This window comes from Semicossyphus pulcher, unplaced genomic scaffold (assembly GCF_022749685.1).
Source record: "Semicossyphus pulcher isolate SPU_LCO1_2020_fin unplaced genomic scaffold, fSemPul1.0.p SCAF_4, whole genome shotgun sequence".
NCBI lineage: Eukaryota > Metazoa > Chordata > Actinopteri > Labriformes > Labridae > Semicossyphus > Semicossyphus pulcher.
In genome coordinates, this window is record NW_027211715.1 from 17,334,132 (window position 1) to 17,388,737 (window position 54,606).

The 54,606-nt window shown below is 41.6% G+C and overlaps 2 protein-coding genes across 2 annotated transcripts; one reads left to right on the plus strand and one right to left on the minus strand.

Annotated features, from left to right (window-relative positions):
• Window positions 1-1,408: 1,408 nt before the first annotated feature.
• Window positions 1,409-7,562, plus strand: LOC138607302 (lipoprotein lipase). Its single transcript, XM_069679884.1, has 10 exons — window positions 1,409-1,533; window positions 2,349-2,545; window positions 2,902-3,081; window positions 3,617-3,728; window positions 3,849-4,082; window positions 4,201-4,443; window positions 4,663-4,783; window positions 5,036-5,254; window positions 6,086-6,193; window positions 6,278-7,562. The coding sequence occupies exons 1-10, from the start codon at window positions 1,434-1,436 to the stop codon at window positions 6,297-6,299; spliced, it is 1,536 nt and encodes a 511-aa protein (XP_069535985.1). The 5' UTR covers window positions 1,409-1,433; the 3' UTR covers window positions 6,300-7,562.
• Window positions 7,563-8,397: 835 nt separating this feature from the next.
• Window positions 8,398-36,238, minus strand: LOC138607564 (disintegrin and metalloproteinase domain-containing protein 10). The gene is made up of 15 exons (XM_069680187.1): window positions 36,049-36,238; window positions 34,707-34,848; window positions 33,842-33,960; window positions 33,303-33,458; window positions 27,956-28,041; window positions 26,974-27,096; window positions 23,526-23,618; window positions 23,060-23,228; window positions 16,411-16,574; window positions 13,636-13,807; window positions 13,344-13,488; window positions 12,787-12,970; window positions 10,303-10,402; window positions 9,812-10,032; window positions 8,398-8,946 (listed from the first exon to the last, which is right to left on the minus strand). Exons 1-15 carry the CDS (start codon window positions 36,107-36,109, stop codon window positions 8,842-8,844), a joined length of 2,040 nt encoding a protein of 679 aa, XP_069536288.1. The 5' UTR covers window positions 36,110-36,238; the 3' UTR covers window positions 8,398-8,841.
• Window positions 36,239-54,606: the final 18,368 nt, after the last annotated feature.

The window sequence follows — 54,606 nt, forward strand, 5'->3', positions numbered from 1 at the left end:
GGTCAATTGAACTATTAAGTTCACAAGCCTGCTAACGCTGTCTACAACATACACACCACTGAAACCAATTACCGACATAGTGACAATCCCACAGTGAAAACAGTGTAATAAATGGAACAACATGAATTTTTAAAGAAAAAAGTTCTGAACACATTAGACCTACATGAACATGACTCAAGTGATTACGCTTGAGTCAGTATTTGCTGGAGCCTACAGGGAAATGAAACCAAAAACCATGGTGGAAAGAAGTGAGCTGACCAGACCTCCTTAGTCTGCCCCTGATCTCTGCCTGAGGCTACAGTAGCTGCTACTAGCTTAAAACAGCTGAATCATTGACCACACTGTTAGCCGCAGAGCTGCATTGTGGGGCTTGTAGGCATTAAGTTTTGACAAGGAATAAGAATGAATGGAACACAAAAAAGGGAATGTTTGGTTTTGCTACATCAATTGTCATCATTTCTTTAAAATTGAGTCTAAAATGTTTACTAGTATAAAGCTTGATCATTTGGGTGCCCTTCTAATAAGCCACAGTGTAAAATAAATGAGGCCTACTACAAAAATAACGCTGCTTGGTGCAGGTTTGTTTCTGCTCTGTATTCTCTCTGTCTTACCTGCTCTCTGATGCCTTGACAACAGCAGATCAGTCAAAAGGGGGCCCCAGATAGTCCTTAAGAGGCCCCCCTGCATCCAGCCAAGCTGCCCGCGTACAGGAATGTGTGGGAGAGAGCACCATGCAATTGTTGTCTAATTCTTCTTTTTTACATCTCTTTTTCCTGCAAGTTTTATTATCATATCATATCATATTTATAATACTCCTTGTCCTTAAAGGCACTTATTGTGTTGAAGATAACATGCAGATGTGCGTGCAGTGTGTTGTGAGTTCATGATTTTGTTCTGCATTTAATAATACTTAAAACTTAAAATATGAAATGTTTCACTATTAATGACCAATCCGTTTTACAAAAAAATAGCCTACCTGTTACAGTATTCATTCAATGAATGAATGAATCAATTTGGCCTAAGCAAACAAGAAAGCAGTCACTCCAACATGCAATGTAACTGTGATTAACCCCTCATGTTGGGCCTATTGTAAGGCAGAAACAAACATTTAATAAAGTTAGAGACATTAATTGAGCATTCTGCTGGTTTTAATGAGAAGCCGTCCTGCCAGCCTCTGTTGTAAAGCAGTCTAATGATTGACTTTACACAGACTTTTCCATTCCCCGCCCGGGGGTCAGCAGCCAATGGCTTGTCAGAGGAGCTATTTAAGACGCGGACAGTTCAAGGTGGTTCAGATATCAGCGCTCTGCGCGCAACAGGACGAACCGAATCATCCGGAGAAGGAATATATTTACTCTTCCTCTGCGAGTTTTCTGTTTGAGTCCATTTATTGTGAAATACATTTTCTCTAAAAGGACAAAGTTGTGAAAGAAATGAAAGCGTGGAGAGTTCGGTTTCTGTTCTTTCTGGTGTTGAACGCAGCTGTGCAGTATGTGACGTCCCTGGAGGAAGAGCTCGCAAATTCTATTTCTGGTGAGTTTCCAGTTTACGCTTCATACACATTTACTTTCACACACATCAACACACGATACGGAACCTTAAGGATTTGGGTGAGTATGAGTGTGCTTAAACTCGCGGTGAGAATCTGTCCTCTTTATGTGCTTGTGTTGTGTGTGAGCCGGATGTGTGTAGTTTGGACCTTGTAATAACATTAACTGTCTCTATGAGAAAGTATGTCACGTGTCTATGACTAAACCTGTGTTTGTTTGGCTATGAGGGAGGTGGTGTTTGATTTTAACTTGCAGGGATCACATAGTGGTGAAATGTTCAGGTAACTTCTTAACATGATCCGAATTGTCCAAGTGTAATAATAATTATTTTTTAAAACAATCAGGCCCCTGAACCACTTCAACCCTTTTGCAATGTAAGCCTTGTAAATATCTGTGCAGTCCCTTCATCCACCCCCCCTGAAAACCAGCACCACCCCCAGTTGAGTTGAGTCAGCTGACTGTGTCAGAGCTCTGAAACTTGGGCAGATTATCGTCGGTGAGATGGCAGGAACAAAGCTGGGAAAACGCTCGCTGGTTTCTATGGAGCTCAGTCTGTCCAAGTGAACTCCTGTAACCCCAGAGGACTGATCTCGTCTAAGGTGGAAGCTCATTTTCTGAGGGGCCCCAAGGGGCTCGGCTTATTGGAACCAGTCACTCAGTTAGCTAGTCAGGCGTCGCAGGCTGCCCAGCCAGAACATTAGATCAGATTTACACATATGACAAAAACACCAGCTACACACAGGAGTTCCTCCTCTCAGAGAAAACACACCATTAATGTTTCACCTTCCTGTCTTTCAGGTAACCTCCTCGAGCATCTGAGAGACTTGTTTAACCAGAAGGATGACTCCAATCAAACTATTGCCAAATTCTCCCTCCGCAAACCGTCCCATCCTGATGATGACCTGTGCTACATCGTTCCCGGCCAGCCTGAGTCCCTGGCCGCCTGTACCTTCAACAGCACCTCAAAGACCTTCCTAGTGATCCATGGATGGACGGTGAGTGGAGATTCTTCAGCCTGTTGTGACATGCCCACAGTCTTTAAAACACCTGAGGCCTTTGTTCACTTATCTCTGGTTGGTTTACAAAAAAAACCACCTGTGGTTAGTCGTGCGTCATTATTCTTTCACCAAATGCAGGTGCCTTAAAGTCTGGCTAAAATTCAAAACTTTCTTCACAAGCTTAAACTTGTAGGAGTAATTCCCAAAGACAATCCTGTGAAGATGAACAGTCCAGGTTTTTACCATTAAGCTAATTCTTCCTGAACACCCTAGAGTTGTAATAAATGCCAGTTTGATTTGTGCTAATGACGTGTTGCGCTGTCAGTTTAATGTTTTGACTGTCATTCATACAGGTGAGCGGCCTGTTTGAAAGCTGGGTAGCTCAGCTGGTGTCAGCGCTGTACGAGAGAGAGCAGACGGCCAACGTCATCGTGGTGGACTGGCTCAGTTCAGCACAGAACCACTATGGAGTGGCAGCTCACAACACCAAAGCAGTGGGGCAGGAGGTCGCTCGATTCATCGACTGGATCGAGGTCAGTGGGATCAAATTCACAGGTTTCACTCAAAAAAGGTTCCACCCATCTCTGTCCATTTTTAAGAATAGTAGACAGATATTCACCACCTCCTTATTTAAAAACACTTTGTATGCAGTTTTATAGTTGTCATTGCTTTCAAGGGAATTCTAACACAACAACACTGGAGGACAAAAAGGGGGCTGGAACTGTAAAGATGAAACTTAACGCACAGATGTTCATTGGTGTGCGCTCAGCAATTAGCAAACTCCTGTGTTTTTTAAAAAGTTGCAAATATAGTCAATACTCATCAATACTCAATATAGAAAATTAATCAGCAATAAGTAACTTATGGACCCTGTCCTTACTCTAAAATACTACTTTTAACTAGTAAACACAGAAGTAATACACGGTTTCATTAGTTTTCATGCTTTCATTAGTTAATTTGTCACAGGATGTGCCACTTTAACAATAAGAGATCTTCTGCTATAGATTTAGATAGTTTAGTTCACAAGTGAAGGAAGCCTTTATCTGACTTTTATTTTGTACTTTTAAGGAAACGACCAACATGCCTCTGGAGAACCTCCACCTGATTGGCTACAGCCTCGGGGCTCATGTGGCAGGATTTGCTGGAAGCCATGCAACCAATAAAGTTGGAAGAATAACCGGTAAACTAATCCGAATATTCTGACATGTGACTTCAAATTGTATGATCTTGAATTTATATTTTGGTTCATTGTGAGTTGATTGGTTTATTCATTCCGAACACTTCCTGTCTCTCTCTGCAGGTCTGGACCCAGCTGGTCCCGACTTTGAGGGGGTGCACGCCCACAGGCGTCTCTCCCCGGATGACGCTCACTTTGTGGACGTTCTTCACACCTTCACACGGGGATCCCTGGGTTTCAGCATTGGGATCAAGCAGCCTGTCGGCCATGTTGATATTTACCCCAACGGAGGCAGCTTCCAGCCGGGCTGCAACCTCAGGGCGGCCCTGAAGAAGATCGCTAACTTTGGGATAATTGGTGAGTAGAACAAAGCATTAGACAGTGACGTTTTTGTGATAACAAGCTAGAGTAATTGATTCTTAAGTATAGTCACTATGTTGAACGTGTTAAATCTATCTCCCCTTTTCCTCTCCAGCTATCACCGATGCAGTCAAGTGTGAACATGAGCGCTCCGTCCACCTCTTCATCGACTCCCTGCTGAACGAGCAGGAAGCAGCCAAGGCCTACAGATGCAGCAGCAGCGACACGTTCAACCGCGGCATGTGTCTCAGCTGCCGCAAAAACCGCTGCAACACCGTCGGCTACGACATCAGCAAGGTCCGCAAGGCTCGCAACATTCAGATGTTCACCAATACACGAGCCTCCATGCCTTTCAGAGGTGAGTGGACTCATTTGTACTATTTTCTTACCCACCCAGAGGCAGATTAACTAATCCAATGGCAGCTTCTAATCTTATAAAAAATGTTTGAACACGTGATTTAAAGACTTTCTGAACTCTCTTGACGTCAAACGTTTGCCCAGCTTAAATCCAACAAGGGACAGCTTCACAAAAGCAGCCTAAATAGATGTTTAAAGGTTTACAAACGCTGTTTTACAGTTTACCACTACCAGCTGAAGATCCACTTCCTCAGTCAGGTGGACCGTTCAGAGATGGAGCCGTCACTCACCGTCTCGCTGTACGGAACAAAAGCAGAGGCTGAAAACCTGGAGCTGAAACTGTGAGTGTTTCATTTAAAACCTTAATAAAAGAGAATTACGCTACGGCCACTTGCATCTTCCAAGTTATACAAGTTGTTTTGTAACAGTCAAACAGCATGAAGTAGAAACCATAAACAGTGATGTAACCCCAGACTTGGCAGTTAGTTAGATGTTGTGGTTTATAGTGCAGACTTTATGAGGCTAAGTTAAGTGGAATATTCTCTCTGCTTACACGTACAACATTAACACTTCTCTCTATTTGTTCCTGGCAGAAAGGACAAAATAGCAACCAATAAGACACACTCGTTCCTGCTGGCGACGGAGAAAGATATCGGAGATCTGTTGATGCTGAAGTTTAAATGGGAGGACACAAACAGCTGGTCGGCCTCCAACATGTTTAAGATGGTGTCTTCTTTGTGGTCGGGTGATTCAGACAACACTGACGTAAAGGTTCACAAAATCCGGATCCGAGCTGGCGAGACCCAAAAAAAGTAAGTTGTGCAACAAGAAAAAACACACAGACTATTAGAAACATGACTGAATACACGATTGCACACTATTTTAGCAGGAGTTTTAGGAATACTCATTTCAACCTGTAGTTGTTTTCTTGCCAACATAGACTGTATAAAAAGATGGACGACATGACAGCTCCCTAAAAGTGAAGCCAAAACATCTCGAGCACCCCCTGCTGCCTAGCTGCTGTATAGGTCATAAAGCCCGCCTCCTCCATGTTAACAGATGGGACATGAGTCAACTATAAAATCAAAATACACGTTAAATAAATGTTTCTCAAACATGGTTTCTGTCATTATAGTTAGTTATTATCATACTGATTTACGTCCAAGTGTTCATTTTTCAAGTCAAGTCTATTTTCTGCTGTAAAAAGGATGATTGACAGCTCTGTTGATAAATACGGCTGATCTGTTTCAGATTAGCAGAGTAGAGGAGGAACGGTGAGAAGAAGCGTAACTTAAACAATCACTACAGTCATTGAAGTTTCGATATCTGTGAACGTCTGCTTCAGACCAACACAAAGAAGCTGTTCTGCTGTTTGGCATTGTTTTGGTAGTTTAAGTGTGTGTGTGTTTTGGTTAGCGGAAGTGGCTATGGCTCCACCTGTCAATCTTTACTGCGCAGCTCTGGCTCCTTATGACGTCACCAGCACAAGATGGCAGCACCCGTCACAGAGGATGTTTTGGTTTCAATATTTTACAATGAGGGCAGATGGAAACCAGTCGTCCATCTATATATACGGTCATTGCTTGCCACTGGCGAAGCTACTTGAGTGTCCTCATACAGATCGGTTGTGTTTTCTCTTTCAGGATGGTGTTCTGTATCAAAGACCCTGAAGCTCAGGATTTAACACAAGAGGTCACATTTGTAAAATGTAAGGACGCCTGGAGGACGAACTCGAAAAGATCTCCAAAAAGGTGTGTTACCCTCCGCAGTTCCCCTAATGACATTTCACATTGCTGTTAGTGCTCATAAATAACATGAACGTTTTCTGTCTGTAGAGTCACTCTGAAGAATCACTGACCTTCAACTAAAGGCTCCAACGCTGAACGCCCTTTCATCCATTTCAGCACTGGACAAATAATTTATACACCTGTAACTTATTTTGTTTTGCAAATTTTACAACAGACACAGAAGTTTGTTATTTATAAAACAATATGTTTGTGAATAATGTAACATATTTTATATAGCGCTGTTTTTACCACACGTAACTGTAACGTCATTATTGTACAAAAAAGTAACTGTTGTCTTCTTTGGTTCACATTTTGTGTCTAAAGAAATGAATACTGTTTCAGCTCGCCTCAGAGCCTCACACACTGAGAGACAGGAGTGACCTTGTGGTTTTAGAGGTAGTGAAGCTCCAGCGTGTAACATACAGCAAGTCAAATTTCATACTTATAACAACCACTGTGAAGAAAGACGTCCACTTAAAGGTCTGCAGAAGTCTAAAAAAGAGGCGTAAATGAGTCAATATACATTTCTTTAGGTGTTTTTAATGCAATGGGGTGCAGTTTATTGACCTGTATGTATTATTTGATGCATAACCGAACAGAGCATTCACCGCTGTGGCTCTCAGCACTCTATGTAGCTGTGGGATCTGTACCACTGTGCCTTACTGTCGCCAGAAGTAAGCTGTTGCAAACTGAGCTTAACTCTGAACCTTGTGCCTTGTTGCTGTTGTTCTACACATTAGTGTTGTTATTCTCTAAACTCTGCGACTTTTACTGAAAGTCACCTGAGCATGCAAATATTGTTGTTTTAAACACTTTTGCATCGTATTTACTGTGACGTGGCGTGTTACTTGGAGGCTGTTACCTCAAAGAAGTGTCGAACATTTAGTCTACCATGGTTCTTTGAAATAAATGAGGTACATGACGCTCAGTGAGAAGGAGGAAGGTACAGTTTATATCAATGTTGCCATTTTGTTGCACTGCCTTTCTTCAGTCTGTGCAGTGCAGTTTTCTGTGCATGTGCAGGTCGCGACTAAAGCTCTTTATTCATACTAACATTTCCAGTTCTGTGAGCAATATGTAAACCTGGGCTTTTTAGAGATCGGTACTGTAATCATTGTGACTTTATTTTCACCTACTTTAAAAAAGTGGAAATGTTTTTCTTTTGCACTGAAAACGGGAAGAGAAAGCTAAACGAGTTACCTGTACAGTTCTGTAAATAGCATGATAAAGATGACTGATTTTGTAGTATGAAACAGTTATATATTTTTAATCTGTAAAATGTGTATTTCAGCATCTTTGTACATATTTGTATATATTTACTGTTCTGTATACATTTCTCTAATAAACCAAAATGAGAGGACGTCCTGAGCCTGACCTTTATTTGAAGGTGGTGAACATGAAAAATGGTCCTACATTTATTTAATCACAATTAGCACTATTATTTATCATCTTACGGTTATTAATTCACTTCTTTGATCTGTCATTTATGAAAAATGTGTGTTTGGTTGGAACTATTTGAGCGTGCACATCTGTTTCTGATATAAACATGCTCATATTTGTGGTTTACACAAAGTTAGCTCCTGTCCTTGTAGTTGTGACGCCATAGACTGTGTCAGGGTCACCCAAGAGATATGCGAGTGAAAAGCAAAGCCAGATTCATCGACAAACATTATGAAACAGACAAACTAATTAACTAATTAACTAGTTATTTTTAATGCCTGAAACTGCTAGCTGACGAAATGATGAAACAAAAAATCTGAGAGAACTTTTATCAACTCATGAAGATTTAAAATGTGACTAAACAAACAAAGTAGAGTAAGAGTTTAAGTTGCTTAAAACAGGAATAGTGCATTACACCAAAGTTGCACTTAAATACATCACCTGAGTAAAAGTACTTTTAAACCACTGTAAATCATTAATGATAAATTATTATACCCGAGACAAAAATGTATTTACCATCATTTTATTAAATTAAATTTAAGCATCATTCTCTTTTGTAAACATGCAAGACAAATGTCCTTTAAGTAAACCAAGAACTTCAAGGTGTCGTCTCACTCTCCTGTGACGATATTAAAGTTGATAAAGTCTCACTCGGATGGAAAACTGGATGAAAATAAAGGCTGAAATTAGGACTCAGATTCAAATACATTAGCAGGGACACTGAAGAGCGACTCAAGGAAGAGTCCCATCAGTCTGTCCGGAGATGGATGGCTCTAAATCACTGTAGGTGTATGAAGCTATGCGACCTCTGACGGAGGTTATCTGACCCACAATTGGCAGCAACAGTGGTGTTTTCCACACATGCATCAAATTAGACCCTCACCGCTTGTTGAAATGTGGACAGACAAATCAAACAAGAAATGAAATGACAGTTGCAGGACGTGCAAAGATATCAGACAACAAGCAGGATGAGAGGCATGTGTGAGCAGGTGTGAGCCTCCAAATAAAGCCATATGCAGATGACACGCTGGTTTGCATGTGGAGCAAAGGTGACTGTGAGAATCTTCTGTGGTGTTACCTTGACACTTCAAAATCATAGCTCAATGATACCTAAAGAACGTGTGCGTCATCATGATGACACTCATATTCCCAGAGGTGACAGGGGTCAGAGGTTAGTCCAGGTCACCCTTATCCAGGGTGCGGCCGCAGAGGCAGACCGTACAACCCATCACTCCAGACACAGTCAGGATAGCCAGCAGGATGGCCCACCAGTGAGCCTGCAGAGGATGAATAAAGATGTAACAAATATAATTTTTACATTTGAATCAGATGAAGAGATACCTGGTCAATTTTAAGTACTGCCAACTTTATTTCTTTCTCAGTTCAGAAATATTCAGTGGCCAACCATTTCTAGTAAACCAGGACAGCTTTACAGCATCTGCTCTTCCTTCACTTTCTTGCTGTTGAGTTGAATAAGGATATAAAGGTGCAGTCAAAAAGTACGCAACATACGCAGGTACGACAAAACAACGCAGTGGTTCCTAAAGTTAGGGGTCATTTCTGTCTCCAGTGAAACGGATTTAAGATCATTGAGGTGCTCTTCAACCCATTCCTGATTTTCCATGCTGTCAGAAGAAACTCAACCTCAAAGGCAGCCGAGAGCTGAAACATTGCAGACAGCTGAATGTCAAGGCGGGAGGTTTAACACACTGAGCAGAGCTGAGGGTGTGACCTCAGGAGAGCGTGGACGGCATCTCAACAACATACGTCTCAAGGACGTTCTAACTGAAAACAATGTATCTTTCTTTCACTGCACATGCAGTGCAGAAACATCAGTCTGGTTGTTTAAGTTAGTGAAGCAACTTTATGACCAAATACTTATTCAGACAGGTTTTTGCTAAGATTGTAGGAAAACAATTAATAGTTTATCTGGTTTTGATTTTGTAATTTTGGAGCAATCCGGTACGAGAATTTTCTTTGGGGTTAATAAAGTTTAATGTAGTCTTTTCTTGAATTAAACACACTTTTCTTTTCTTTAGAAGAAGTCAAGTAAAAGAAAAGTAAAACAACGTATCAAAGTTTAGAAGTAGAGATTGGATTCTTATCTCATTTGTGTTTTATCAAACTAATATAGAGTTTCACCTTCATCCACTCTGCCAAGTCATCAAAGTCGTCCAAATTGAGAAAGGAGTTTTTCAGTCTTGCTATGGGACCGTCTGCATCCAGCAGACGACACATGTGGAATTTGTCACAGTATCCCTGGTTCCCTGAGCACGGAGCCCCGCCGACCAAGGGCAACGTCTTCTTCTGGAAGTAACGGGACAGCACGGAGGAGGAGGTGCTGGCACACGTCTCAGGCTTATCTGCCATTGGCAGAGAGAAAATCACATTAAAATCCACCATAAAGCGATCGTGTAGAGCTTAAAGCCTCTATGTGTAGGATGTGAAAACATCTGACTTTGTGTGCCCCAGTGGAATGAAAGATTAATGATGTTATGGTGGATTTCAGGTTGTCTAATGGAAAACGATAACGTACGAGGGTAACCTCTGTACAAATTGACACAGGCTGACGTGTTAAGGCTCAAAGTGTAAACACATTCCTCAGTAGTGGAGGACAGATGGACGCTGGTTACCGGGCTGCTGGCAGCACATGTGGCATTTCTCCTTCATGGAGTCTCCTGGACAGTCGCACTGCTGCAGGCCGTGCTTCACACACACGGACTCAGCACAGACCTGCACAGAGAACGAGGGAAGCTCATTAAGAAGAAGACTGAGGAAGAAATCAGGAAAAACTGAGTGAAAGGGAAGGAATACAAAAGCTAGCAAAGTTAGCAAAGCTGAGTTCTGCCACAAAAACATCGTAATACTATTCAGAAAATGTAATTTGGACTGGATTAGTCAGTTGTTTAGTTAAACATCCCTGTTTCTGGATTATGCCGGGGATGTTACACATTTAAGTCCATAAAATCCTTAAAATAGGTTGAAGTTTGTCTGAAGTTTGATAAAGATTGGATAACGCATTTAAACACTGATTAAAAATGTCTTATGCTTCCGATATTGTATTAGTGACAATTTTACATTTCACTGACACATCGGGGAATACATTTGGCAAAGATCAAAGAGATCTCAGGTTTAATGGAGCTAGTATGACAAATTATATTTATTTATTTTAGTAGTTTATTACTCATCCAGAGTTTAAGATTTAATCTAAAGCCAGCTCTTGGCTAAGCACTCTGAGTTTTGTGCTTCACACGTGTGGGGGCCCAAATTATATATCCCTCAAAAGGATGAATTAATTAAGAATTAAGTGTCTTGAAGACGTCACCCTGAACAACATTTGGTTCTGACTTTGTTTATTTGTACGGACGACTCAGTTTCCTGTTTTCTGAGAAGGATTTGAGCATTCAGTGAAGGAGACAATGTGAGTTATTCATCATCTGAAATACTTTCTGTTTAAATGAACCCAAACTCCACCTTCAGATCTGGATCATTGTTCTTGGATTCTCATGTTCCCATGTCCCCCCCTAAAAGTCTTTTCCACTTATTATGCTCCGTGTTCTTGGATCAATCGTTAGGGGTTTGCACACTTGTCAGGGGGGTAATAAATCCAGGAAATAAGATGAAGCAATATTCACAGCTGGAAAAAATTCCTCGCCTCTCCTGCTCAGACTACAGTGCATCATGAGAGGACGTTTAATGACGGAGGAAGTTTAGCCAAGATGAAACTTTTATGGAGTCATGGACTTAACCTGGTGGTAACATCCAGTCTTTGCTGAGCAGTGCTGCGTTGAAACGGTGCCGTTGTTTACAAGTAAAGTGGCTCATGAGCTCTCTCACTGAGCAAGAAGAAGAATCTGAATGAATTCAGAGGTTTTTCAGGAAACACTGGACATGGCCCTGATTATACGTGAATGACAGAACTCGGTAAACAATAATCTTAAATAGTAAAAAGTGATTACAAATCGTGCATGATGCACGATAAATGAACAAGTTTATAGGTATTTTAATTAAAGCTATAGACTCCAGGTGTTCATTACTTTTTGTGGCTGAAAGTTTATTACATGCAGAGGCAGTGATCAATGCTGCAGCTTTAACCACTTACAAAAGTGATGTACTGACAGAGTGTACTGACACACCCTTTAGTACACGTCTACATCACTGCAGCTCAACAAAAATAAGATTTACACTTGTTGTTAAGAATTTCTTAGAAATCATGTGAACATTTTTGCCTTTTTTTGAATGCAGGCTGATCTTTAGATTTCAGACATCTATAGTTCCCATTAATTTTCATACATTAAAATAAATCAACAGATTTGCCTAAGTTTAACAGCGAGTAAACGAATCTATAGGCAAGAATGATTGCAATGCACAAACTGTAAGAAGTGAACAAGGCAGCATGAGGAATCACTCCCTAGCTGGTAAACTAACATTTGGCAGCCTCATATTTGTTGTTTTGTACAGAAACCCTGAGCGGACATGCATCCATACATTTCATTTACTCCGTTTTCCCGCTTTAACAGATTCATTTGGCCCATTATCTCGACATAACAAAGCTGGTTTTCTCTTGATAACGGGATAATTTTCCGGGGATGTAGAAAACAAAACAACAGGCTGGTCTCTGATATTACAGACCAGGTCATGCCATGCTGCCATCGCCCACACTAATGAGGTAAGCTAAGCCTGTTACTATGTTTGTTTTGTGCTTTTACGACTCTGGGGGTATGATCATCTGACGTTATGGCGGTGCTGTATCGTTATCTTGTGATAACACGATAAATAAGTAGAGATCTCGAGAAAACAACCAGAAATGACTCGTTATCAGGAAGACGGAGTAAATATGATGTAATGATGCATGTCCGCTAAGGGCTTCCGTAGTTTTGGCAGCTGCCATGTTGTTTTTTTGGAATCAGAAGTGACCATATTTGGAAGAGAAGGTGGAATTGGTGACGAGCAACAGGTTAGCAAATGCTAAAATATCTGCTAACGCTAGCACTAGCTGTAATGACGTCTTTTTTTTGTTTGCATAACCATCTTTGCAACATTGCTGTACACTTGCACACTTTGGCTTGTTTCAGTAATGAAGTCACACTGTGGTGTGGTGGATTCGGCTGCCTCACCCCGCTCAGGCAGACGCGCGTGCCCTCACTGCAGACTGTCAGGTTTTCCTTGTTGCTTGGCGCAGGGCAGAGCGGGGAGAGGCCAGAACAAACACTCTCTTTCTGGCAGTCTGTCTCCTCATCGCAGGGCTGACCCTCCAGCCTAAAGCTACAGTCCTGACTGCAGCACAGGCCCTGACTGGGACTGAGGGATGGGAGAGAGATACCATCAGACATATAGGAGTCGGGTTGACACATGTAAACATTACAAAGACACACCTGTGAGATAGAACACAGATTAAATAGTTTGGATGAATGTGGTGCGCCACTTTAATTAAAAATGATGAGAGCGATCATCCCCAAACATCAAAGCAAATGTGATGTGAATTTTAGAATAATTATTTTTGTCTTGGTGCTGCCGAATTCCCCCCCCAGGGATCAATAAAGGATTATCTTATCTTATCTTAAGTCTGAATGCAGCATGTTGTCCTTAATTATCCTTAAAATGTCTCCTAAAAAGTGCACATTGTCATTCTTAAAGCTTTTATGCACACTCAGATGGCATCTTTGTATCGTACCTGCAGGCTTTATCAGCCTTCAGACGACACTGGACTCCTTCAGGCTGTTTAGCACTGAAGCAGCAGAGGTCTGTGTCGTTGTGCCCGACATCACACTCCTCACCCTCCTCCACAATCTGGTTTCCACAGATGGGTTGATCACTGACTGGCCAAAAAGATCAGAGATGTAAATAAACACAGGTAAATATACAAACGTCCTCTGAAAGTAAAGACAAATTATTATCTAAACATCTGTCCCTGACTCTAAGCAGGACACGTGCAGGCGGTCTCCGTCTGATCTTTTCTGTCTCACCCACAAAGCAGTCGTCCTTCTTCAGCTTCAGGATGTTGCCGATTTGTTCGATGCTGCAGGGAGAGAATTTGTCGTTGTTTTCACGCACCTCGTCCGTGGCGTGAGGGAACATCAGGTATCTGCCTTTACCACCGGAGGAGCCGAGGTTTCCGCAATTTGGGCCCTCGTCGTGCTGGAAAACAACGGATAAAACATACTGAATGTTGACCTTACAAAGATATGTCATCTGGATAAGAATAAGCAGTTATTTGCATTCAGCTGTAGACAAAATCATCAGGGGGAACATACAATCTCACAAAGCTTAAATCGTTTTATTTTCTTTCGAATCATAGTTGGGGATAAAGTCTCTTCACGCTCTCGGTAGCTTGTTGAAGGTCATTGCAGACAGTAAAAACGTTTTCAGTCATGTCCACCGACAGTGAAAGAAGGCCTGACAACAGTTATATTATAAGGCCCTTCTGCACAAACCAAAGCCAGTTTTTTATGTGAATTATCTTTGTTATATTTCCAAATTAAAAAAAAATCCTAATGCAGTCATAAGTTTTCCCTGGAATCTGATGGCCGTGAAACTGCGGAGGAATGTCGCGTTCCACATGTGGGACACAGAGAGCAGAACAGAGAGCTCCTCCTGCTTTGTGAAACTTTATCTACAACGTGTGTTTTATGGATGTCAAACTCACTGGTAAATTAAAACGACCGAGGGGACACGTGTGGAGGGAGCTTGTTTGATGTGGGTATTTCTGCATCTGGTCTTCATTAGTTTGACGGATGTAATGAGTGAGAATCTTATCGTGTGCACTAAATCTGTCAGCTAAATAAATCAGCTTTGTGGTTAGCAAAACTGCAAGTCACAGCAAATGTTGGTGCAGTTTTCCAAGAATAGTAATTTTTTCTTTTGATATATATATAAAAAAATAAGCAACATATTTTAAGCAAATGATTCCACCGTAACATCCTGTGCTACATGTTTGTCTCAGATATTTTACTGTAACTCGGCTCAGAAGTCTGCAGAGTCTGCGCCGTGCAATCACTGTGCGGTCACAACACCAGCAAAAAGGTAGACAGTGGTTAGAAGTAGAAGAGCAGCAAAGCATGGGCTCTGAGCGAAATGACAATGTGCAGATTCCCTGCACTTCCTGTTTACTTCTCAAACACCTGTAGTGGTTTCACAGATGCTGTAACTGCAGACAAACCTACGTGCCGTTTAAAAAAACAACCCATCAAATGCTGGGACTATAACGTCTCTTTATCTGATGTTGATGGCTTTTAAATACTGCACTGAATCTTTTGTTTGTGACTCTATAACTGGAAACTACTCTGAAAACCAAATAGTAGTTTCAGTATGTGTAATTTTGTCACGGCCCACCCCTCTCCTCCCTCCATCATGCCCCCCACAGGTCTCAGGTGAAGCCCCGCTCAGCTCTCTTCATGTGCTCCTTCGTGCCTGTGCGGCCTGGAAACAATGATCCATGCCTGTCACAGGAGCCGGGACACCGGGCATCGAAAGGGAGAAGTTACAGTATTTTAAATTACAGAGAGCCAGCAGGGTCTGACATAGCAGAACTAATGTGCTCAGGACAGCCACAGAGGACTCTTTGGTCGAAAGTGTGAATAACAGCGGGCAGGGTGAAAAGAGGCCGCTGGCATTTTGGCAAGTGGGAGAAAGGTCAGAGGCGTTAGCGGCCATCACACATGGAGAGAGGTGCCTGTTTTTGTGTGTATACATAAGCTGTGTACTACTTAATTTAAAGTACAGGTACCACTTTGTCAAAGTATTCTGGCACAGGTAAAGTTCCTGCATTTAAAATCCATCTTATGTCAAAGTGCAGACGTATTGTCAGCAAAATACACCATAAATTAACTGGTTCTGCAGTAAAAGGTGACCTATCTATATTACATTATAAGACTGTAAATGATGTGGGAGGCATTTGTAGTTGGTTATAAAGGAGCTCCTTTAGTAACAAAGAAGCTAGCTCAGTCCAATGTTTCCCAGCATAGGGGTCCAGCCCCCCAAAGGGGCCTCTAGAAAAATCTGGGAGAGGAAAGATTTTCTGTCTTGTTTTGGTAAATTAGGCTGTGTTACCTCTTTAGGCCTTAAACAGTTCTAAATGTGACCATCTAAGAAGTTTAGAGGAACAGTCACACTTGCTGCTAAGCTCATCGTGTTTTATTAAATGTAAAGTGTGAAGTAACGTAGTGTAGTACACCTTTTTAGTATTTAGCTAATTTCCTCTTTGCTGGATAATGTTGTAAGTGCTTGCATATGTGAATGAAGAGCGTGGAGAAAATCACGGATCCTCCTGGTCACGTATTTGAGATAATCCACTGAGGCTGAGCCAAGGGTCTCCATAAAACGAGCCAGCCAATAAAAGGCCAAGGTCTGTGATGCCCACATAAGTGAATCATTCACAGGAGATTTGTTCCGGTGCAGAGCAAACAGTCCTGCGTGCCTCGTGAGAATATGTGGAGTAAGTCTCCGTTTCCATCGGGATTGGTCATGTTGGATTAACATTAAGTTCAAACCCTCACTGTCAGTCCTCAAACAGACTCCACATTGTGAAATACATTTTGGACAGCTTTGTATCAACAGTATTCAAATCTACAAATTTAAACCTTAGATCGTGATGATGTCAGGTTGGTGTATTTACTATGTAGGCTTCAGGATTTTTGTATGATAAATAACACTGCTGCTGTTATGGTGTCCCAGTTTTTATGTATTCACTGTCTGAGAAGCATCAAACCGAGCAGTATTTCAACTCGGCGACGGGGACTGACCGAAGATCCGAGGCTGTGGCCGAGCTCGTGAGCGAGGGTCAGCTGGATGTGTCGGGGATGCAGGAACTGTCCGTAGTTCTGAATCGTGATCAGGCCTGTGTTTTGAGTGGAGGTCCGGCCGTTGCGCAGGGTGATCTGCTTCGAACATATTCCTCCCGAGTTACCTGAAGCACAGACAGACGAGAGGATAAAGGTGGAGTTTGAGGGCTTTGGTTTCCAATGAGGGCATAGAGAGGAAGTGACAGTTAAAGTAGACAACATTAAACATACAAGAGTTCATGTCTTCTGGTGTTTCTTGTATTTTAGTTATAATAGTGTCACAATGAAAGGTGGTAGTCATAATAAAGCGGATCAATGTGTTGCTGTAGGCTCATCAGGCCCAACGAAAAAGAGCTACACACCAAATGAAAACAGAGCTTCTTGTCACTTCTGTACAGTAGGGTTACATAACTGACCCTGTGCTACTGGAAATACCTTAAACAATCAATGCTTTGCTACGAAAGCCTTATCAACAGCCTCTGAGGCCAGGGGTCGGGGTCGGGGCCGCGTGGACAGACCTGCTGAGCTCCTCCGGTTTCACATCGCAGCCAGCATAGACATTTGCTCCCCGATGGTCACCACTGCTTTTGGGTTTACGTAACATTCCTAAAACCTGAAAGCCTTTCCCACAATTACAAACAGCTGGCCACGTTCACATGGATGGATGGATGGCTGGGTTGTGACATCATCGCTCAGCTGTCCAGTTAGAGGGTTAGATTTACAGAAGCCAGTCTGATATGGTCGAACTGAGCACCAATGAGACTGCTCAGGGATTTGAGCTTCATAGTCATGTCTTTTGCTCGGGACTTGAACAAAAGCCCAATAAATGTACCGCAGCCATTCTTTTCCTGCTCTTCCTCACCATCATCACTTTCTATGCTCTTTTTATTAATAAGTCTTTCATCACCTGCTGTGGGAGTCATTTTCATGTGTCCATCCTCTCCCTTCATTGGCTCCTTCCATTTGTGCCTGCATGGGGGGGTTCAGGGTGGAGGTCTCAGCACTTTGCCACCCAGTCACATGAATTTTATGTAACACCTCTTACACAATGTGGCCAGCAGAGCCATTTTAGGAGGCTTGTGAGGTGCACGTCTGGTAAAGACATTCACCCTTTCAGAGAAATCTGAGTTCACTCGGTGTCAATGGGGAGTGTGGGAACCAGTCGCAGGCATCTGGATCTCACACCAGCATGTTTTTGTTGCACAGTGGGCGTAAGTGTGACGTGCAGGAACGGTGAGGGACGGTTAGAGGTCGAAAAACAAAAACACAAGTGCCCCCTATCTCCTGTGTTGTAGAAACACTGAGGGTGCTGTAGGTGGTGAGGAGCAAAGGCAAGACGGTTACACTGCCATCACATGTCAGGTGAAGCAGGCTGAGACTTTTATATCTCCTGGTATCTGATATCACACGATAACTTTTGCCAGAAACAAGAAAACACGCTGGAATTTTTAAGCTTAGAGGAGCTGTCATTATTAATTATAGCCATCACAGCTGGAAGTAAAAGTAAGAAGTTTCTCCATATCCACAAACTGCCAACCAAGACTCCCTCGGCTAACTTAATCATGAATTCTGGAGGCATTTCTGCAGCACTCCCTGAGAGTGTACTTTGGAGGTCTCCTCTGTGATTTTTGGCAGCTCGAGCAGAGCGGGGCTGCGATTCCGTCCCCTCCTCCTTTGCCACAGAAAGGAGCTGCAATGAAAGAGTCCTATTATTAGCTCTCCGGACAAACACGGTCCGGAGACACAAACAGTCCTCCGGATCACTCGCAGCATAACGCACACATCAAGGAAACACACGCTAAGACACAGAAAAGCTAAAACAAGTAACAGCCACGGCAATAAATATTGGGACACACAATATCAACTAATATCATATTCATGCCTAAGCTTACACTGAGGCACGGACTCTATCACACTCTTTGTGAACAAACGAACAATAGCAGGAGAGTGAGGGGCGCGCTTTCCCTGGGTAAACACCCAGAGGGAGGCAGGGTATCTTAATAACATCTTCATCAACAAAAACAAGCAGCGAGTGGTTCTAATAACACTGAGCTAAGTTCTCAGAAAACTACAGTAGCTCTGCTCTGGAGGTCGGCCAAGAGCACTGTAAGTAATGTAACCGCATACGCCGACTTTCCATCACTGCTCCCTTTGTCTCCAGAGTTCAACGACCTCTGCGTTGCATATTTGTAAAGGCTTATTCACTTTATTACGAGTCCAGTTTCATTGCTAAAACTAAAACACCTGCATCACAGGTATGTTTTTCCCAATGGATCAAAACCTAATGCTCAAAGTGGACATATTGGGTAATAATTGGCTGAGATAGACACAGTGACAACACAGTGAGTTATATATGATCATAATCAATGGTCAGAATGATGAAAAAGAGCAGAATATCAGTGAAGAAGTTCAGTGAGACCAGGGCGTGTTTTGGTGTCGAGCTGAATTCCTGATGTTTTTCAAATTTGGCTTCTCCAGCACTGAAACTGTTTTGTTTGGCTGCTGGGTCAGCTGCGTTTTCAGCAGGGACACTGAAGCTCAGGCTACATGGGACGGCTGCTGCCCCAGCTGTACAGATTCTAATTCGGAAAAAATGTTTGTTTTAATTGTGCTTGTTCTGTCAGAGAATTGGGTCCTTGCGAACTTGAATGTTGCAGAAATGCCTGCTGGCTGTCAGTGTTGACCCGAGTCCAGACTCTTCATGGCCTTAAACTTGGCATACACTGAACAATCTGAGCTTCTTTTCACCTGATTTTTGGACGTGCAAATTATTTTATAGTTGGACCAAATTTCAGCTGAGTCAGGTGTTGTTTTTTGTGCAAGGAGGACAGGTACTTTTCCCCAATACAGTTCCACCAACCTCCTGCCCTCCTGTGCTGTGATTGGCTAGAGAAGCCACCAGGTTAAACCCAGGAGACTGCTGTTCATGTCCCATTCGAAATCAAATCTCAACTTTGACTTATTCTTATCAAAGTACCTAAACCTAGCCAAGTGGTTTTGGTACTTAAACGTAACTCAGTATGCGGTAAATAATGAGAATTGCTCGCAGGTTTGTTAAGTTTGGGTGAAGATTTTGGTTTGGGCTAAAACAAGAAGTAAGCATTGGCTTATGCGAGACATGAACATCCAGCTGCTTTGCCATGAAAGCCATGAAATCAAACTTTAAGGCAATCATTATGAACCAATCACAGCACAGGAGTACTGGCCTGTAGAAGACACAAAGGAGGGCGAGATGTGCCAGGGCTCTATTGGGGAAAAAATACCACAGACTGATTAACTGCTCTCAACGGGCCGTCAAACGTTGGGGATGAATTGGTGACGTGTCATAAAGGCTCTGACACAGTTGAAGCCGAGCCAGGAAACATCATTATTAACTTCTGCACCTGTGTGAAACAACAAACAGAGCGTAGCATCAGTGCCATTGCGACACAAAGTGTCAGTGAAATATGTAGGCCATGTTCATCAGCTGTGGCAGCATCTCATGAACCTCATCGATGTTGCAAACGTATATATGCTGGCACATCGTTCTTTATATGTTTCAACACACAGGACGACACGCTCGTTAAGGCCAGCACGTTTCTGCATTGTTGACATTGTTAATTGTGCATTGTGAACTGAGCTGGTGTGATGTTACAGACCTCAAATAAACCTCTACCTACCTTAATGCTTTGAAACTAATCTTTACTAACAATGGTAAACAGCGTGAACATTCAGGTCCTGGCTTGACGACTGGACGATCAAGTGATGGAGTCAGGATTGATTGGGGTTAAAGACGCCCCGTTTTGAAGTAAAAAATCGGAGTATTTGGAGTTATGAAGAAGGGATCTAACCAGACTTCTATGGCTAGTTGCTTTAGGCTAGTGCTGTTAGCAAAACAAACCAGAATCTCTCACCAAACTGTCAGTTGTCTAGTTGCATTGTGGGTAATGTGGGCACCAGTTTTTTCCCGCCTGAATTAAAACTATTTTGGATTTTTGACCCTTGCAATGCTTTGAAACATTAACACTAAAGAAGAGAGAGTTCTCCACCAGAGCCTCGATTTCATAATAGAGTATATTTATGTAACTTTCAGTGGTGCTGTCAGTCAGTAAACAACAGAGTAGTAGCGCCCCCAAACATAACGTATTTTGTGTTCCTCAATTAGCCTCAGAAGAAGATGGAAATTCACTGGTGAGAAAGCTTGCGCTGCACGAGACCCTCAGACCCCAACCCCCCATCCTCCGCTCATACATGAACATAAGAGGTTAGAGGTGGAGTGCCTGATGGGGGCTGTGCGTGAGCATGTGTGTGGGTCTTTGAGTTTATGGTCCCGTGGTTAAAGGCCTTCCATTACCCAACAGCAGTAATAAAGTGGTGGAAGTGGGTTACTGTGATACTGAGCCTATCTGTTCCTGAGGTCAAACATTATCCACGTTTAATAGTCCGCTCATTCTTCAGGGAAGTCACATGACACCGAAAAGTCACAACAATGTCACTGCCTATATGAATCCACAATGTGTGTGTGTGTGTGTGTGTGTTTGTGTGTTCCTCACGTGAGATGTCACCAAGGCGATCAGGCTGTGGAATGCAGTCACCAATCCTCACTAAGACGTCTGGGAGTTGTGTGTGTGTTTGTGTGAGTGTGAGCGTGCTCTGTGTGTGCGTGTGTCAAAGGTTCGTTGCTCCCTAATCACATGTCATTGCGGTGGCCTGCTCTCACGCCCCTCAGTTTAGCCAATCAAACGCTGCGTATGAGACAATGTCATAGAAGCGAGCAGCAGGAACCTCCTACCAAAACAAGTCCAGCCTCCAACTTCCTCCAAAACAACAATAACACAACAACTCACATTTTCTGTTGTGTCGTAGTAATTTTGTGTTTTTAGGTCGACAAATAAAAAGGCTACCTCTTGACTGAAAGTTTGCTTTGAATGGTTAATAAGACATGCTGAACAGGCCCGCAGGAATCTGATTGAGGTTTCTGTCCCGTCACGTTCAGTTCGTTTACATCACATGCCCTCTTCAGTTTTGTAGATCTCTCTGTCTTAGCTTCAGTTTTTGCGTCTCATAACCTCTATTTCGCTCTCTCCGCTGTTTTGTCTCTTCTTTTTTTTCCCTCTGTAAACAGGCGATGTCAGATTTACCAGGCTTCCTTTAGTAGACTGATATGATTACAGTTTGTTCTGTCCTGCATAACAACGTCGGCTATCGAGAAATAGCAGACCTCGGAATGGCGTAATTAACCAATCAGAATCAAGTATTTAACACAGCCGTTAGTAATGACAGTAAACGAGGTAAAATGAAATAGAGTTTATTCCTGTTTTCCTGAATGGGAGGATTTCTAACATGAATTGTAATGTCATTAACTAAAGTGTTATCTTGGTACATGATGACAAATTGAATTTTATAAGAGCGTTATGCAAAATGTGACCTTGTGGAAGCTTCATTCAGTGCAAAAGGTTGTGAATCATTTGCATGTTTTGTCTTCTTTAGGATAAATTATATGTTGTTTTAATTTTGTATGTTAACATTTTGAAAATTAATAGTATAGTAATAAATGTGAACTGCTTAACAGCGGAGCAGCTTGATGCAAATCACCGAGGATTGTTGGGGAGTGTGCTCGTGTTTCGCTCTTGGTCTCTCAAACAAAAACACTGCTGGAAAAACAGGCCTGAGAGGGGAGCTAAATAAACCTGCATCTCTGTGTGCCACAACGCTCTTTGATCCAACAAGGAGGCTCAAGGAGGCTTACATGCCTTTCACTGCAACTTCCTGTTTAATGCTAATGAACTGAATCTTCGCAAATATGTCAAATAAGTTTCACTTTACTTTATGGACTTTTTTTCTCCATCGCTTATTTCACTTGGCTGACTCTGTCCATCACCCCCGATTCACCTCCTTCAAGGGTCAAATTAATCACTCTGAAGTCGAAACTGTGTGTGGGTGTTGGAGAGTGGAGCGAGGACTCCGGCCAGCTTGTGTCATGTGAGGGCTGGCGAGTCCTGGGAGCCCGAGAAGGAGCAGCGCTTTGATGGATCAACAGAGATTCATGCAGAGATTCACACAGACAGGCAGAGCAGAAAAACATTTGTTCACTTTCCAAGGCTCAGACCTTTCAACATGGACGGGCTCATGTTTCATGCTTGTGTTCGGCCTGCAGCTCTCAACACAGATCATAGATTTGTGTCTACTTTTGAAAGGCTGTAAATGATACTGTATATTTGTAGTATCATTTTGTAATATCATCTATTCACTTAATGCACAGTTAACCAGTTTCATCACAACAGCAAAAGAAATGGCCCTTTTCTCTTAATAAACCATCACACCTGCGGGTCATTTTTTGGAGTTATGGTCAAAATAATAAAAAGGGTTCAAATTAGGTTTGGTCTAATGTTTTCGTCAGGCATCCACAAGCCTAACATATGTTTGACCTGATTTTGTTTCCCTTTGATCTAGTTCTGTTTACCAATAATATTTGTACTCGGCGTAAGCTTGTTTGAGCTTTTACAGCTTAATATTTAACCAGTCGCATATTCAAGACTGAATGTCCCCTAAAATGAAAATATTGACATCCCATGACACATTTGTGTGCGTGCATGTGTTTGTGACTTCTGTGCACGTGTGTCTAACTCACCCTGCTTGCCCTCCCAGGCGAGCCCAAGCACTCCGCTGTAGTCTCGGTTAGTGAGCAGGTAGGACAGACAGTAGTTCCCCCAGTTGTGCTCTGAGAACAGACTCAACAGTCTCTCGGGCCCGATGTACAGAGGATACAGAGGATCCTTTTTGTCCTCCTTAATCATCATCTGGAGAGAGACAGGCAGACACAGTCATGAATCCAACCGCCTTTCTGTGAAAAGTAACTCAGTAATTCTAAGTGACTTTGAAGACACCGAATGAGACTGATGCATCAACCCAATTATCGCAATCAAAGGCTCTCTCTGCAGCCTCTCAAAAGGAGGCCAGAATTGTTTTGGATATAAGAATTAATTGTCAGAAAGCCAGGATCATGTGCTGTATGGACTTATCAGAGACCTGCATCTGCAGCGTCACTCTAAGACTTAGGACAATCGTGTCACTGTCGGAGCTCAAAAGGGTCTTACTCCGACGGATTTCACTCTGAAGTTGATCAGCTTGATGCCATCAAAGTCCACCTTGTCGAAGATGTCGTTCACAGCTCTCATGTAGGAGGACACCTGACAGAAACACACACGAGAGGAAATAGTCAAGAACATGTCTATGATGTTTATGAGTCAGTTCTTGGGGGTTGAGGTTCACAAGGCCTTTGGAGATAAACACATTAAACTAGACTATAGCTGATGAATACGCCCAGACACACGATTTGTTGCATTGGTTTGTGGCTCATTTGTCACTTATTTTCTGTTTCTGTATTTGGGTGTGTTGTTCCATGTTTGGAAAATTCAAACTTACAGAATTTTGTTGTCATACACTCATAAATGTGTGCATTGAAATGCCTGAGTGTCATATTCTACTAGGTGTGCAAAATGCTCATGTGAAATATTAATGATATAATAAACTCTATTTTGGGACGTGGATTTCCGGGAGTGTTCTGGTTTCCGTTTGTACTACACTTGTAGTCAGAGTAATACTGACCAATCACGTATCAGCAGGCTGCAGACTTCCTCGAATGCATCAGAAATGATCGATCTGACCTCCGTTCAACAAACTAGAATTTTAAAAGTTTTCTTCTCCTCTTGAGGACAGACCTGACAAAGCTTCATTTTACTTTTTACTAATCTGCATCATGATGTTGAAATTTCAGCAAATATAAGACCAATTAATGACAAGTAAATCACAGGAAAACGGTTTCTCTTTCTGTAACAATGCTGCACACAGATTGATGATATAATAATGAGACTGGGCTGCTTAGCAGCTTTGAGCAGCATCATCCCCTCCCCTTCCTTACATTCGCAGTGCACTGAGCTCTCAGGGCCACCGTAGAGGTCGGCATCAGACAACAATGAAACATTTCAACAAACACAAAACAGTATCTCAAAGCAGATTTAGCATGTTGCCTCCCTCTCAAAAGAATGAATCAGATTCAAAATAAACAATACAAACTCGACCGAGTTTGAATTGTGATTCATAATCAAAGCATGTGAGGTCATTCAAGGTTAACCACGGGTTGTTTCGCTGTGGGTGGCAGAGCCAGTCGCACAAAGGAACACGTGCTGACCGATCACATGAAGGTCCACACAGGAGGAGGCGAACCTACAGTGAAGGAGGCTGGGAAAATTCATGAATGTAAATATTGACACCTTGGACGGGGGAGACACTGAAACCAGGTCAGCTGTGATTGATGGACGCATTTTGTCTATTTACACTCAAAGATCACAGCATCCCACATGGTGTACCTTCTCACATGCTACAACAAAGGTCTGGCACTGGACCAGGAACAAGTGCGTGCGCTTAAGCTGGAAAGAATCTGCGGAGGGTCAGATGAGGTGATGAGAGGACGTAGAGCAGGGGGAAGGCCAGAAAAAACGGCTCAGGACAGAAGTATGTGGTCATTAACTGAACTTGATTTGAGCACAGAGAAATCTAATTAAAAAAGGCGGGCTGGAAGGAAACACAACAAATAAAAGTGCAGCTTGAAACTGAATCTGAATCAGAGGCTGAGATCTGAGATGCAAAATAATTAGATAACACGACACATCTGTTTTATTTCTTATCAAATATTAAATGAAATAATAAACTGTGTTATTTGGTTTTAATTTAGAGCACATTGCAATCATGTTAAAGTTAAGTCACTGGATCCCCATGTCAGTATTAGGCTTAACTCAATATGAGGATAGCATCTCACGTGACCTCTGACCCCAGTGACTTTGTTCAGACAGAGAAACTTCAACATAGACAGACTCAAATCACTGTTATCTCTCTTGTTGGACAATGAGGCAACACAGGCAGCTTTAACCCAGAATATCAGCTAAACCTGAGTTCAGGACAGGTCAGTTAAGCCTGAAACTAAGATCAGCTTAAACCAGAAAATCTGAATGCATGACTTTTAACTTTTGCATGTGTAAATTCAGGTTTATGCCAAACTTGAGCAGATAAAAGCATGCTCTCAAATCCCCACCCCACCACACCCCTCAGCGAAGCTTTAATAAGCTGATGCTGATTTTTTGCTGCTCGAACAAGGTCAAAGGTCAAGAGTGCTGGACAGGGGGTTAAGTACGAGACATTTTAATTGTAATGAGCCGCTTCAAAGTTCAAAGAGTGCATTAAATGCAAGGGAGGAGTTATCCAATTTTCATATCAGCTATAAGGAGAGAAAGGAGGTGACTGTTCCTTCTTCTCCAACTACGTGGACTGGCGGCTCTGCCCCAGGTTGGAAGACACTGAACCTTATTTGGCTTAAAGCATGTGCCACCATGTTCTTATGGAGAGCAAAGGTGCTCAACATCCTCCCTGCTGATGCCATGTGCAATACCATGACAGCTGTGTGCGTCTGTGCAGGCCTTGGTATGTGGCCCTTTATTCTGCCTGGAAACAGCACAACTTATTGATTGTTTTTTAATACTTAAATGGTAAATAATGTAGTTCTCAAAAAGCTAATTGTTTCCTCTCACTTACTTTTAGTTGCTAGATTTTTGTAATTGTCGGAAACAATCAGCGATGTGCCACCCTGCCATCTGAAGATATTCCCTTCAGTTGGTCCCTGAAAGGCGTGTTACAAACTCCTGTACGCTGCATGATGCTTTATGCTCTCCATGTCATAGTTAGCAGTTAGCACACACATGCAATGTTTGCTGAGATGCCCCTTTGTTATCAAAGTTATATATGCAATGCTGGCTCTGTTGCTAGTGCAAATATATAGCTTGGCTTAACTCCACAGCTGCCAGTAATCACCCAAGGCCTTCAGTACTTGGCTTGCAGAAGATGTTAATGCTGAGTGTAAACTGTGTGACTTCTCCTGTGATTGGACTGAATAATGTGATACACAACTGAGCTTAACCACGGCCAATTCCAACCCAGTATCAGTAAGGTTTACAGAAAATTTAATCTTTTACTTTCTAATACTAAAACCATTGTGGATTTGGGCTTCCAGTGGCTTTGAGATAAGGTTTTGGGAATGAGAATTACACAATGTGAACTTTGACTGCAGCACTTTGAACTCAAAATCCAGGACGGTGCTGGATTTAGAGACCGGTTTGTAAACACAGCATACTGCAAAGCTTAGCCAACAGCTAGTAATTTCATGTTGTGTTTTGATGCTCCTGAAGGATGTTCCATTAGTCTATAAATGCTCCGGTGTATTGTGTTCTCTGAGGCTTAAGCATCAGGCAGCTCAGGTAACAGTAGCATCAAGTGTGTCACTGTGCAAAAGGTGACGCACTGACTTCTTTGTGCTGGGAAATATAGACTGTTCTATTGCAGTATATTATAGCATTGATCTGTTCTGAAAATGGCATCATGGTTAAAAACACTCAGTCTATGTGTTCATTTAAGTGTGTAGCACATATAAATTACAATCTCTAGTAAAAGTGAAACCAGGATGAGTTATGTGTGAAGACGATTTGCACGGGTCACCTGAGACAGCACAAGGTCAGGAGAGTTGAACTTCTTGTAGTAGAAGTGGTCAACATGGAAATGGAGCAGGCAAGTCGTCTTTGACTCATCGACCGTTCTCCTCAGCCGGCTCACTGCTGCCTCCTGTGGATGAAATCGCAAAGATGCAAGAATTGCACATGATCAGATTTTAATGGGGAGACACTTTGGGAAACGGATTTGAATCATAACAAAGCTTGAAAAGGTGCATTTTTTCGTTCTAATCAACCTGCCTGATATATGCACTAGATAAAAACATGACGTCAGTTTGACTGGTGTGTAACTGGGATGTCGCTTGTCCCAGATGGCGAGGGGATGTGTAGCCACAGGAACACAACATGGCTCCACAGGACATCTGTTTGGATCATTTTCAGTGGCAGGTACGTTGCTAAAAATGAATCCGTACCAATGTCCCAACATCCTTTGTTTATGGTGAACCCTGAGACCACCACCCAGCCACGTAGGTTAACAATAAATCGGGTACCCAAGGGGGGTTTAGCTTAATAGATTTTGCAGATGTTTATTACATTTTCCCTGCTTTTAGTGTCAGGGGTTGCCTGGTGGATTAAAAACTCTGGCACTTACTGTAAATGTATTTAAGGCATGTAAAGAAGCAGCTTCCAGCTTTCTCATGCTGATTTTGTATTCTCAGAGTTTCTGTGACTGTGAGCCTCCTGCTGGAGGTAAATGCTGTTTTTTGCTCTCCGTGACTCAACAGGCTAAATGGGATTCACCGCAGAACTGAATGAGCTCATAAATTAGGTCAGTTATGAGACATGAATCAGACTTACTGCTTAATTTACTCCTCGAGATGTTTCCTGGTTTAGAATTTATGAGCTATAAATGGTATTGCAGAGGAGGACATATGGTGGGTGAGGACAGAAAAAGAAAGTAAGTCAGAGTGTGTGTAGGTGCGTGTTACTGTTCTTGTGCGTTCACTGAGGTGATGTCTGGACTGTCCTACCTCATCGCGTCCGAAGCTTTGGGCGAGGAGGTTTAAATGTTCTGCACCACAGAATCCGCCAGGGCCGGTTCTCATGGAGGGTAGGACTGTAGAAAAAAAACACAGACACTTAAATGCACGTCTAGTTTGATATGATTCATATAACTTGCACACAAAAACTCTTTTTTTGTCTCATTCACTTGGGTTTTGTCTCTGCTTCAGTCCAACAAACACACACAAGATGCAGGTTGAAGAAAACAGTGTCACCACTAATTTTGTAGATGAACATGTTTTTGCAGTTAGTGAACTTTTACCCGTCAATGACTCATTGGAACGTGGGCGTACAGTGTCCCAAATAAAACAGCATTCTACAAACAGAACAAATAACTGAACTCACATTTAGCAAAAGGTTAAATCCACTAAAGCTCAAACTAATTTGTTTGAGCAGAAAAGATGTTGGGAAAGAAAAGCACACAAACAGTCTGATCTTTGGAAAAAAATAATTGTGTGTGATGACATGAATATTACAGATTGGCTGAATTGTGCATCAAAGTATCAAAAGGTGGATATTATCTCTTTCATCGTCCTGTGTGACCTGTTGCCTTTGAGCCTTGAATAGCAAGAACCATCCTTGTGCTGTGGTAAAACACGGGTTATATTGGGCAAATAGAGTCATTGTCAGACAAGAGACCAGGTCCAATCAGTAAAGAGATTATAGTACAGGATATTTGTCGTCTTATAGGTTAAAATACCTATAGTTATTATAGTTAATAAACCTAAAGGTTTCCACAAGGACTTGTGAACACGTGAAGATTCCAAGTTTGAGACAAAGTTAGGATGCTGTGTCAAGTGACCTCTCTGGTTTACTCGATAGATACATGATTACTTTACAACCGCTGTCATAGATAAGATTGTAGGTTTGTCTCCTGAAGGTAAAGTGTCCTTAATTGACCAGCCCGACTGACTTGGGCCGAAGCACCCTCACATTCTCAGACACTTTATAAATAGAGGACCCCCATTTGGAAATCAGCGCTGTGGCCTTGACTGGGAGCTGTAGGACAAGCTTCGTTGTGATAGGTGCTAGTCTGGTTTCATTAAAACAACATCATCGTCTGCGTATTGCAACACCTCTGGGGTGGCTGTCTCTCTGATTTAAGCAGTAATGATGGGATCGCAGTCGAGGGAAGCGCTGCATTTGCATGAATTGGCCCGTATAGTTGCACAGGGAAAGGCACGAAATTCCACAACAATGCGAGGAGCCAAAAGGGCTTCTTTGCAACAGAGGTTTATGATCACGGCCTGTGGTGAGTCTACACTGGAAGAATGTAATGTAAAGTACACTGCTGCAAAATGTTTCAAAAGAATGTAAAATAATCAAAACAAAACGTTTCAGTGGCGAACTTTGTGGTTACAGCTGAATTCACTACACTACAAACTAATCCAGCTACATCAGTGTAAACGACAATAGCTTTGAATTCCACACATTACAGTAAAGTCACATGCCACAAGAATCACTTCCACATGACGTTTGTAGTGTAGCACCGATGACAGAATCAGGCAATGTTTTGCCAATTAACTGGTGATGTAAGAACTTCAAGGGATAATGCACATGAAGTGCGTGTGTATGTATGCATGTGCATCTACGAGCATGTGAAAACACTGTGTCCCAGTAGCCCACATCTATCTGGATTAGATTTGGGCCTACAGTGGGGGACAGACAGCACATGATTGGATCACACCATCCTACGAAAGTCCTCCAGCCAATCACAAACATGAAATTTGTTCTATAGCACGATAGGTGGTGGGTTATGGGGGTGGGGGTGGAGGCCTAAATGCGGGGCGTCCAGAATTGTTTCCAGACCTTGTTACTTGCTCATTTTCTCACTCTGTCTCTTGTTTCAGTGTCTCTTTCTCCATCATGCTGCAGCAGACACGTTTCTGGCCTGTGCTTCAAAAGTTGCAAAGTTAATCATGACCTCTTTAACTTTGGCCGAATAAGCAGAAAAGAAAATGTCAGGGTGAATCCATTGGGAGTGGATTTTTAACTGCCAAACTATCAACACAAGACTTTAGAATAATTTCCCAAATGGAAACATCAGAATCACATTTCAGTCAAGATTTAAATTCCCAGCAGCTGTTGGAAACAACTTACACAGTTAAGAGTAATGAAACAAAACTTTCGACACTTTCTTTAATCCTGAATGTTGAGCAACACACCACACAAAACCAGAATCTCAGCACACAATCAAATATTAACTCCATTTCCAACCTTTAACTCTGATTATACTGTATTCATTATGAAGAAGGAGTGCTGTGTATTTTAGGAAGGCAGAAAACTGGCTGAAATCAAGGCATTGAGATGCTGTCTTACAAATCAAGATTTCTCTGTGCTGCATTGGGGCACTTCCAGTTTTGCACTAAAGTCACTCTACTCTTTAGCCTGGCCAAGTGTCCTCCAAGTGCCCCTCTAGTTGGCCCCATTGCCACTTTGGTTGCTCTGAGTGCCCTTAAGTGACCCTTCAGTTAGCTCAATGCTAAATAGACCTAAATGTTTTTGCCCGGCCAATACAAAAGACTGAACACGTGTCAGTGCTTGGATTAAACCTCTAATCCATAAATTATTTCATGGTCTTTCTAACATGATTTACTTGCTTTGTGGGAGACTTCATATCCTATATGTAGGTTATTCCAACCCAACCCCAAGCTGCTTTCACTTTGAATGATGTCAGGAACAGACGCTCTCTGGCAATTATAGTTTAATGTTTTGTATATTCATATTTTGTATATAATATTTTAACACTTTGTATGTGTGATTCATCTTACTGATACTGTAGTTTTAATAAAAGGTTTCCAAGTGACATACTGCAAAAATAAAGAATGAATTATTACAGAAATATCACACAATTTCACTTTCAGTTTGACGCAACCATTAATAGCCCATGAGTTAAACTTTTCCAAGTGTTATCTATATATGTACATCACTGTATCTACCTCCAGGAAGTATGAGGTTAATATTTACCCATCATCCTTCATACTAGTGTAGTTGTTAGCACATACACGTGCACACCCTTTTAAACTGACACATGGACAGTGACGACTCAGACTCAAACATAATGAATACTGATAAAAATCATATCAGAGTCATTCAAATTCAAATTAAGTTCATATTTTTACAGTATGAACTGATGATACTTGAATGACAATAAAAAAAAGAAAACTGTTGTATATCCTCATAATCACGATTAAAAGCCAATGTTTTATAATAAGGACAACAGGCTAACAAAAAGCCTTTTAAAATAAAAATGAAAAATGTATTTCACCATATGGTTTACTGATTCATTATGACATATTACATGGAGAGTCATAAAATGGCAGTTGCCTATATTTGTAATATTTGAGGAACAGTTGAAGAGGAACTGAAAATATGAGGTAAGAGAAATTGGGAAGACATGCACCAAAGGGCTGAGGGCTGGAGTTAAACCCAGGGCCAATGCGGTAAGGATTTTGACTTTATACCCGGAGCATGCGCTCCACCAACCGAGTTAAACTGGTGCCCATCATTCTTCATATCAATAATGAGTACTGGATATAACATTTGTAGAATTAAGGCCTTCAATTTTCAAAGCGGTTTGATTTTCTAGCAGACCAGGTGTCAAGATGTCATTAAAAATGTTTGTCATTCAAGCTGATTGTGTTTCTGCAACATCTGACATTGAATACGGTGTTCCTCAAGGAAGTATTCTAGGTCCTATTCTCTTTTCTCTGTATATGCTCCCTCTGGGTAAAATCGCCTGACCAAAGTGCATTAATGCTCTTTATAACAGTCTTATCGATATTTACCTTTGGATTATTAAAAAATCTTTTAAGACTATGAGCAGAAAATGTACTCAATGACGAGAATCAGTGTTTGCTGTCCTGTCAAACCAAATGAAAACACATGCAACAGATTTGTGAATGATTTTAGAATGCTGTCTTATTTTATTAGCTATTTAACAAGGTTGTCATCTAAGGAATTCAGCCAAAATCAGACCGTTCTTAAAGCAGATCGATGCAGAAATGCTTAAAACATGCTTTTATTACGAGCCGCTTAGATCATTGCAACTCTCTTCTTACTCCCTGTTCTTATAATCATTATTATTATCAATTATAATTAGTTGGAAAATTTCCGTCCTGGGCTGTGCCCTATGTCCCAGTTCTTAGAAACCTTAAGACATCCATCCCAGGGGAACCTTTGTTACTCCCAGACAACAACCACAGGACGAGGAAATACACACAGGAGTACGCCATTATGTCATCCCCTCTCCTAATTTAATGTGTCTATGGAACCATTGATTGTTGGATAACATATCTTGTACTAAATCTTTTACAGTTTCCTGCAATATGCAGGCCTGTGAATAAGAGAACAGGATGTTGTCGACTGCAACACTATCAAAAGTTAACATGGCTACAGTTGTGAAAGGGGTTGAAGAAATTGCGAGAGGCGAGGCCACAGAGTCTGTGTAGACTTAAGAACAAATACAGGGGGGCTGCTGGTACAATCCTGTTCCAGTAAACTGCTTTCTCAGAAAAATCTTGTTCTGAGGAAAATGTGCATGTGCAGCCAGGGAAACACACAAAAGAGTCCACACACACATACACACTGGCCCGTACATGACATTTTGAGCGCTTTAAGGGATGCAGCCATCTGGTAAAATCAAAAGCTGACAAAATCACAAGTCAACTAAGAGTTTGCTTTAGTCTGTTCTAGTATAGACTTTCTCCAAGCCCCTCAACCCTTCTCCTTTTCCTTTAGAAAGTCACATGCTTCTCCTGCCCTTGCAGTATACCCCTTCCTCCTCCTCCTTCACCCTCCTCCTTACTTAAGCAGCCATCTCTGCCCCTCCTTCACACCATCTTCCGTTTATCTTTTCTTGGCCTGTGCCCCGGGTGGTTTCATGACCCCCTCAGAGCCTGAAATAGGTTCTGCTGTTACAATATGACACCGCTCTTACTACGAGTTCAGGGTACGGATAGTTCGCTGACCTCTGATTACCTTAGTTTTTACTACAGCTTGAGGGTGCACATGTTGTATGAGAAAAGAGCAATGAGGATTAGAAGCAGGGGAATTGCTATTTTCTGTGGCCACTTATCTTACAGTGAGATTGCCAAGAGGGCCATGAATCAACCTGTTGGGGGACATTTACTGTAGCAAGGAATTTCTTCTTGTGCTTTTGCCATCATCATTGAATTGCCATGAAAAGCAGCTGAAGTTACAGATGGGGTGTCACTGGATAGCTCCAGGCTGCAGATGGACAAGCTGCAGTCTTTTCCTTGACACATTGGGAAGTTAAAAGATACAACAGAGCCACAGAAGCTTAGGAAGTCTTACCTAGGTCATCCTCATGGTAGATTATAGAGTGGTGGTCTGTTTGGCTGCTGGTGTATCTATGCACTGGCTCTATGTGATAAGTCCCGTTGTCTGTGTGGATGGCTCCCTCAAACTGACCCTGTAACACGGAGCCATGGCAGGCTGAGCCATTTTCACCTGCAGAACCAGGTCAAGAGAGATGTTAGGGTGAGAGGGGTGGGAATGAACAGAGAAAAGAGATAACTGAGATACACAGACAGACAGACATAAGGCGGTATAAACAGATACTGAGGGATACTTCAAGATACAAGGCAGCCTTCAGACATCAGAGGGATTTAAGGGGTGAGATATAAGCAATGACTGATTGTCATTCATTATGCACAGTTCAATACGATTTACTTTGTTCCCTAAATTTCAGTAATCAGGAGTGTTTTACCACGAGCAGATGTTTATCCAAATGTTGTTTCCAGATGTTTTATCTGAACCAAACAGACTATTAATGACCGATATTCAAAGCTTTGATCAGAGTAAATTCACTCACTTATTCCTAAGTTACCCACCCTCGAGTGTTCCTGAATATATGTGGGAGAGGTCAGCTGATGTGGAACCATTTTCAAAGACCACCTGGAAATTTTCTGCAAACGCTGCTGCATTGCGTTTCAAACGAAGGCGGAAAGTTCTGAAAACAAAAAGACAAACAGCTCACAGATGTGTTAAAGCTTTGTAGTGCAGTGGAAGGTATGTCGATCTATCAATAGCAGGCAAATATGGATGACTAATTGTTTACATGTGTTATTGGATACAGGAATAAAAAGTGCTTTCAAACAGAAGAAAATGTAATGTTTAGTCAGACTGTGCATGAAAGAGGGCTTTGAAACAACTGCCACTGTTATACCCTTTCCCACCTAAATGTAGCGCGTTGATGTGGGTTTTTCAGACCTGGGAAGACCCACTAAATGCCGATTGTCTCTGTACCCATTGCATGTGGAGTGTACTGCTTCCGGTCTCTTTTCTGCTGCGTCATCGTCTGACGTCACAAATGCGACTGCAACAGGGTTAGTAAACACTGAAGATTTAACGGTGGTTAAGTCTTTATTGTACCTCTTACTTATTCAGTCAGTTTATTAAACTCGGGGCCGACAAAGTTGGAACGATGTTCGAGCGCTGCTCGGACGGAGACAGGGCGGAATTTGTAGGTGAGATGACAAGGAGTCGCAGAAGTTACCGATGGAACGTAGCATCGCACCGGAAAGGTGGCGGGGATTAGCGTGTCGCCACGGGATTTGTGTTCCCATCAATGCCGATGAGGTCTACTGCAGAATCATTTGACCCGGGTCTGAATGCCGATTGTAGCCTTTCCCATTAAGCAAAAAAGCCGGGTTTTTTGACCAGTGTGAAAGCGGCTTTAGAGACATATGGAGTTACCTGTGGAAAGCAGTGAAGTCCAATTTCAGTGTGCGAGGTTGTGTGGCTCTCCTGGCTCTCAGGTGCCTTAAGTGCAGATCCTCCCTGTCGTATGTCAAGCCCTCATAGTGCTTTATATATGGACTGATGCCACTGACAGCCCCTGGCGAAAAGAAAGATATTCAAGTCAATTTACAGGACATGTATGCCAACTCTAACCATTCATGTTCATTATCTTTAGTGAACAAGCAGCTGCAGCACATCACTTTGTAAAGTCAGCCTTTATGCAGATGACGTGTTGCTTTACTTACAAGAAATATTCGCCTTCATCAACACTCTCAAATTTGACACATTAACAGAAGCATGAAAACAATTGCTCTGAACATGTTATAAATGGGCAACTACTGGTTTGGACAACCACAGGTTTCAGACAACAATAAATTATGAATCATCTTGATTGGATATTTACTACGTTTTGTTGTTCTGTTATTCACAGATTTATTCTTTCTCTTATTTCTTTATTTTTCTTGACAGTGTGTTGCCATGATGTTACTCTTTGTACCACTTTTCTAAAGGTAAAATTTAACACATACCACTGTAGACTAAATGCTTACTTCATGTATGTCATTGGCACAAGAGTCGCAGATATGGTATAAAAAGGATTTGATTGATAATTGATTTGTGTCAATAACAAAAATATATTATCTTAATCACTCTGGTGTTGATGTTTAACACAGAAAAAGTAGATTTAAAATGCATTTAGTCTTTGTTTATCTGTGATAAACACAAAGTGAAAAGGTTTCAATAAGGCAACAATCTTTTTACACTCATACATCGTCAGCACAAACTATGAGTCATCATGAGTCACTATCTGTCATCTGCTGAGGATTGATTCTTAAAGCGCAGTCTAACAGGAGAAAGTCTTAGCCTTTTCCTGTACAAGATGTAATTACCTATTCCCCTCCTGAGTGAATCACACTTAACTAAACATTTAAGAAAAGGGTGTACCCCACTGATCACACCCAAATATGTCAAATGTTATGTCTGTGCACGTTTTAAATGAGGGCTCCTATTTGCAGCATTCCTGAGAGGACAGGTTGAGACATGCTGGAGGCCAAAAGAGGCCAGTCTACCACAACAACCTAAATCTGAATACTCTCACACACTCACACACACACACACACACACACACACACACACACACACACGGCTATATAACAACAAACAACCTCACATACCTAGTCAGGGTGCAGTAAGTGAATACCGTTTACTATCTTTCTCTCACAAACACACACACACACACACGCACACACACACACACACACACACACACACTAATCTGCAAAGTCCACCACCAGACTACCTGTGATCCGTTCCCGGCAGTCGACCAACAACAACAGCAGCCAGTAGTGTTGAACGCCCATGTTCTCCTTATTGTTGTTGTTGTTTTTGTTGCCTTTCACTGTTTTTTCTTTCTCCTCCTTCGCTCACACCCGTCTCTCTTTTTCATCCTTTCTGACTTTACCTCTCCCAACACCAGCCTCGTACCTGTGGTCTTCCAACACAGGAATGTGACTAGTTGGGAAGTTCAAGCCAGTACTGAGCATGGAGGTACGAGGGCTGACACAGTGGAGGCACATTCAGACTTGTTGGCTTGCATATGAAGAGTCATAGGAGGGCTTTGACATACAGTTGTAGAAACTTACTAAGTGGTGTAGTATGATAAGAACAATTGTAATTGAAGCCGTAACTGGATGAAGGAATAATCGAAAGGATTTATACAGAATATCACAGAAGACTTCACCGTTTTAGGGCCATGGGTGTCTGTGTTAAATTTAATGTCGTGATCAGTAGTAGACCTCAAAACAGACATGTCTCCAGAGTGGTGTTAGATACCTTTTTGCTCTAACTTATTATTATGAAGTTCACGTTGGTTGCATAATGTACAGGTAAAAGAAAAATGTGTTTAGACTGGTTTTTTTTACAATGCTTTCACTATGCAAATTTGTCCGCCCCCGGGTATGATCTCGTTAGAAATCAAAGGCTCGATTGTTGGTAGCAAAAACTGTTGAAAGCGGAACAACTGGAATAACTGTGTAAACCTGACACAGAAAAAGAAGAAGAGCCTGGTTGACAGTGGAGGCAAAGATGAAGGAGGTGAAGAAGGAGAGTGTTAATCAGAGTAAAAACAAGAGAGAGTGAACCTGGTATACGTGTTCACTCAATGGAGAGAGCTCCGGAACTGGAGAGGGATCAAAACCAAAGTTCAGCTGGCATCCTGTCTACTAGTACGATAAGTGAATGTGCCAACTGATTAATACTACCAGCTGTTTTACTCCACCTCTGTCACTCACATTGGGGTCTCTATTTTAAACTTAGACTCTGAAGGTTGATCTATTGTTTTGGTAGCTCTAGGCTCTGAGTAGAAAGGTAAGCGTTCCGGTTGTCTTGGACAATAATACCAATTGGAAACGCTACTGGTGGAAACATCTGTTTCACCTTTAACTTACATTAGCCTGTCATTGATAAAAAAAAAAGCCACATTTTGAACTGTGACTCAGTTTCGTTTTCAAACAAAGGAACAGGACTTATTATAGACCCTATTGTGGGAGTAGGAAGTGCAAAAAAAGTTCCAAACATGAGAGGGAAGCAATCACTTGTATGACTCTCACTATGTCAAAGGTCATTCTCGGGCTCATTCCTAACAAAGTGTGACAGTTTTTGGTAATTTAAGAAATAACAGCGTCCCTAGAGGAAATAGGACCTGGGACCCTATTTGACCCTTTAATGAGTTAAATTAAAACAAAGGATTTTCTACATAAAAAACAAAGTTGCCTCTTTAAAAAGCAACAAGTTTGCAACAGTTTGCTGGAAATTAAATCAAACAGAGAATATTATCTATTAAAGTGTACCGTGCAATTATGTCTGCTGTGATGCAGAAACAGCTGAGAAAAAGGTTTCTTTTTCAGATAGCTACAGTCAAGATGGAGCAGAGAGAAAGCTGAAGCCCTGCCAACGGTATCACCAAAGCAAATGTGTTGCTCCACAGGAGCCCAATAACTCACTGAAACGCACCAGATTCTCCTGTAAAATTATCCAAATCATAAACAACTCAAACAGTTGTGTCAGATGAACTTTTGTCCTACTGTCGGTGCCAAAATAAAAGGCTTTGCAGAGATCGTAAAGACCAGGTCCTGTTATAAGTTTACAAGCATCAAATGTCTTCGTCTTGTAAATGTTTCCTGAAATCATCAAAGGATTGTCTTGGTGCCGATATAAGAACAATGTGCTGCTAGTGAATCATGTTAAAAAACACATACAATACACCATTGATTGTATGTGTACAGATTTAAAGAAAACATGTAGTCTATATGGTATTTTATAAGAACACACGATGTTGCGTGTAAGTGAAGATGTTTCTACACAAGTTTCACAGCTACGTCCGTGCACGTTGGTGTTTTGAGGAGGGCTGAGGGCTTTGGGGCCTTTAACTGGTTGCATATGTCCCGACTGATGTTAGGATGATGCTATAACCTCCTCATCTGTAGTGCCCGAGATGTCTTAGCTGGGTCACATCCAGCTGTAAACCTAAAGCTATCACACACTTTGGCTAAGACACTCGAGAACACACTACACCACTGACTTCCTCTAACAGGTCAATGTTTTACAGCCTGGTTTAGAGCTTTGACTGACCCATCCTTTAATCATCCGCTGACCATCTGCTGTACACTGATTGGCCAGAAAGGGATCACCCGGACCTAAGCTATGACATCACAGACTTCACACATCCGCGAGTACAGGCTCGCACATATATACACCCCAGACACACAAACATTCCCATATGGAGCTTGTCTGCTTGAAACTGCACTCTCAATAAAAGTGTAACTTAACACCCTAACGCACCTCTCATGTTGTTCTTGAGCAACAACCTAGAAAGTTTAAAGCTTTTTTATTAATTCTTTACTTTTTTAAGATCCCGTCCATATTGCATGTGGAACCTTAAGACAGCATAAACAGAAAATGCGTCAAAGTAGAGGTTGTACCCTGAACACCTGCACAGCTTTTACTACTCCTTGTGCCCTTGTGTAACCTCCTGTAAATGACAATAGCAGGAAGTTGACAATGAGGAAGCATTAAGAGATGAAATCTGTGATGGTTCCAAAGATTTTCCCAAACAATTGAATCTCATTAAATGAATGGCAAACTCTTACATGCATGCTAGCAAAGAAAAGTGTAACATAAATTACTCTCAGGCAGGACTGAAGCTGGTCCTGTCAGTTCTGGGAACGTGTCCACATATAGGTTCTCTGTTCTGCGTTCAATGTTCATGTTCTCTTCTACTTTTGGGGGTTTTGCAGGATTTGCTCTCATGGCGTTTGCTCGCCGCTTGACTGAAATGTTTTAGTGGGGTTTTCAGCTTTGAGACTAATTCAAACCAACATTACACGACATCCAATCTGACCCCACAAATGTCTGCTGTTTAGTGCCAGACAACGGATCATGGGATAATTAGAGCGACTGTAGAGCCCATAACAGTTCTCTTTGGTTCTCTGGGGGTTCATAGGCTATGGGAATTATCAAATCACATCATTCTGCTGACATAGCAAACTGTTAACCCTTCACAGACCTGACCCGCTTCACAAAAGGCCGCCACAAAGGGCACCGCACAATATCCAGTCTGTATCACACTCCATAATGGCTGCATTGTGTAGCGACTGGAGAACACAGGGAAAAGGGACTCAAATGCACGACTCAGAACTCAGACGTAAAAGTTCAAAAGCTCAGTCTTATAATCAGGCAAAGGTTCGGTACACAGGTGGGCAGTCAGACCAGGCAAACAAACAGGCGAGGATTAGGCAAATAGGCAAAAAGGCAAAAACAGGATAGGTACACAAGGATCAGGTAGACACAAGGGAATAATGCTGGAACGTTTGACATGGAGGTACAAAGATGAACTGGCAACTAGGAAGGGGAAAACACACATGTGACTATATATACAAGGATGGCAGCGTTAACGAGACACAGGTGGAAACAATCGGGGAAGGGTCAGGTAATCACAGAGGCAGGAAACACAAGGACAGGATCTGAAACGAGAGGAGAGGTGAGTACTTGCAAACTACACTGAACAAAAATATAAATGTTGGGATGCTCTGGATTGGCGTATATGACAGCGTGTTCCAGTTCCTGCCAATATCCAGCAACTTGGCACAGCCAGTGAAGAGGAGTGGACCAACATGCCACAGGCCACAATCAACGACCTGATCAACTCTATGTGAAGGAGATGTGTTGCACTGCGTGAGGCAAATGGTGCTCACACCAGATACTGACTGGTTTTCTGACCCCCCCAATACAGTAAAACAGCACATTTTAGAGATGCCTTTTATTGTGGCCAGCCTAAGGCACACCTGTGCAGTAATCATGCTGTCTAATCAGCATTTTAATATGCCACACCTGTGAGGTGGATGGATTATCTCGGCAAAGCTGAAGTGCTCACTAACACAGATTCAGACAAATTTGTGAACAATATTTGAGAGAAATAGGCCTTTTGTGTACATAGAAAAAGTCTTGGGAGGAAAAACAAAAGTGTTGCGTTTATATTTTTGTTCAGTGTAGAACAGGAAACAAACCAAAATACAAACAGAACTGGTGCGCAGAGACTTGACACATTGTACTCAAGGCGCTGACAGAGATCTCTGTCACTTTACTGATGCATCTGATGTCTCTGCTTGTACTCTAATAACAGAGGAGGACCAACAGCATGTTTTTCAATCCATCCATCCACTATCTATACAGCTTATCCTGTTCAGGGTCGCGGGGGGCTGGAGCCTATCCCAGCTGCCATTGGGCGAAGGGCGGGGTACACCCTGGACTGGTCGCCAGTCAATCACAGGGCCGACACATGGAGACAGACAACCTTTCGCACTCACACCCACACCTATGGGCAATTTACCTTACAAGCATGTCTTTGGACTGTTGGAGGAAGCCAGAGACCCCGGAGGGAACCCACGCATGCACAAGGAGAATATGTAAACTCTGCACAGAAAGGCCCACCTTGCCCAAACCGGGGTTTGAACCGGTGACCTTCTAGCTGTGAGGCAACAGCGCTAACCACTGCACCACCGTTTTCAATCTTTCAAATAAAATAGTTTGACATCACGTATGTAACAGCTTGCACTGGCTACTTGAACACTTGTTGCATCTGACATAAACAAATAAGGATCTTTAGCATTGCTCCACAGTGGAGTTTTACCCAGGTCGCGAAGTCTTTTTTGCAAAAGTTGCAAGTGCATGAATGTTCAAAAGATTTGGAAGTCATGTGAAGGCAGGTTTGTCATATTGGTTACAGTAAACCTCACACAGGTGAAAGGAGAAGACAGGAGGCTGGCTGCTGAAGAGGCCGTGTTTAATTCAGTCCTCTTGAAATGCAATGCTTCCCCCTAGAGAAAGCTTTGAAAAATGAAGCATTAACCGTGGAGCTGCAAGTTTAGTATGTTTGTAGGAAGTATTTAGTATCAATATCCTGTTGAATTGTGTCCCACTACAAACATTTTCACTTTCCAGATAAGGATGACATAAGTACTGAAGTCAGGTCAAATTGGGAAACAGTTACAACTGATATCTAAATAGACACAACATTGACTGCAACTATCTGCCTGCTTTCATGTTTGTTTAAAGATTTTTAGTTTGCCTTTCAAATACTACGACATAATCTCAAATCTTTTAATACCTCACCAGACTTCGAAAGCTCTCAGAAGACTTGTTTTGAAGGCCCACTCACATCCCAATCTTGTATAAATCTTACTCTTTTCCATCTTGAGCCCGAGGTCATGACGTTAGCAGCTACCCAAAACAACAAGAAACGTAAGGTCAAAAGAGGAGGTCTTTAGGACAAAAGATTAGAGAACAACTGCGGGGACAGCAGAGATAAAAAGGAACAGTCTCTACTCTTTGAACTATCAACAGGATAAGCCGGGTTTGGTTTGACTCTGTAGTAAAAACTAAAGTAGCTAAAACACATCTATAACCTTCACATACTTGGAGTATGTAGTACAGTCAATGTCACAGTGAAAGGTTTGACTTAATGCAACAATTTAAAACAGCAACAAAATGATGCCAACCCAGTTTGCTCAAATCCCCTCCAGTGTTCCCAACATTTTAAATAAGGAATACAAGATATATCATTAACATACATTACCACTTTGTTATAGTGCATAGTGCTTGTAATAGCCTATTGACATGTGTTCTACTTTGGATTATTTCTCAATTCAGCAAATAAAAGAACAAAGTTTACATTATGCAACTTTAAATCTGCATTGATCTGGTACAAAAGGCTGCTCGGTGTCAATGATGCAGAACTTTGATCGATGGACTGACGCAACAGTCAGTGAGCTGTCTCTATGATGGTGGCATACTGCATGCCACAAGTGTATGAACCATTACATTTTGCCTTTTTGTCAAATTTTTGTGAAGGATTTAAGCAACATTTGACAGCATCTCTCTTCTGTTATGTTTTTCTTTTACTACAAAACATTTTATGCCAACAGAACAACTTTCAAGACGTTGCAAATTACATTAAAATTAGTCTCAGTGGCTTAAGTCTCACTTTCTCCTTGATTAATGAAACATGAAAGTGACTGAGAAAATTAGTACATGCAGAGCAGGTGGTGAAAGATATCTTCCTACTCAAATAATGCCACAACTGGAGGTTATTTCCGAATTAGCCTAGAGAATGCTATGTAGGTCATTGCCATTTTAGTTTTTTGGAGGCAGAAATGTGAACATATTTCAACGGAGGAGCTAGAAAGAAAAGAGGGGTTGTCTAAGTTATCAGCTAATACAAGCTTACAAAAAGAGTTAGCAAACGCTAAGTTATCAGCTAATGCTAGCTTATTGGGATGCATATTTTGGGTAGCAAAATAACAGGCTTTAAACAAAATGTACTTACCGACAAAATGAACAGCTGTCACCTCGGGGTGTCTTTAAGAACAACCAAAGGCTGAAAAATACAAGCTTCAGGCTGCTGTTGTAGCGACCTGTCAATCAACAGGTTACCACACCCTTAAGCATAACCTGATTTATCGTCTATTTCATTCTAAATGGGACCATAAGGTACAAAATTAACATCAAGCTGTATAGAAAAAGACTTTAGACTAGCTAAACCAGAAAAGCAGGTGTTACTTATGACATTAGAGGCTCTGCTCTCTTTTCATGTCCCAGTAGTGACAGTGAGCTAACATGCACAATGAATAGAAATGTAATGCGAACATCGTTAATTTTAATTTTTTTAACACCTGTGCTTTTTCTAATGCAAACTGTCTGTTATAAAAAGGCTTGTAAGTGTGCTTCATGCTCTGTATTCAGCATGAGAAAGGTCAACAGCACTGTGAATAAACTTTACTGATGCAAACATTACTTTCATGTTTGTAGAGAATTCAAAGTATTAGTTTGAATATTGATATTATTGATATTTAAATAAATTGTAAAATTGTTTTTTTTTTTAAGTGTTACGCTTGACTTTAGTGGCCTATATCTTAGTCAAATGGAGTGCTTGCTTTTCTAAAGAGGTCATTTGTAATGCCGTGGGTCTGCTGATGCAAACCTTTGTATTTCTAATATCAGACCACTAAATGAAAGAATGATAAAATACAATAAACCAGGTGGATAAAAATTCTGAAGAGGTTTAGAATTGATCAGAAGGCTGCGAGATTTCAGACTTTGTGTGGATTATGTTCGTTCAGTAGTTTTTTAAGTGGACTGATTTAAAATGTATAATTTTAAGAAAACTTTATTCAGACATAAATTATATTGCGTGAAAAGAGGCTGAGAAAGAAAAAGAAGGGCCTGGCTGGTGTGCATTTTTACAACTGTAATACTCCACAAGACCAGCAGAGGGAGCCTCTCACACACTTTTATAAAAGTTAGTACGTTTTGTAAGCAAATAGTAATGAAAGGAGGGGAAAGGACAACCATAAATGAAAAACAGCAACAGGGACAGAGGGCGGACGTTTGCAACTCAGCAAAAAAGATGATCGTTAGCACATAAAATAATCTTCTTAAACCAATTTTGTAACAGTTTGAAATATGCAAAGTAATTATGGGTTGAATGAGAATATTTCCTTACATAACATGATTTACACATCTCCGAAAAGACTAGGCCTGTGTCTGTGTGTGCGTGTATCTGTGTCTTTTTGTGTCATCATGTGTTTATACTGCTGATGACAAATTACCCCCCTCCATTAGTCTCTAAATGAAGCCATATGTTGAACCGTATGTGGGCGAGGCCAAAAGAGACAGACCAGTTCACACATGCACACGCACACACACACACACACACACAATGGTCAGCAGCATTACCAAACATGATTGTTAAAGCTATGTTTAGCTATGTATATTAGCATTTTTTGCTATTCTACAGTTCTACAGAGGAAAATATCACAGTGACAAGATTTACTGGACAATATTTCTGTCTTTGGTATGTGACATGGAGATACTACGCAAGTGAAAAATTTGCACATGAGTATGATAATTAGTTTGGGAGATATATGTTGGGCTGGTGCGTGTCATTTCACAGAAGCTAATGGGGAAGCAGAGAGTGAAACAAGCATTCATTTTACAAAAGGAGTCAGGGAGTGACCGTTGTATCCTGACGTGGGCGGGAAGTTCAGTCTCACTTTGGGAAACCAGGAGGGAGAGAACATTTCAGGCCAGGCTGGTGTCCAGGTTGCCACTGTGCAGGAAGAGCCGTCAGCCAGCGGTCACAAAACGCTCCGCTGGAGAGGAAGGCTGACCTGGTCTGTGCGTTTGGGGGACGCTCCTTTAGTTTCGCAATTTTAGACTTTAATGTGAGCAGCCAGAGGAGGGAGCACGGGAGGGGGTCGAGAAGAGAGATGTTTGGGGAGGTTAAAGCCAATGAAAGCCAGGCAATACTGTTTTGGATGAGGTGCTGGAGTTGGAGAGAGGAAAGTTCAGCCAAGAGGGAGCTAGAGTAAGACCAGTGTCTGGATATGGTGCTTGACTCAAACTGTGAATTTAAAACATCTGTTTGATTCAATCAATTCATGTGAGATTTACCGAGGAGATGATTCCCACACTGTTTTATGTGCTGTCTTCGCCTTCTCGCCTCCTTTTTGTTTCATTTCTAATCCAGGAAGAGTGACGATCACTCTGTCCGCGACCTTTGACCTCTGATGATTCTGTTGGCAGCCGCAGTACCTTCAGTAATGCTTCACATAGTGGGTCTATGCTGGCAGCTATCAGCAGCTATCAGCAGAACGGCAGCAGGATAACGTCATGCATTCTTCCTGAGTGCGGTTCTTAAGAGTGGCACTAAGATAAACTCAGCAATATGGCTTTGCTAAAACACTCACAGCTTTGTCCTTGGGTGCTCTATTTTAGAAATACAAGAGGTCTATTGAAGTACTTTATACACAAACAATTAAGAAGGAAAGAACATTGTTTGAAGCTGCACTTAACTTTTTATATGAACAATCAGTCCAATGACTTTGTGTGACAAACTGAGAGAGAACTATTATCCGACTCTGCATTTCTCCTCAGCTCTACAAAGCTTTATAGCCTGATTAAGCTAACTGTTGTTGTTTTACTGCCCACAACTTAATTGTTCGGTTCTTGCAGCCACATATTGCTGCTGTTTATAGCAATAAAGCTGAGATGATCCCTCTGTATACATCCTTCCCAGCACCAAACAAGATATACAGTATATGCTTTATTTAACCAAGTAAAAGCCTCATTGAGATTAATGCTTCTTTTTTAAGAGAATAATTAGCACAGCAAAAACACAAAAAATACAATCACACAAATACAGCTGTCAAACACCACAACCGAGGGAACCCAATATGCAGTTATACGAAGTATGCAACACAAGGGCACAAATCATCATGAATTGTGGATTAGCTTTGCATGACTTAACATGTGCTATGTGCCCTTATTATGTAATCTACTGACTGATAATGAGATCATCACAATACACTTTTGTATTTAATTATGTCTTCATAACACCAGGTGCTAGGTGAGATAAGTCACAAGTTCTTTCCCTCCGCTTCGGCCTCCCTCCCTGTCAGCCCCTCTCTCGTTAATGAGCGTGATGAGGTGATAAACACTCAAGACAAGGCTCTCATTACAGCCATTCAACCACAGGGATCTTTATTTACACATCGTCTGTGAGCAGTGTCAAGGAGGCAAATGTTAGGCCTGATAACAGAGGGCACGATGAGGCAGCGCCACAGCAGACACACACAATATTTGGTGATGGCGAAGGCAATAAAGGGAACCAATGGTTGGGTTAACATGGTGTCATGGGGGCCCTGTCAGGCCAGCACAGGGGACAGGAGTCATGCATGATAAAGTCTGTCACGGGAAGAAGCACACACATTACAAAACAAATTTTTTAAGCTTTATTTTAATCAACCTATTGCAAATAAAGCAGATTGAAATATCTACAAAGTTAGCTGTTCTTATTAATGTCTACCTGCCATAGTAACATGTTAACAGTCTGTGTATGAATGGCTTCCCAACATCAGCATCACTATGCATTCATTAACCCTAACTCACTGATTTTGCAAACATCAACTGGTATTCATCAGTTCCTCAGAAAAGGTTTCATCGATATACAAGATAAAGTGACCAAAATCATCATAATACAACACAAGGGGCTGGTGGTGGTGGGACAATACTTCAAGCACCATGACGTGAGACATCCAGGAAGTCCAGTGTGACTAACAGATCTGTGAATGTGAAGGCTCCTCGCACATCGGAAACTTTACAGAGGCTTATAATAAGACTTGTATAAAAAAGTTGTAAACTTATAAAATGTTCCAACTCTGGAAAAAAAAGCACAATCATTTTCCTTCTAGCGTGACAACCATCAGGTAAACATTTGCAGTCCAGTAGAAGGCATAATATTTACTACTGCTCTTCAGTGTGCTAACAGTTACGCTAACATTAGCTTATAAGCACTAAACACAACGTACAGACTTGGCTGAAGCAGTCTCTACCAACTTTTTGATATATATGATAGATATGAGATATGTCAGTCTGGACCAGGCCAACGTTTTCATCACTTGAGCCATGCAGCTAGCATCATCTGTTGGGTCTAAACTTCACTTCAGTCTTCAGCTTTAAAAACAGTGTCAGCAGAGATGTTGCAGAACAGGTCGTGAGAGATGTTAAACCGCCCTGGCATCACACGTGAATGGTTGCACATAATAACGTCTCAAAGTGACGCGACGCTGGCGGCAGCAGCAGCAAATAATCAACAAAAGAGTTGTTGCATGTACACACACACCCAGTTACGCACACACACACACAACTAATACTGATGTTAAGTGAACATGCTTTGTTGTGATGAACCGGAAGAGATTAAAACTGAAATATAGGAGCTCTCTTGATAATTCACAACAATTTCCCATGATAGCTTCGCTCATGAATGTTTTGTTTACAGTTGCTTTAAATTGCACATTATTTTCCCATGTGGAGGAAATGCATGGGGTCTATTTCCCACACTCCTCTCTGCTTGCTCTGACTCAGACAGGCGGCCAACTTTGCCATAAAGAAACAGTCATGACCAGAGCTAATGTGAGCCCTCAGGCATAAATGCTCTGATAGTGAAATGTTATGAAAATGTGAGTTATGACTAACCACATGGCATGAAAATGGCTGCACTCTTGATGCAAAAGTCATTTACAAAGAGAAGGAAATGCTCTGAGACTTTCCTCCTTCTTTTTTTTTCTTGTATTCAACTATTTAAATGTTCTTCTGTTTAACTTTTCATAGATTCCTTCCACATGCACACACTTCCACCCTGCTCTCCTCTGCTCTCTCTGTAGCTTTAAATGTGACTTTATCTTTGCTCTATTCCCTGGTGAGAAGAGTTTTGGGGAGTTTTTTACCTTAAAAGGCCATGTGGAGTGGAGCACTGGTTTCCTGTGGGAGGGGCTTTCCTCTCTCTCTCTCTCTCTCTGACTCTGGAGCTGGAGCCCGGGCCCATCCTCATCCTCTCTCGCCCTGACTGCTCAAGTCACTCCCACTCACTCACACATACACACACACTCGGCTTCCTTTTTACACTCCCAGCAAAGTGGTGAAATCCAGCTACAGCCAGATGTGTGTGTATGAGTGTGTATGTGCGTGATCCAGGCTGACCTCTTTACTTAACAGGAGGTGAACACACGGTCACGCAGGGAAACAAGGTAATGAGAGAGATGAGCAAGAAAAGGGAGTTAAAAAGGGTGTCAGGAATTAAAGGGCGAGATGAGATAGGAAGAAAATTTGAGGCTCTATGAACAGAGAAGTTTAGAGCGGTGATAGTGAACACAACTTTATGGCACTGCAGATCATGCTGCTGAAGGCCTCTTTTCTCTGCATCCTCTCCATCAACAGTCGCTTGTCAGCTATCCTGTCAGTCAGTCAGATAAAGAGTAAAAGAGTAAGAGGGATGTTGTCCTTATAAGGTCAGGCCTGTAGAGTTGAACCACAGGCTGGAGCTGAAGCAGCCTGTGTATCAGCGACATGTCAGCATGATGTCATAACTCTCACATACTGTACCCAGTCTGACCTTATTGCTATACTGTTGTTTGGGAATAAAAACACTGCAAGTTTTCATAGCTGCTAGTGTGTCATTATGTATCTGTTTCTGTCAGTCTGACACAATTAAATGCATTAAAGTCAATTTCAGAGCCACACCTGTGAGGACATAAAGGGGTGTAATGTGAGAAGGGCCCACAAAGCTTTATATTGAATAGCCATAAATGCGAGAAGAGTACAGGGCCAATAATTTCATGCATAGAGGTCCTGTGCTGCGTAATAATTCTTGGAATTTGAAGGGTTAATTGATATAAAGATATTTTTTAATTATTTATTTGTGGCCTTTTATGCCTTTATTGAAGTAGAGAGGACAGTGGATAGTGTCGGAAACAGGCGAAGAGAGAGTGGGGATGACACACGGCAAAGGGCAGAGGGTTGTAGTCGAACCCGCTGCATTGAGGACTGTCACCTCTGCACATGGGACGCTCCATTTGACCTCTGAGCTAAACCAGCACCCCAGGTTTTTAATGCTGATTTGTATATTTCACATATTTTATTTTGACAAAATATAAAACATATAGGACTTAGTTTCCTCCACTTCCAATGTAAGGAAAAAATATTAAACTGTTATAAACTAAAGAAAATCTTCTGAGTTTTAATACTCTGATAATGACTCTCTTAGTTTACTACTCAAAGAAATATCCAGTCAAAGTCCTCTTACTAGCTTTGATCACTTAACATGGTCTTCATCTGCAAATAGATTAAATTCTACTCAGTTCAATCTGCTGATAAAGTTTCATATCACCAGAAGCTCCAGAGCATGATCTGATTGGAAACAGCAGTTCAATATCTTAACCTCAAAGTCAACTTCCTGTAATGTGCTGGAGCTTTCAACCCACATGGTGTCTATCGGACTCGTGTGAATTGAGTCAGCTTAATGCAAATTGTCAAAAGGTCAAGAACAAGTTGACCTAAACGTGGAAAATGTTTTGTCAACTTGTGTTTCCACTTTCAGGAATGTCAGGCTGTTTTATTTATGTTTATTTGATGTGTAAATGTGTATTAAAGGTCTTTATCTAACTGTAACCTGCCAAATATTAAAGGAAACACAGGATTTTTTATATTTCATGATTCAAAACAAATTGGTTATTCAGTATTACTACTGCAGTTTAACAAAACAAGTGCATGTACTAATACCAGGTGTTTATGGAAAGCAGTTTGTCACTGACTAGATCATCCTGTTGAAGTGAACAGAGAATACACGCAATGATTTCAAGCATTCAAAACAATCATGAATACAAATTACAAGCAAATTCCCTTTTCAGTGTCATCTGCGTCTTTGTCTGCCTCCGCCTGTTCTGTTCCTCCACCTCAGGTATTCGATGTGTTGTTCACCATCGAGCCAGGAATGTTCTCACTCGTTTAACACAGAGGAAGCTGTGGCATAATCACAAATTCACACATCACAATCGCTCATAGTGTATTGTGTAAAAACACTTTCATTAATAAAGATCATTAGAAGACTAGGGCCTCTTCTGGGCCACAGAAGAAGAAAAGTTGGACACGTGGCGTGCAACAAAATGCATCACACTCCCTGATCTCACCGCTTCACATGTGAGCAGTCGGGTTCCTGTTTACGCTCCCTGATTTAATTCCTCACATGTAAACCTGAAGTGCAGGTTTCACTCTCCATCTGGCCCGATAACAGAGCTACGTCAGCTCACTGACTTATTGTGCACTTATTAAAGACTTATTGAGCTTGGACGCATTTTACAGAGGTGGTGGAGATAATTGGGACCAATGAACAACCAGACAGACTTGTCCTTTTTGTCTGAAACGTCTCATATAAAACACATCCATCAGGGGCGTTTGGTTCATTGCTCGTACACAAATGCATGTTTTCTGATTCAGATGTTGAAACAGCCGAATGACCGTCTGACGTCACATTATGAAGCTGTATGATCATATTAGTGATCCATACTATGAATAATACTGCGCTGTACTTACCCCAAAGCAAAGAGACGTTCAGACATGCAGACTCACTTCTTATTGGTTAACTATAACATGCAAACATGCCTTAAATGCCTGAGGAAGGAGTCTCTGTGTGTGTGTGTGTCTATGTGTGTGTGAGTCGGTGAGTGAGCAGGTGGTTGCGGGGCTCATGATGTCATTTCAGGCAGCACAGAATCTCGTCATACAGGAAACATGTTGTTCTGTCTGTACAGCCAAAATGTTACAGAGGGGATGCAGCTCACTGGCTGTGTGTGTGTGTGAGTGTGTGTGTGTCACCAGAATCCAGGTGGTGTCCTGTCTAGATGAGTCATGAGGTATGTTTCCAACCCAAGGCCATAGGAGTTCACACATGCAAGAGGTCCTCATGCTTTACTACAGGAAATAAAGCTTCTGTTGAGTAAAAAAAGAGCACATTTCAGATATATTTAGGACACCAGTGCTAAGACTCTTCCCTCTCTGTTCCTTCCTCGTCCTCTTCACTTTGCCCTGCTCTCATAAATCATAATCATAAACACTTTTATTGGCCGCTCAACTCTCATTTGCAAAATAGCTTCATGTTTAGTCTATGCCCGTCCGCAGCATTTCTGTGGCTGAGCAGCCGTAAGAGAAAGCATACTTGGAACATCGGGAGAGGTTATTGAAAACACTAAATTACACTGTTGAATTACTCACTGAGAGGCTGGGTGGATCATGGCAACATTTATACAATATGTGCAGGGAGACTTATAGCTTCAAGCCTCACAAATCAGAGGAGACTGCTGCGCTGTGCTGTTCACATTTAGGACAGAGGGAAGCTTTCAGTGGCAACAGATTGAACAGATTTATTAGAATCCTCTTGGAAAATACTTTAGACACATGGATCCTATAATATTACTATGATAACTACTATTTTATATCCTGTATACACGCTCAGGTCACCCTACTTTATGTTGTTATCATGTTGTCATAAAGATGAAGGATTTAAAAGTTGACTAAAGTTAAAACCAGACCTGTTAGTGTTTGAGCCAAACCGCCATGACTCTACTGAAGGCAATGTCAGTCTGTTGGCCCTGACATCACTTTGGTCCAGACTGAAGTCTTTCAACAACTATTTGATGAATTGTAAAATGTGTGCAGATATTTGTAGTTAGGAGTGAAGGATCTATGAATTTGGAGACAGGGGGCGGAGCCAAAGGATGGCCTGGAGTCTAAACGTGATTGGTTGATGGCTTGTCAGTACTAAAAGCCCTCAGACTGGTAGAGCCAACAAAACGGCCAACATTTTGGTGGTAATGTTTGTTTAATTATTTCTATTTAATTTTAGTCCTCCCAAATGACTCATCTGTATTCACTGCTCTGTTTGTTGTGGTTTTGAGCACCTGACGCAGCCTCGCCTCCCCACTGGGGAGGAAACATTGTACCAGTAATGTTTTCACATTGTAGCAAATAGGGAGCACACCTAAAGTTAGTGAGATGGGATGAGATGCCTTCGACCAATTTTATTCTGCAATTTTGCTAGTGCAGGACAAGAGAGCAAAGGTCAAAGGTAAGGAAACTGAAGTTTGGTATGGGAAGTGTTTGATATGGAAAGTAATGGCATGCTAAGTTTAAACTAGGAAAAAGGTAGCTTTTCTCTGACTGTCTTACATTTTCAGGAGACAATTTTAATTTCTGGTCGTTTTCTCGAGATCTCGACTTACTTCTCACATTACCATGATGTCAGATGATCATAACCCTGGTATGTTGTAGTCTGTTGTTTTATTTTCTAGTTCGCCAGGGAAATTATCCCGTTATCACGAGAAAATAAGCTTTGTTATCTCGAGATAATGGGACAAAATAATCTGTTACAATCACAAAAACCAGCTTTGTTTTGCGGAAAAAATCAGAAAAATAAGTCGAAATAACTCGTTATCACGGGACAATGGAAAAATAAAATGGATGCATGTCCACTTTGGGCTTCTGTAAGTCTGTTTCTTGTATCATATAGGCTATAATATAATCAATTACAAATAAATAATGTACTGTTTATTCTTAACTAGAATCTAGGGTTGTTATTTTTGCTGGTTTCATTTTTATATTTTTTCACCTTTGTCTGATCGAGCCTGGCCGCCTCATCAAAAATGTTTTAGACCCACCCCTGTTTGGTGATGCGCTTTTAATCCTCTACTCTATTTTCCTCAGCTGTACTTTACATTAAGCTAGAGTGAAGCTAGAGGGTGATACTGGTAGATACTACCTTTTAAACATCAGCATGGTCATTTTTTTTTCATGTTAATCTGCTGATGACAGCATTTAGTGACTATTTAATGGTCAAATGAGCTAAATACAGCCTCACAGCCAGCGGCAGAGATCCTGACATAAAGCAGCTTCAGGTGGTTTCATCCAAAACCATAAATCTGATTACGTATTGGTCCTGCATCCTGTCCAAATGTCAAGGCTAAACAATCCACACTGTAGTTTAGTTAATGTAACGTAATCCCACTGAAACATGCTGAAGCCCCAACAATACAAAGTAACAACGATGCAAAGGGTTTGCTTCTCACTTAACTTTGTTGTTTATGCTGCACTCACCTTGAAATGCTGCCAGACACTAAACAGCAGCTGATTTTGGACCGAGCTCCTCTGCACACATCACCTCTCTGACCTGAAAAGTGGAGCTCCTCACACATGATGATTATGTGATATTTTTCCATTTTATCCCCTTGGCTGTCTCTCCCGCTCCAGAGGAGGAGGGACAGATCGGCTGTGGATCAGTTTTGCAACTCCTCCACATCAACACCACAGGCAGCTGTTGAACACATCAGCAGCTGAAAAAAAAAAAGAGTCCTACAGAGGTTCAGCAAGGTTTCTCTTTCACTGTACAACACATTTACTCCTAATAAAACCTGACAGAGAGATTCCTTCAGGATACTGGCCATTTACCTCATCAAGGCTTTTATTTCTGAGAGGCAAAGCAAGCAGATGCTTTGAATCAAAGCCCAAAGTTTTATGATGGATTAAATGAGGGAGGTGGGTTGGTTAAAAGGTCTGCATTCCTCTGCTTATAACTGATCTTTGTAAATAATGCCAGGTTATGTAACAAATGCCTTACATCTGTAACAGTAGAGCCTGTAATACCTCAAAACAGTGGATTTATTGTGGGTATTTAACAATATTATACACTTTCCTTTGATAAGAACACATTCTTGGCTGCAATTATAGTTCCAGGGATGATTTAACAGGTAGAGGCGGCAGCTAAATTTGGACAGGAGCACTCAAATAGTATGACCTGCAAAGAAAAAACAGAATAACTGGTTGTCTCAAGTGAGGAGAGCATACCTCCCTCAATATACCTGTTGAATAGCTACATTTGCAGCATTTCCTAGCTATAGCTTTTGTGTTTTGTTAAATATTTCTGAACTGCGCACACAGACTTTTGGTTTTCCAGCTATCTGAGAAATATGCCATAACACTAAGAGCCAGTGCACGGCGGTTAGCAAATGATATGCCCAGGAGCCAGTTGCACCTTCTGTCTGTAAGTTCAAACTAAGCCTCAAACTAAGCCTATAATAATGCTGTAAATATTACACCAAAAAAAACTATTTTTATCGAGATTAGGTGCTACTGGCTTAATGCTAAGACCCAGAAACTGTAACCCAGTAACTTGTTATGTAGCTTAGTGGAGCCAACTGACAAAGCTAATGTTAGCTTGCTAACATTTCATATAATGGAAGAGTTAAAGAAGAAATTCAATAAGGTCAACATTTCGGAGCAGATACTTGATAAAAAAAGGTTTTAAAATAAATGTCAGCTGGGAGCATTTTTGAATTAGTTTAACAATAACATGCACATTGTACATCATATTCAGTGTTAAGCTAATACAGTCTGCCTAGCTAACGCTGGATGACTCAGCTTTGTTTAGGTTAGCATAAAAGTTATTCCATACTCATTGTAAATGAGTACTATCGCCACATGTCTGTATACTATATTTTTACACCTACATTTACATTATGTAGTTGGTGTTTAGTTTGTTTTTAGCCCCCAAAATCTTGTCTCTGGAAGTTACTCTACAGTTTAAGATGCTACAGTGACTTTGTTTTTTTTGTTTGGCTGGAGGTAGACGTTTTGTAACATTTCATTGCTAGTTTAGACTTTTCTCAAGTTCTGATGGTGCAATCCAATTTACAAAATCCCCAGCTAGTCGTTACTCATAGCTTAAGACTTAAATTCAGTGATGGGTTTGCAGGAAGCTGTTACAAAACAGTACTGGAGTACAAGTTTGTTTGTGTTTGTCCAGGGATCTCCTCCTTTAAGGGCCTTCTGTCTGTCTACACATCCCTCTCTCAATGAGGATACATGGACAATGGTCTCCATTGTTCACATAAACTGATTCCCAGTCTGCTTTTATCCG

What these genes read in the sequence shown, in the direction of transcription:
- LOC138607302 (XM_069679884.1), top strand. Translation starts at nt 1,434, where the DNA reads ATGAAAGCGTGGAGAGTTCGGTTTCTGTTCTTTCTGGTGTTGAACGCA. An exon ending in GCTCGCAAATTCTATTTCTG is followed by an intron (nt 1,534 to 2,348) that starts GTGAGTTTCCAG and finishes CCTGTCTTTCAG; the next exon opens with GTAACCTCCTCGAGCATCTG. An exon ending in TAGTGATCCATGGATGGACG is followed by an intron (nt 2,546 to 2,901) that starts GTGAGTGGAGAT and finishes TCATTCATACAG; the next exon opens with GTGAGCGGCCTGTTTGAAAG.
- LOC138607564 (XM_069680187.1), bottom strand. Translation starts at nt 36,109, where the DNA reads ATGGGCGTTCAACACTACTGGCTGCTGTTGTTGTTGGTCGACTGCCGG. An exon ending in GCCACAGCCTCGGATCTTCG is followed by an intron (nt 13,808 to 16,410) that starts GTCAGTCCCCGT and finishes GTTGTTTTCCAG; the next exon opens with CACGACGAGGGCCCAAATTG. An exon ending in GAAGGACGACTGCTTTGTGG is followed by an intron (nt 13,489 to 13,635) that starts GTGAGACAGAAA and finishes CTTTTTGGCCAG; the next exon opens with TCAGTGATCAACCCATCTGT.